Genomic DNA, 72089 nt, shown 5'->3' on the forward strand with positions numbered 1-72089 from the left:
GAAAAGGAGGGCCTTGGTGTCCACATCACCAGCAAACTATCATGGTCCAAACACACCAAGACTGTCGTGAAGACAAAACTTTTTCCCCCTCAGGAGACTGAAAAGATTTGGCATGGGTCCCCAGATCCTCAAACAGTTCTACAGCTGCACCATCAAGAGCATCCTGACCGGTTGCATCACCGCCTGGTATGGCAACTACTCGGCATCCGACCTTAATTCACTACAGAGGGTAGTGCGTACGGCCCAGTACATCACTGGGGCCAAGCATCATGCCATCCAGGACCTATATACTAGGCGGTGTCAGAGGAAGGCCCAATAAATTGTCAAAGACTCCAGTCACCCAAATCATAGACTGTTCTCTCTGCTACCGTACGGGAAGCGGTACCGGAGTGGAAAGTTGAGGTCCAAAAGACTGCTGAACAATTAATCAAATGGCCACCCTGACTATTTACATTGACCCCCCCTTTTGTTTTTACACTGCTGCTACTGGATGTTCATTATCTATGCATAGTCACTTTACCCACTTCAGTCACTTTACTACATGCTCAAATTAGCTCGACTAACCTGTACCCCTGCACATTGACTTGGTACGGGTATCCCCTGTATATATCCTCGTTATTGTTATTTTTTTTGTGTTACTTTTTATTTTTTACTTTAGTTTATTTTAGTAAATACTTTCTTAACTCTATTTCTTGAACTGCATTGTTGGCTAAGGGCTCGCAAGTAAGCATTTCACGGTAAGGTCTACACCTGTTGTATTCGGCGCATGTGACAAATAACATTTGATTTGATTTGATTCATCTCTTGATATTGGAAGAAGTACTTGACACCAATGATAAGGACAGGCATTTTGTCCACATTGATTTTTTATGTATTTTCAATATGTTTTCCGTTTTAACACTAACTCTGGAGCAAGGCGAGATCATCTTTCTGTAAACACCATTGTTCATGCTGCTGTATGGCTCAGCAATAAACAGAGGGATTGTGACATCAGGACTGATCACTTGGTTCAGTCTGTTCTGTCCTGCTTATTGCTCTCAGATTATGCCCTGTCCACAGTTGAGCAACGACACACACACGCACACACACACACAGTTCTGCACCTATCCGAACTATTAATCCTATTTTGTCTGGATGGGGAGGAGAGAGGAGGAAATGAGAGGAGAGGAGGAGAGTAGGGTGAGACACACTAAGTCATTGGTCTTCATCACAGCACACAAACTAATCACATTGTTATGAGACTTGTTATTTCTCTGTGAATCAACCATCCCCCTGCCCTCCCCTTGCCCTCCCCCCGCCCTCCTCCTGCTCCTTTACCTCCCCTGCCCTCCCCTTGCCCTCCCCCCACCCTCCTCCTGCTCCTTTACCTCCCCTGCCCTGCTCCTTTACCTCCCCTGCCCTCCTCCTGCTCCTTTACCTCCCATGCCCTGCTCCTTTACCTCCCCAGCCCTCCTCCTGCTCCTTTACCTCCCCTGCCCTGCTCCTTTACCTCCCCTGCCCTCCTCCTGCTCCTTTACCTCCCATGCCCTGCTCCTTTACCTCCCCTGCCCTCCTCCTGCTCCTTTACCTCCCCAGCCCTGCTCCTGCTCCTTTACCTCCCCTGCCCTGCTCCTTTACCTCCCCTGCCCCTCCTCTTGCTCCTTTACCTCCCCTGCCCTCCTCCTGCTCCTTTACCTTCCCTGCCCTGCTCCTGCTCCTTTACCTCCCCTCCCCTTCCCTCCTCCTGCTCCTTTACCTCCCCTGCCCTCCTCCTCCTCCTGCTCCTTTACCCCCCCTGCCCTCCTCCTGCTCCTTTACCTCCCCTGCCCTCCTCCTGCTCCTTTACCTCCCCTCCCCTTCCCTCCTCCTGCTCCTTTACGTCCCCTGCCCTGCTCCTGCCCTTTACCCCCCCGCCCTCCTCCTGCTCCTTCTCCTTTACCTCCCCTGCCCTCCTTCTGCTCCTTCTCCTTTACCTCCCCTGCCCTCCTCCTGTTCCTTTACCCCCCCTATCCTCCTCCTGCTCCTTTACCTCCCCTGCCCTCCTCCTGCTCCTTCTCCTTTACCTCCCCTGCCCTCCTCCTGCTCCTGCTCCTTTACCACCCCTGCCCTCCTCCTGCTCCTTCTCCTTTACCTCCCCTGCCCTCCTCCTGCTCCTTTACCCCCCCTGCCCTCCTCCTGCTCCTTTACCTCCCCTGCCCTCCTCCTGTTCCTTTACCCCCCCTATCCTCCTCCTGCTCCTTTACCTCCCCTGCCCTCCTCCTGCTCCTGCTCCTTTACCACCCCTGCCCTCCTCCTGCTCCTTCTCCTTTACCTCCCCTGCCCTCCTCCTGCTCCTGCTCCTTTACCACCCCTGCCCTCCTCCTGCTCCTTCTCCTTTACCTCCCCTGCCCTCCTCCTGCTCCTTTACCCCCCCTGCCCTCCTCCTGCTTCTTTACCACCCCTGCCCCCTTCCTGCTCCTTTACCTCCCCTGCCCTCCTCCTGCTCCTTTACCTCCCCTGCCCATCTCCCTGCTCCTTTACCTCTCCTGCCCTCCTCCTGCTCCTTTACCCCCCTCCCTGCCCTCCTCCTGCTCCTTTACCTCCCCTGCATATCTCCCTGCTCCTTTACCTCTCCTGCCCTCCTCCTGCTCCTTTACCCCCCCCCCTCCCCTGCCCTCCTCCTGCTCCTTTACCTCCCCTGCCCATCTCCCTGCTCCTTTCCCTCCCCTGCCCCTCTTCCACCCACTCTCCCCCGCCTGCCCGGCTGCCTGCCTCCCTTGATCTGGGTGTTGGATGCTGGATGTTCACTGTCGCAGAAAATCCAAGCTAGTAATAAAACTGCCAAACTCCCACGCTGTTTAATTTAAACCTGCCTGGTCTGACTGGACTGCTGCTGCTGGACTGTGAGGCTGACTGCAGTTATATAGACGGATAGGGAACACTCCCTACTGAGGAGAGGGGTGTGTGTGTGGGAGGGAGTGACATGCCTGATCTGATTTCTGGGGGTGTTCAGCGGTTGATGGCCGATGGGGAGAGGGAGTCTGTTATTACCTTCTAGTCTGTACTGAACCCAATCTAACAGGCAGAGATATTCCTCCCTGCTCCTGCTCCATCCAGTCACAGTGTTCATTACAACTAACAATGTCTGTCTGCTTCGAGCACACAGGGAATCCTCAGTCTGCTCAGCTCTGCTGCAGTTCTCATTACATCATCACATACTGCACTGGGCTGGCCAACACATAATGTACACACACGCATGCATTTAAGCACACGCGCGCACACACACGTACGAACGCACACACACACACACCAGGAAGGCATTACACAGCTCACGCATGTTGTTAACTGTGTGTGTCTCAGTCAGACATATGATAGGTAGAAAAGCCTGCAGTAGATTATTGTGAGTTAGGCTCTGCCTTGGTACTGGCAAGGAGTGGAGAGGAACAGAGGGAGAGGAGGAGACACACATGCAAACTCACACATGCACGAATGCACGCACACATAAATCCCAGATAGCACTTGGAGTGCTCCTCGGGGGAGTAGGAAGGAGGAGAAAAGAGAGAGACACTGATCTGTTACATTCCTGTTATAAAAACCACTAGCTACCATATACCATATATCACTAGCTACCATATACCACTAGCTGCCATATACCAGCAGATACCATATATCAGTAGCTGCCATATACCAGCAGATACCATATATCACTAGCTACCATATATCACTAGCTACCATATACCACTAGCTGCCATATACCAGCAGATACCATATATCACTAGCTGCCATATACCAGCAGATACCATATACCAGTAGCTACCATATACCAGCAGATACAATATATCACTAGCTACCATATACCAGCAGATACAATATATCACTAGCTACCATATATCACTAGCTACCATATATCACTAGCTACCATATACCACTAGCTACCATATACCACTAGCTACCATATACCAGTAGCTACCATATATCACTAGCTACCATATACCACTAGTTACCATATACCAGCAGATACCATATATCACTAGCTACCATATATCACTAGCTACCATATATCACTAGCTACCATATACCAGTAGCTACCATATACCAGTAGCTACCATATATCACTAGCTACCATATACCACTAGCTACCATATAAATCACTAGCTACCATATATCATTAGCTACCATATATCACTAGCTACCATATACCACTAGCTACCATATACCACTAGCTACCATATACCAGTAGCTACCATATACCACTAGCTACCATATACCAGTAGCTACCATATATCACTAGCTACCATATATATCACTAGCTACCATATACCAGTAGCTACCATATACCAGTAGCTACCATATACCAGTAGCTACCATATATCACTAGCTACCATATATCACTAGCTACCATATACCACTAGCTACCATATATCACTAGCTACCATATACCATTAGCTACCATATACCAGTAGCTACCATATATCACTAGCTACCATATATCACTAGCTACCATATACCAGTAGCTACCATATATCACTAGCTACCATATACCACTAGCTACCATATACCAGCAGATACCATATATCACTAGCTACCATATATCACTAGCTACCATATACCACTAGCTACCATATATCATTAGCTACCATATATCACTAGCTGCCTTATACCACTAGCTACCATATATCACTAGCTACCATATACCACTAGCTACCATATATCACTAGCTACCATATACCATTAGCTACCATATATCAGTAGCTACCATATATCACTAGCTAACATATATCACTAGCTACCATATACCAGTAGCTACCATATATCACTAGCTACCATATACCACTAGCTACCATATACCAGTAGCTACCATATATCACTAGCTACCATATATCACTAGCTACCATATACCACTAGCAACCATATACCAGTAGCTACCATATACCACTAGCTACCATATATCAGTAGCTACCATATACCACTAGCTACCATATATCACTAGCTACCATATATCACTAGTTACCATATACCACTAGCTACCATATATCAGTAGCTACCATAAACCACTAGCTACCATATACCAGTAGCTACCATATATCACTAGCTACCATATACCACTAGCTACCATATATCACTAGCTACCATATATCACTAGTTACCATATACCACTAGCTACCATCTACCAGTAGCTACCATATATCACTAGCTACCATATACCACTAGCTACCATATATTACTAGCTACCATATATCACTAGCTACCATATACCACCAGCTACCATATATCACTAGCTACCATATATCACTAGCTGCCATATACCACTAGCTACCATATACCACTAGCTACCATATATCACTAGCTACCATAAACCACTAGCTACCATAAATAACTCCCCTGTTATAAAGACCACTAGCTACCATAACTGTTTCTCCTGTTATAAAGATAGGTCCAATGAGCACTACTATTCTTCAAGCCGTAATAACTCACAGTCATGTTAGTGAATAAACTGTCTTCCCCCTGGTCTGAGAGGAGCAGCCATCTCTTCCACTACCATAGCTGGCATATATCATACCTAGCATATACCATAGCTAGCATATACCACTAGCTACCATATACCACTGCCATATACCACTACCATATTCTGGATGGAATGTCACCTTTTTCAACTAACTTCCCCATACAGTTCTAAGAAACTCAGTTTAGGCCAGGCATGCTGACAAAGACTCTGGACCAAGTAAAAATGTATTAACCTTTAGTCTCTTTTAAAATCATTAGTTGTTCAAGAACTCTAACCTCTCCTTTGCTGTGACTGGCGTTGTGTTCATCTTACAGTATGATAACCAAAAGGTCACGACAGGGCCTGTGTGGGTGTCTCACTCTAGAGGATAGAAACCTACAGTAGACTATGAAACACCATTCCACGTTACCAAGGGGCGTCATAGATCAAACTTGGCATAAAGCTGAAAGTATTTAGGAGGTGCAGTGTGTGTGTGTGTGTGTGTTTCCATACAGTACTCTAGTACGAGGGTGGAACATGAATGAGGAACTTTTTACACACACTCTGACAGGTAGGGAGGTCCTGCTAATGTACTCCTCAGTCGATACCTGTGTGCCTGTGTCTGTCTGTGTCCTGTGTGTGTGTGTGTGTGTGTGTATGTGTGTGTGTGTGTGTGTGTGTGTGTGTGTGTGTGTCTGTGTCTGTGTCTGTGTCTGTGTCTGTGTCTGTGTCTGTCTGTCTGTCTGTCTGTCTGTCTGTCTGTCTGTGTGTGTGTGTGTGTGTGTGTGTGTGTTTCTCTATGTCTGTGTGTTTAGAAAAGTCATGTGACTCAGTCAGTCTGTTAAACAATAGTACGTTGTATAAGGATCTGCAGAGCAACAACCCTGTTGTGATCTGAGCCTTAAATATAGTTGAGTAGTCAGTAGTATATATAACCACTACACTGGCTTCCTGTGTCAGGGGCAGTTTGATTTACCCAGAATCCTCTTGACCCAGGTGAAAATCTGACACATACACGGATGGATGACTGGGTTGTACATACACTACTAAGACATAAAGAAACACTGGAGCAGCAAGCCCCAGAAGGAAGGAAGTAAACAGTATTGTACTCAACACAGCTAGCTACGATGGCATGCAGTCTTAGAGTTCCCCTTAGATGTCCCCACGTAGTGTCCCTTCTCACTTTAATTGCTATGGCTCTTAATAAGGATGACATGCATAATGGTTGACTCTACAGAGACCACCTGCTTGCTCCCTCCCTGCCTAACGTGCCTATACTTCATCTCACAGTCAGGACAATCAGTGTTAGTAAGGGGGATACTTGCTTACGTATGCCACTACAGCCTGTTGACAACACATTGCTATAGTTCTTTAAAAACAACTCCACTAACAAACAAACATACAAACAAATAAACAAATGAAGACACTAAGTAAAAACGCAAGGTGGATCCAATTCATCACGTCAAAGCCAGTGTGCTGTGCTATTCTGTACAGTGTAGCATCATTGGAGAGCCCCAATCTGCAGTAACAACCCCTGTCAGGGCTTCTATCTGCAGTAACAACCCCTGTCAGGGCTTCTATCTGCAGTAACAACCCCTGTCAGGGCTTCTATCTGCAGTAACAACCGCTGTCAGGGCTTCTATCTGCAGTAACAACCCCTGTCAGGGCTTCTATCTGCAGTAACAACCCCTGTCATGGATTCTATCTGCAGTAACAACCCCTGTCAGGGCTTCTATCTGCAGTAACAACCCCTGTCAGGGCTTCTATCTGCAGTAACAACCCCTGTCAGGGCTTCTATCTGCAGTAACAACCCCTGTCAGGGCTTCTATCTGCAGTAACAACCCCTGTCAGGGCTTCTATCTGCAGTAACAACCCCTGTCAGGGCTTCTATCTGCAGTAACAACCCCTGGCAGGGATTCTATCTGCAGTAACAACCCCTGTCAGGGATTCTATCTGCAGTAACAACCCCTGGCAGGGCTTCTATCTGCAGTAACAACCCCTGTCAGGGATTCTATCTGCAGTAACAACCCCTGTCAGGGCTTCTATCTGCAGTAACAACCCCTGTCAGGGCTTCTATCTGCAGTAACAACCCCTGTCAGGGCTTCTATCTGCAGTAACAACCCCTGTCAGGGCTTCTATCTGCAGTAACAACCCCTGTCAGGGATTCTATCTGCAGTAACAACCCCTGTCAGGGCTTCTATCTGCAGTAACAACCCCTGTCAGGGCTTCTATCTGCAGTAACAACCCCTGTCAGGGCTTCTATCTGCAGTAACAACCCATGTCTCAGCTTTTATCTGCAGTAACAACCCCTGTCAGGGCTTCTATCTGCAGTAACAACCCATGTCACAGCTTCTATCTGCAGTAACAACCCCTGTCAGGAATTCTATCTGCAGTAACAACCCCTGTCACAGCTTCTATCTGCAGTAACAACCCCTGTCAGAGCTTCTATCTGCAGTAACAACCCCTGGCAGGGCTTCTATCTGCAATAACAACCCCTGTCAGGGCTTCTATCTGCAGTAACAACCCCTGTCAGGGCTTCTTTCTGCAGTAACAACCCCTGTCAGGGATTCTATCTGCAGTAACAACCCCTGTCAGGGCTTCTATCTGCAGTAACAACCCCTGTCAGAGCTTCTATCTGCAGTAACAACCCCTGTCAGGGCTTCTATCTGCAGTAACAACCCCTGTCAGGGATTCTATCTGCAGTAACAACCCCTGTCAGGGCTTCTATCTGCAGTAACAACCCCTGTCAGGGCTTCTATCTGCAGTAACAACCCCTGTCAGGACTTCTATCTGCAGTAACAACCCATGTCTCAGCTTCTATCTGCAGTAACAACCCCTGTCAGGGCTTCTATCTGCAGTAACAACCCCTGTCAGGGCTTCTATCTGCAGTAACAACCCCATCAAATCAAATCCAATTTTATTGGTCACATACACATGGTTAGCAGATGTTAATGCGAGTGAAGCGAAATGCTTGTGCTTCTAGTTCCGACCACACAGTAATATCCTACAAGTAATCTAACAATTTCACAACAATTACCTTTTACACACAAGTGTAAAGGAATTAATAAGAATATGTACATATAAATATATGGATGAGCGATGGCCGAACAACATAGGCAAGATGCAGTAGATGGTATCGAGTACAGTATATACATATGAGAGCTCCTATCTGCAGTAACAACCCCTGTCAGGGCTTCTATCTGCAGTAACAACCGCTGTCAGGGCTTCTATCTGCAGTAACAACCCCTGTCAGAGCTACTATCTGCAGTAACAACCCCTGTCAGAGCTTCTATCTGCAGTAACAACCCCTGTCAGGGCTTCTATCTGCAGTAACAACCGCTGTCAGAGCTTCTATCTGCAGTAACAACCCCTGTCAGGGCTTCTATCTGCAGTAACAACCCCTGGCAGGGCTTCTATCTGCAGTAACAACCCATGTCTCAGCTTTTATCTGCAGTAACAACCCCTGTCAGGGCTTCTATCTGCAGTAACAACCCATGTCACAGCTTCTATCTGCAGTAACAACCCCTGTCAGTAATTCTATCTGCAGTAACAACCCCTGTCACAGCTTCTATCTGCAGTAACAACCCCTGTCAGAGCTTCTATCTGCAGTAACAACCCCTGGCAGGGCTTCTATCTGCAGTAACAACCCCTGTCAGGGCTTCTATCTGCAGTAACAACCCCTGTCAGGGCTTCTTTCTGCAGTAACAACCCCTGTCAGGGATTCTATCTGCAGTAACAACCCCTGTCAGGGCTTCTATCTGCAGTAACAACCCCTGTCAGAGCTTCTATCTGCAGTAACAACCCCTGTCAGGGCTTCTATCTGCAGTAACAACCCCTGTCAGGGATTCTATCTGCAGTAACAACCCCTGTCAGGGCTTCTATCTGCAGTAACAACCCCTGTCAGGGCTTCTATCTGCAGTAACAACCCCTGTCAGGACTTCTATCTGCAGTAACAACCCCTGTCAGGGCTTCTATCTGCAGTAACAACCCCTGTCAGGACTTCTATCTGCAGTAACAACCCATGTCTCAGCTTCTATCTGCAGTAACAACCCCTGTCAGGGCTTCTATCTGCAGTAACAACCCCTGTCAGGGCTTCTATCTGCAGTAACAACCCCATCAAATCAAATCCAATTTTATTGGTCACATACACATGGTTAGCAGATGTTAATGCGAGTGAAGCGAAATGCTTGTGCTTCTAGTTCCGACCACACAGTAATATCCTACAAGTAATCTAACAATTTCACAACAATTACCTTTTACACACAAGTGTAAAGGAATTAATAAGAATATGTACATATAAATATATGGATGAGCGATGGCCGAACAACATAGGCAAGATGCAGTAGATGGTATCGAGTACAGTATATACATATGAGAGCTCCTATCTGCAGTAACAACCCCTGTCAGGGCTTCTATCTGCAGTAACAACCCCTGGCAGGGCTTCTATCTGCAGTAACAACCCCTGTCAGGGCTTCTATCTGCAGTAACAACCCCTGTCAGGGCTTCTATCTGCAGTAACAACCCATGTCACAGCTTCTATCTGCAGTAACAACCCCTGTCAGGGCTTCTATCTGCAGTAACAACCCCTGTCACAGCTTCTATCTGCAGTAACAACCGCTGTCAGAGCTTCTATCTGCAGTAACAACCCCTGTCAGGGCTTCTATCTGCAGTAACAACCCCTGTCAGGGCTTCTATCTGCAGTAACAACCCCTGTCAGGGATTCTATCTGCAGTAACAACCCCTGTCAGGGTGTCACAACTTCTGCCGAAGTCGTTGCCTCTCCTTGTTCGGGCGGTGTTCGGCGGTCGACGTCACCGGTCTTCTAGCCATCATCGATCCATTTTTCATTTTCCATTGGTTTTGTCTTGTCTTCCCACACACCTGTTTTCAATCCCATCCATTAACTATTGTGTATTTAACCCTCTGTTTCCCCTCATGTCTTTGTCAGAGATTGTTATTTGTCAAGTGTTGTGTTTATTGTGTATAGGTGTGCGACGGGTCATCGTACCCATATTTGTTTATGTTTTCCTATGAGTGTTATGGAGCAGATTACTGGGACTATAATTAAAAAACTCCATTCTACACTCTATTTGACTCTCCTGCGCCTGACTTCCCTGCCACTTATACACGCAACTGTGACACAGGGCTTCTATCTGCAGTAACAACCCCTGTCAGGGCTTCTTTCTGCAGTAACAACCCCTGTCAGGGATTCTATCTGCAGTAACAACCCCTGTCAGGGCTTCTATCTGCAGTAACAACCCCTGTCAGAGCTTCTATCTGCAGTAACAACCCCTGTCAGGGCTTCTATCTGCAGTAACAACCCCTGTCAGGGATTCTATCTGCAGTAACAACCCCTGTCAGGGCTTCTATCTGCAGTAACAACCCCTGTCAGGGCTTCTATCTGCAGTAACAACCCCTGTCAGGACTTCTATCTGCAGTAACAACCCATGTCTCAGCTTCTATCTGCAGTAACAACCCATGTCTCAGCTTCTATCTGCAGTAACAACCCCTGTCAGGGCTTCTATCTGCAGTAACAACCCCTGTCAGGGCTTCTATCTGCAGTAACAACCCCATCAAATCAAATCCAATTTTATTGGTCACATACACATGGTTAGCAGATGTTAATGCGAGTGAAGCGAAATGCTTGTGCTTCTAGTTCCGACCACACAGTAATATCCTACAAGTAATCTAACAATTTCACAACAATTACCTTTTACACACAAGTGTAAAGGAATTAATAAGAATATGTACATATAAATATATGGATGAGCGATGGCCGAACAACATAGGCAAGATGCAGTAGATGGTATCGAGTACAGTATATACATATGAGAGCTCCTATCTGCAGTAACAACCCCTGTCAGGGCTTCTATCTGCAGTAACAACCCCTGGCAGGGCTTCTATCTGCAGTAACAACCCCTGTCAGGGCTTCTATCTGCAGTAACAACCCCTGTCAGGGCTTCTATCTGCAGTAACAACCCATGTCACAGCTTCTATCTGCAGTAACAACCCCTGTCAGGGCTTCTATCTGCAGTAACAACCCCTGTCACAGCTTCTATCTGCAGTAACAACCCCTGTCAGAGCTTCTATCTGCAGTAACAACCCCTGTCAGGGCTTCTATCTGCAGTAACAACCCCTGTCAGGTCTTCTATCTGCAGTAACAACCCCTGTCAGGGATTCTATCTGCAGTAACAACCCCTGTCAGGGTGTCACAACTTCTGCCGAAGTCGTTGCCTCTCCTTGTTCGGGCGGTGTTCGGCGGTCGACGTCACCGGTCTTCTAGCCATCATCGATCCATTTTTCATTTTCCATTGGTTTTGTCTTGTCTTCCCACACACCTGTTTTCAATCCCATCCATTAACTATTGTGTATTTAACCCTCTGTTTCCCCTCATGTCTTTGTCAGAGATTGTTATTTGTCAAGTGTTGTGTTTATTGTGTATAGGTGTGCGACGGGTCATCGTACCCATATTTGTTTATGTTTTCCTATGAGTGTTATGGAGCAGATTACTGGGACTATAATTAAAAAACTCCATTCTACACTCTATTTGACTCTCCTGCGCCTGACTTCCCTGCCACTTATACACGCAACTGTGACACAGGGCTTCTATCTGCAGTAACAACCCCTGTCAGGGCTTCTTTCTGCAGTAACAACCCCTGTCAGGGATTCTATCTGCAGTAACAACCCCTGTCAGGGCTTCTATCTGCAGTAACAACCCCTGTCAGAGCTTCTATCTGCAGTAACAACCCCTGTCAGGGCTTCTATCTGCAGTAACAACCCCTGTCAGGGATTCTATCTGCAGTAACAACCCCTGTCAGGGCTTCTATCTGCAGTAACAACCCCTGTCAGGGCTTCTATCTGCAGTAACAACCCCTGTCAGGACTTCTATCTGCAGTAACAACCCATGTCTCAGCTTCTATCTGCAGTAACAACCCCTGTCAGGGCTTCTATCTGCAGTAACAACCCCTGTCAGGGCTTCTATCTGCAGTAACAACCCCATCAAATCAAATCCAATTTTATTGGTCACATACACATGGTTAGCAGATGTTAATGCGAGTGAAGCGAAATGCTTGTGCTTCTAGTTCCGACCACACAGTAATATCCTACAAGTAATCTAACAATTTCACAACAATTACCTTTTACACACAAGTGTAAAGGAATTAATAAGAATATGTACATATAAATATATGGATGAGCGATGGCCGAACAACATAGGCAAGATGCAGTAGATGGTATCGAGTACAGTATATACATATGAGAGCTCCTATCTGCAGTAACAACCCCTGTCAGGGCTTCTATCTGCAGTAACAACCGCTGTCAGGGCTTCTATCTGCAGTAACAACCCCTGTCAGGGCTTCTATCTGCAGTAACAACCGCTGTCAGAGCTTCTATCTGCAGTAACAACCCCTGTCAGAGCTTCTATCTGCAGTAACAACCGCTGTCAGAGCTTCTATCTGCAGTAACAACCCCTGTCAGAGCTTCTATCTGCAGTAACAACCGCTGTCAGAGCTACTATCTGCAGTAACAACCGCTGTCACAGCTTCTATCTGCAGTAACAACCGCTGTCAGAGCTTCTATCTGCAGTAACAACCCCTGTCAGAGCTTCTATCTGCAGTAACAACCCCTGTCAGGGCTTCTATCTGCAGTAACAACCCCTGTCAGGGATTCTATCTGCAGTAACAACCCCTGGCAGGGCTTCTATCTGCAGTAACAACCCCTGTCAGGGCTTCTATCTGCAGTAACAACCCCTGTCAGGGCTTCTATCTGCAGTAACAACCCATGTCACAGCTTCTATCTGCAGTAACAACCCCTGTCAGGGCTTCTATCTGCAGTAACAACCCCTGTCACAGCTTCTATCTGCAGTAACAACCCCTGTCAGAGCTTCTATCTGCAGTAACAACCCCTGTCAGGGCTTCTATCTGCAGTAACAACCCCTGTCAGGGCTTCTATCTGCAGTAACAACCCCTGTCAGGGATTCTATCTGCAGTAACAACCCCTGTCAGGGTGTCACAACTTCTGCCGAAGTCGTTGCCTCTCCTTGTTCGGGCGGTGTTCGGCGGTCGACGTCACCGGTCTTCTAGCCATCATCGATCCATTTTTCATTTTCCATTGGTTTTGTCTTGTCTTCCCACACACCTGTTTTCAATCCCATCCATTAACTATTGTGTATTTAACCCTCTGTTTCCCCTCATGTCTTTGTCAGAGATTGTTATTTGTCAAGTGTTGTGTTTATTGTGTATAGGTGTGCGACGGGTCATCGTACCCATATTTGTTTATGTTTTCCTATGAGTGTTATGGAGCAGATTACTGGGACTATAATTAAAAAACTCCATTCTACACTCTATTTGACTCTCCTGCGCCTGACTTCCCTGCCACTTATACACGCAACTGTGACAGAATCTCTGACCTTTATATATGAAGTCAGCAGGAGAGGACACGACGCCCATGGAGGTGGAAAAGCGCGTTATGGAACAAGCGAAGGAAATTGACTGTTTGAGCGCCGTCATGGATCGCATTGTCCAGAATATGGATCGCTGGGAGAGACAGGGAGTTTCTCCAGCGCCTCCACTGCCACAACTGGGATTTACCTTTAACGCGTTTTCCCCACCTGAACCTAACAAAATCCGTTTACCCCTACCCACGGGTTACAACGGAGATACTGCCGGCTGCCAGGGTTTCCTCCTAAAACTGAACTTATATCTGGCCACGGTCTCCCCAGTACCATCCGACCGGGAGAAGAGTTCCGCCCTCGTCTCATGCCTCACTGGGAAAGCACGGGAGTGGGCCAGCGCTGTGTGTAGAGAGGAGAATGCGGCGTTGGACCATTTTGAGGAGTTCACCCTTTATTTCAGGAGAGTATTCGACCATCCTCCCGAAGGAAAAACGGCGGGTGAGCTCCTCTATCATCTGAGGCAGGAGACGAGGAGTGCCCAGGAGTTTGCTTTGGAGTTTAGGACCTTGGCTGCCGGCGCTGGATGGAGCGACAGGGCCCTGATCGACCATTACCGTTGTAGCCTACGCGAGGACGTCCGTCGGGAGCTGGCCTGTAGAGACACCACCCTCAACTTCGACCAGCTGGTGGACATGTCCATCAGGCTGGACAACATGCTGGCTACTCGTGGACGTCTAGATCGGGGTCTGGTTGTTCCATCCTCCCGCACCCTCTCTCCCGAACCAATGGAATTGGGAGGGACGGTGCGCCGGGAGACCGGAGGGGGTTCCCGCTCGAGCACCATCTATGGTCGCAGAGATCACACTGCTGGTCGGTGCCGGGTTGGTTCCTCTGGGAATAGAGAAGGCAGGCAGGGCACTCTGGCATCACCCCAGGTGAGTAGGCACCATTCTCATCCAGAGCCCTCTGTTGCACTTATGTTTGTCTCTGTCACTTTTCCGGATTTTTCCCTGCATTCCCAGTATAAGGCGCTAGTAGATTCAGGCGCGGCTGGAAATTTCATTAATAAAAATTTAGCTCATAGTTTAGGGATCCCTATTGTGTCTGTGGATATGCCTTTCCCTATTCATGCATTAGATAGTCGACCATTAGGGTCAGGTTTTATCAGGGAGGTCACCGCACCGTTGTATATGATAACGCAGGAAGGTCACAAGGAGAAGATTAGTCTTTTTCTTATTGATTCCCCTGCGTATTCTGTGGTGCTAGGTCTACCCTGGTTAGCGTGTCATAACCCCACTGTTTCTTGGCCACAGAGGGCTCTCACGGGGTGGTCGCGAGAGTGCTCAGGTAGGTGTTTAGGGGTTTCCGTTGGTGCTACTACGGTGGAAAGTCCAGACCAGGTCTCCACCGTGCACATTCCTCCAGAATATGCCGATTTGGCTCTCGCCTTCTGTAAAAAGAAGGCGACTCAATTACCACCCCATCGACAGGGGGATTGTGCGATAGATCTCCTGGTAGACGCTGCATATCCCAGGAGTCACGTGTATCCCCTGTCGCAAGCGGAGACGGTAGCTATGAATACATATATCTCTGAATCCCTGCGTCAGGGGTTCATTCAGCCATCCATTTCACCCGCCTCTTCGAGTTTCTTTTTTGTGAAGAAGAAGGATGGCGGTTTACGCCCGTGCATTGATTATCGAGGTCTCAATAAAATCACGGTGAAATATAGTTACCCGCTACCTCTGATAAATACAGTTATGGAGTCAATGCGCGGGGCACGCTTCTTCACAAAATTGGATCTCAGGAGTGCGTATAATCTGGTGCGTATTCGGAAGGGTGATGAGTGGAAGACGGCATTTAGCACCACCTCAGGTCATTATGAGTACCTGGTCATGCCATATGGGTTGATGAATGCTCCATCAGTCTTCCAATCATTTGTAGATGAGATCTTCAGGGACCTGCACGGGCAGGGGGTAGTGGTGTATATAGATGATATTCTGATATACTCCGCTACACGCACCGAGCATGTGTCCCTGGTGCGCAGGGTGCTTGGTCGCCTGTTGGAGCATGATCTATATGTCAAGGCTGAGAAATGCTTGTTCTTCCAACAATCCATCTCCTTCCTAGGGCATCGGATTTCCACTTCAGGAGTGGAAATGGAGAGCGACCGCATTACAGCCGTGCGTAATTGGCCGACTCCAACCACGGTAAAGGAGGTGCAGCGCTTTTTGGGGTTTGCCAATTACTACCGGAGATTTATCCGGGGTTTTGGTCAGATTGCGGCTCCCATTACCTCACTGCTAAAGGGGGACCCGGTGCGCTTGCAGTGGTCGGCTGAGGCGAACAGGGCTTTTGGACACCTGAAGACTCTGTTTACCTCGGCGCCTGTGTTGGCTCATCCGGATCCCTCTTTGCCATTCATGGTAGAGGTGGACGCATCCGAAGCTGGGATAGGAGCAGTGCTCTCTCAGCGTTCGGGTGTGCCACTGAAGCTTCGCCCCTGTGCTTTCTTTTCGAAGAAGCTCAGCCCGGCGGAGCGAAACTATGATGTGGGGGACCGAGAGCTGTTAGCTGTCGTAGAAGCCTTGAAGGTGTGGAGGCACTGGCTTGAGGGGGCTAAACACCCTTTTCTCATCTGGACTGACCACCGCAATCTGGAGTACATCCGGCAGGCGAAGAGAATGAATCCTCGCCAGGCAAGGTGGGCCATGTTTTTCACTCGTTTTGTGTTTACTCTTACTTACAGACCAGGCTCCCAGAACGTCAAGGCAGACGCATTGTCTCGGCTGTATGACACAGAGGAGCGGTCCATGGATCCCACTCCCATACTCCCAGCTTCGTGTTTGGTGGCGCCAGTAGTGTGGGAGCTGGACGCGGACATTGAGCGGGCGTCACGTGCAGAGTCCTCTCCTCCTGAGTGTCCAGCTGGTCGTCTGTACGTTCCGTCTGCTGTCCGCGACCGATTGATCTATTGGGCTCACACGTCACCCTCCTCTGGTCATCCTGGGATAGGTCGGACGATGCGCTGTCTTGATGGGAGGTACTGGTGGCCCACTTTAGCTAAGGACGTGAGGATTTATGTTTCCTCCTGCTCGGTGTGCGCCCAGTGCAAGGCTCCTAGACACCTGCCTAGAGCTAAGCTTCAACCTTTACCTGTTCCTCAACGGCTGTGGTCGCACCTGTCGGTGGATTTTTTGACTGATCTTCCACCTTCACAGGGTTACACCACGATCTTGGTCGTTGTGGATCGGTTTTCGAAGTCCTGTCGTCTCCTCCCTTTGCCCGGTCTCCCTACGGCCTTACAAACTGCAGAGGCCCTGTTTACACACGTCTTCCGGCACTATGGGGTGCCTGAGGATATAGTGTCTGATCGGGGTCCCCAGTTCACATCAAGGGTCTGGAAGGCGTTCATGGAACGTCTGGGGATCTCGGTTAGTCTTACCTCAGGTTTTCACCCCGAGAGTAATGGGCAGGTGGAGAGAGTTAACCAGGATGTGGGCAGGTTTCTGCGGTCCTATTGCCAGGACCGGCCGGGGGAGTGGGCGAAGTTCGTGCCCTGGGCAGAGATGGCCCAGAACTCGCTACGTCACTCCTCCACTAACCTTACTCCTTTTCAATGTGTATTAGGGTATCAGCCGGTTCTGGCTCCTTGGCATCAGAGTCAGACCGAGGCTCCTGCGGTGGACAATTGGTTTCGGCACACTGAGGAAACCTGGGAGGCAGCCCACGTCCACCTTCAGCGTGCCATAAGGCGCCAGAAAATTGGCGCAGACCGTCGCCGCAGTGAGGCCCCGGTGTTCGCACCAGGGGACAGGGTCTGGCTCTCGACCCGAAACCTGCCCCTCCGCCTGAAGCTGGGTCCGCGGTTTGTGGGGCCGTTTAAAGTCCTGAGGAGAGTGAACGAGGTATGTTATAGGTTACAACTGCCCACTAATTACCGTATTAACCCCTCATTCCATGTGTCTCTCCTCAGGCCGGTGGTGGCTGGCCCGCTCCAGGAGGCTGAAGTGCGTGAAGTTCCTCCACCTCCTCTAGACATCGAGGGGGTCCCGGCGTATTCTGTTCGATCCATTTTGGATTCGAGACGTCGGGCGAGGGGCCTTCAGTACCTCGTGGACTGGGAGGGGTACGGGCCGGAGGAGAGATGCTGGGTTCCGGTGGAGGATGTTTTAGATCCTTCCATGTTAAAAGAATTCCACCGCCTCCATCCGGATCGCCCTGCACCTCGCCCTCCGGGTCGTCCCCGAGGCCGGTGTCGACGCGCAGCTGGAGCCGCGCGTCAGGGGGGGGGTAATGTCACGACTTCTGCCGAAGTCGTTGCCTCTCCTTGTTCGGGCGGTGTTCGGCGGTCGACGTCACCGGTCTTCTAGCCATCATCGATCCATTTTTCATTTTCCATTGGTTTTGTCTTGTCTTCCCACACACCTGTTTTCAATCCCATCCATTAACTATTGTGTATTTAACCCTCTGTTTCCCCTCATGTCTTTGTCAGAGATTGTTATTTGTCAAGTGTTGTGTTTATTGTGTATAGGTGTGCGACGGGTCATCGTACCCATATTTGTTTATGTTTTCCTATGAGTGTTATGGAGCAGATTACTGGGACTATAATTAAAAAACTCCATTCTACACTCTATTTGACTCTCCTGCGCCTGACTTCCCTGCCACTTATACACGCAACTGTGACACAGGGCTTCTATCTGCAGTAACAACCCCTGTCAGGGCTTCTATCTGCAGTAACAACCCCTGTCAGGGCTTCTATCTGCAGTAACAACCCCTGTCAGGGCTTCTATCTGCAGTAACAACCCCTGTCAGGGCTTCTATCTGCAGTAACAACCCCTGTCAGGGATTCTATCTGCAGTAACAACCCCTGTCAGGGATTCTATCTGCAGTAACAACCCCTGTCAGGGATTCTATCTGCAGTAACAACCCATGTCTCAGCTTCTATCTGCAGTAACAACCGCTGTCAGAGCTTCTATCTGCAGTAACAACCCCTGTCAGGGCTTCTATCTGCAGTAACAACCCCTGTCAGGGATTCTATCTGCAGTAACAACCCCTGTCAGGGCTTCTATCTGCAGTAACAACCCCTGTCAGGGCTTCTATCTGCAGTAACAACCCCTGTCAGGGCTTCTATCTGCAGTAACAACCCATGTCTCAGCTTCTATCTGCAGTAACAACCCCTGTCAGGGCTTCTATCTGCAGTAACAACCCCTGTCAGGGCTTCTATCTGCAGTAACAACCCCATCAAATCAAATCCAATTTTATTGGTCACATACACATGGTTAGCAGATGTTAATGCGAGTGAAGCGAAATGCTTGTGCTTCTAGTTCCGACCACACAGTAATATCTTACAAGTAATCTAACAATTTCACAACAATTACCTTTTACACACAAGTGTAAAGGAATTAATAAGAATATGTACATATAAATATATGGATGAGCGATGGCCGAACAACATAGGCAAGATGCAGTAGATGGTATCGAGTACAGTATATACACATGAGAGCTCCTATCTGCAGTAACAACCCCTGTCAGGGCTTCTATCTGCAGTAACAACCGCTGTCAGAGCTTCTATCTGCAGTAACAACCCCTGTCAGAGCTTCTATCTGCAGTAACAACCGCTGTCAGAGCTTCTATCTGCAGTAACAACCCCTGTCAGGGCTTCTATCTGCAGTAACAACCGCTGTCAGAGCTTCTATCTGCAGTAACAACCCCTGTCAGAGCTTCTATCTGCAGTAACAACCCATGTCTCAGCTTCTATCTGCAGTAACAACCGCTGTCAGAGCTTCTATCTGCAGTAACAACCGCTGTCACAGCTTCTATCTGCAGTAACAACCGCTGTCAGAGCTTCTATCTGCAGTAACAACCCCTGTCAGAGCTTCTATCTGCAGTAACAACCCCTGTCAGAGCTTCTATCTGCAGTAACAACCCCTGTCTCAGCTTCTATCTGCAGTAACAACCCCTGTCAGGGCTTCTATCTGCAGTAACAACCCCTGTCAGGGATTCTATCTGCAGTAACAACCGCTGTCACAGCTTCTATCTGCAGTAACAACCCCTGTCAGAGCTGTGAAGTCACCTCATATATTAATGTAATACACACACACACAGGCAGACACACACACACAGGCAGACACACAAAAAACCCTCACACCTAACTCCTCCTCCACATTGTGACTGGAATGGTCTCTGTAGTTCCGTCCATTATCATACTAGTATGTGTGCATCTGCTACACTGTTAGCTAAAGTATCTAGGCCTACAAGCATCAATGTTTACTCCTGTGCCTTCCTGTCACGGCTACTGTAGGTCACATGCGTGTGATTGGCTTGGCTCGAGTTGGTACAGTATACCAAACGTCCGGTAACACCCAGGGTCTGCAGAGCACACAGGAAGTCTGGAATCCGGTTGGTGTGGCGTCACCAGTTGTTCCCTCTCCGCTTCCCGCCTCCAGAACCCCTAAACAGGAAGTGAACTTGGAGGTCTGCTGAATTCTTCCCATCCCTTGCGTCTGGGTAATGAGGTGTTTGAATGTGTTTGTGTGAGGCTGTGCATGCACACTTCCAAACGTGTGTGTGTGTGTGTGTACGTATGTGGTGTGTGTGTGTGTGTGTGTGTGTGTGTGTGTGTGTGTGTGTGTGTGTGTGTGTGTGTGTGTGTGTGTGTGTGTGTGCGCGTGCGTGTAATAATGAGTGTGCATAGAAGAATCTGTCTCTTACGAGTGGTTGACACAGTCCCTGCCAGGTCTGAAGAGGTTATGGGAACCAGCCACTTGCCCACAGAGAACACTGTGATTCAGCCCCTCATCTAGCAGCCAAGTCCACCGTCTCTCTTAAATCAAATCAAAGTTTATTTGTTGCATACACAGATTACCAGATGTTAAAGCAGGTGCAGCAAAAGGCTTTCATTACTAGCTCCAGCAGTGCAGTAAATGTCTAACAGTACAATACTACTAATAAAACTAAAACACAAATAATCCTAAGAAAAAAGAAGAAGAGATGACAAGAGATGAAGAAATATCAGCGCAAGCAATGTCAGAGTCCAGGATATAAATATGTGGTGTGTATAGACAGTTTATACAACGGGTGGGTCTAATCCTGAATGCTGATTGGTTAAAACCGCATTCCAGCTGGTGTCTATTCCACAAGTTACCACCGGCTAAATCTATAACGTTAAAATGCCTATTTACTCTGTTCCATCTGACTGCACAATCCACTGTCTCATCAGCCCAGCCAAGCAATTTATAAACTTGATCTCCACTATAAAAAGCATCTAGACATTATCTTCCATGTCTTGTTGGCTAGCTCCTCAGAACAACAGTGTCCTGCGGAGAGATCACATTTTCTATGCCAGGTAAAATCTGCATCATTAGCTCACTGTTATAGATGTATCCAAATAAATGTTCAGAATGAAAGACTGGATCATGTCCATAGATACAGAACAAAAAGACTTAACAACTGGGTCGCGTTTCTCTGGCAACCGAACCGATAGGATGAAAGACCAGCCGGTTTGGGTAGCCACCATAGATCTTTTATTTATTTTTTATTTCACCTTTATTTAACCAGGTAGGTTAGTTGAGAACAAGTTCTCATTTACAACTGCGACCTGGCCAAGATAAAGCAAAGCAGTGCGACAAAATCACACATAGTTACACATAAACAAACATACAGTCAATAACACAATATAATTTATTTTTTTAATCTATGTACAGTGTGTGCAAATGTAGAAGAGTAGGGAGGTGGTAGTCCAATAGTCCATAGAGGCGAAATAATTACAATGTAATATGTTGGTAACCTGCTGTAAAAAAATGATAATGCCCTCGAAGCCGGTGTTTGGAGGTCATATTGGCCCGGTTTGCCAGACCTTGATTTTGCCTCGGGCCTAACAATACCCGTGTCAATATTTCTTCCAAAAACAGGCTTCTTGGGCATTATCACCTAAATGGACAATATATAAGTAGTAAAAAGTATGTGGTATGTACAGCAGTATTTATATAGCATGAGCTATGTCCAGAATTGTCACGTTCCTGACCTGTTTTCTGTTGTTTTTGTATGTGTTTAGTTGGTCAGGGCGTGAGTTGGGGTGGGCATTCTATGTTATGTGTTTCTATGTTGGGTTAAATGTGTTGCCTGATATGGTTCTCAATTAGAGGCAGGTGTTTGACGTTTCCTCTGATTGAGAACCATATTAAGGTAGGCTGTTCTCACTGTTTGTTTGTGGGTGATTGTTGCTGTGTCTGTGTTTTGTTGCACCACACGGTACTGTCTCGTTCGTTCATTCGTTTTTCCTGTTCGTGCGTTCTTCGTTATATTGTAGTTCTCATGTTCAGGTCTGTTTAACGTCGTTTGTTGTTTTGTAAATTGTTCAAGTGTTCTTCGTGTTTCGTCTTGTCATTAAATTCATTATGTCTACATACCTCGCTGCGTGTTGGTCCGATCCATGCTCCTCCTCGTCTGAGGAGGAGAACGACTACGCGACCGTTACAGAATCACCCACCAACAAAGGATCAAGCAGCGGGGTAACGGACAGCAGCAGCCAATTACACAGGACTCGTGGACATGGGAGGAAATTTTGGAGGGAAAGGGACCCTGGGCTAAGGTTGGAGAGAATCGCCGCTCTCGGGAGGAGAAGGAGGCAGCTAAAGCCCAGGAGCGGTGGTATGAGGAGGCAGCACGTAAGCGAGGCTGGAAGCCGGAGAGTCAAGCCCAAAAATTTCTTGGGGGGGGCTAAAAGGGAGTGTGGCGAAGTCAGGTAGGAGACCTGCGCCAACTCCCCGAGCTTACCGTGGAGAGCGAGAGTACGGGCAGACACCGTGTTATGCAGTAGAGCGCACGGTGTCTCCTGTACATGTGCATAGCCCGGTGCGGGTTATTCCACCTCCCCGCACTGGCAGGGCTAGATTGAGTATTGAGCCGGATGTCATGAAGCCGGCCCAACGCATCTGGCCACCAGTGCGTCTCCTCGGGCCGGCATACATGGCACCAGCCTTACGCATGGTGTCCCCGGTTCGCCTACATAGCCCAGTGCGGGTTATTCCACCTCCCCGCACTGGTCGGGCTACGGGGAGCATACAACCAGGTAAGGTTGGGCAGGCTCGGTGCTCAAGGGAGCCAGTACGCCTGCATGGTCCGGTATATCCGGCGCCACCTGCCCGCCCCAGCCCAGTACCACCAGTGCCTACACCACGCACCAGGCTTCCAGTGCGTCTCCAGAGCCCTGTTCCTCCTCCACGCACTAGCCCTGTGGTGCGTGTCTCCAGCCCAGTGCCTCCAGTTCCGGCACCACGCACCAAGCCTCCTGTGCGTCTCCAGAGCCCTGTACGCACTGTTCCTTCTCCCCGCACTCGCCCTGAGGTGCGTGCCCTCAGTCCGGTACCACCAGTTCCGGCACCACGCACCAGGCCTATAGTGCGCTTTGAGAAACCAGTGTGCCCTGTTCCTGCTGCCCGCACTAGCCTTGAGGTGCGTGTCTCCAGTACGGTACCACCAGTTCCGGCACCACGCACCAGGCCTACTGTGCGCCTCAGCAGGTCAGAGTCGGCCGTCTGCCCAACGCCGCCTGCACTGCTCGTCTGCCCAGCGCCGTCTGAGCTGCCTGCCTGCCCAGCGCCGTCTGAGCTGCCTGCCTGCCCAGCGCCGTCTGAGCCATCCGTCTGCCCAGCGCCATCTGAGCCATCCGTCTGCCCAGCGCCATCTGAGCCATCCGTCTGCCCAGCGCCATCTGAGCCATCCGTCTGCCCAGCGCCATCTGAGCCATCCGTCTGCCCAGCGCCATCTGAGCCATCCGTCTGTCCCGAGCCATTAGAGCCGCCCGTCTGTCCCGAGCCGTCAGAGCCGTTCGTCAGTCAGGAGCCGCTAGAGCCGTCCGTCAGTCAGGAGCTGCCAGAGCCGCCAGCCAGTCAGGGGCTGCCAGAGCCGCCACCCAGTCAGGGGCTGCCAGAGCCGCCAGCCAGTCAGGAGCTGCCAGAGCCGCCAGCCATTCAGGAGCTGCCAGAGCCGCCAGCCAGTCTGGAGCTGCCAGAGCCGCCAGCCAGTCAGGAGCTGCCAGAGCCGTCAGCCAGTCATGAGCTGCCCTCCAGTCATGAGCTGCCAGCCAGTCATGAGCTGCCCTCCAGTCATGAGCTGCCAGCCAGTCATGAGCTGCCCTCCAGTCATGAGCTGCCTGCCAGTCATGAGCTGCCTTCCAGTCATGAGCTGCCTGCCAGTCATGAGCTGCCTTCCAGTCATGAGCTGCCTTCCAGTCATGAGCTGCCCTCCAGTCATGAGCTGCCCTTCAGTCATGAGCTGCCTTCCAGTCATGAGCTGCCCTTCAGTCATGAGCTGCCCTCCAGTCATGAGCTGCCCTCCAGTCATGAGCTGCCCTCCAGTCATGAGCTGCCCTCCAGTCATGAGCTGCATCTAGTCCGAAGCAACCATTCAGTCCAGAGCTGCCTCTCTGTCCGGAGCTGCCTCTCTGTCCGGAGCTGCCCTTTAGTCCGGAGTTGCCCCTCTGTCCTGAGCTACCTCTCTGTCCTGAGCTACCTCTCTGTCCTGAGCTACCTCTCTGTCCTGGGCTACCTCTCTGTGCTGAGCTACCTCTCTGTCCTGAGTTGTCTCCTCTATGTAGGAGGGGCCTTGGTGAAAGTTCCTGGACCAGGGTCGGGGGCGAGGGTCGCCACTCAAGGGACGCTAAGGAGGGGGACAAAGACAATGGTGGAGTTGTGTCCTCGTCCTGCGCCGGAGCCGCCACCGCGGACAGATGCCCACCCAGACCCTCCCCTTGAGTTTTAGGGGTGCGCCCGGAATTCGCACCTTGAGGGGGGGGGGTTCTGTCACGTTCCTGACCTGTTTTCTGTTGTTTTTGTATGTGTTTAGTTGGTCAGGGCGTGATTGGGGTGGGCATTCTATGTTATGTGTTTCTATGTTGGGTTAAATGTGTTGCCTGATATGGTTCTCAATTAGAGGCAGGTGTTTGACGTTTCCTCTGATTGAGAACCATATTAAGGTAGGCTGTTCTCACTGTTTGTTTGTGGGTGATTGTTGCTGTGTCTGTGTTTTGTTGCACCACACGGTACTGTCTTGTTCGTTCATTCGTTTTTCCTGTTCGTGCGTTCTTCGTTATATTGTAGTTCTCATGTTCAGGTCTGTTTAACGTCGTTTGTTGTTTTGTAAATTGTTCAAGTGTTCTTCGTGTTTCGTCTTGTCATTAAATTCATTATGTCTACATACCTCGTTGCGTGTTGGTCCGATCCATGCTCCTCCTCGTCTGAGGAGGAGAACGACTACGACGACCGTTACAAGAATACAGTATGCACATATAAAGTGAGTAAATCAATCAATTACACAGAGAAAGAGACACAAAAGCACACATACACACACACACACACATACAAACCCGCGTGCGTGCACACACAAACACAAACGACTAATTTGAGCACAATTGTTAAACATATTTTCTATTATCGCCAAAGATCAGTGTGCTGTGGCCTCGCACTCCAAGAGGTCTCTCTCCAAGAGGTCTCTCTCCAAGAGGTCTCTCTCCAAGAGCTGTATGTACGGTTTCCTGTCCCTCTGTGGCGGGTAGCTGAACTATTAGAAACGAGCAGTGCTTTCCTGGATCCTTGGGATGTCCCTAACCCTAACCCTAACCTTAACATTAACCTCTACCCTTAACCTTACCCTAACCTTAATCATAACCCTTACCTTAACCATTTTCAAATTCAATGGGGTAAAGTCAGACTTCGAACGTCCCAAGGGATTGCATCTGAGTTGCAGTACAGAGAAATAGTGAAGTGCATCTAGAGCCAAATGAAAAATAGAAAAATAGTACTCATAAATAACTGGACCAATGACAGGGGACATTAATACTGGAACCAGAAAAAAGAGGTAGAGAGATAGAGCGGTAAAGAAAAATGGAATGAGGGTGAGGTCTGGAGAGGAGGAGGAGGAGGGAGGGAGAGGGAGGAAGCAGCAGGACAGTACCTACACAGTAATGTACACAATGTTACAATGCATACTGGGAGCAGGAGAGAGAGAGTAAGAGAGAGATTGAGAATAGTAAACAGAGAGAGATAAGATGAAAATGAAGCGGAGAGATTGCAAGGCAGACAATTGTTCCCATCAACAGGGCTGTTAGAGTATATCAGAGGTCGTCCGTTTAAATCTGTCTGACCCACGCAAGCACGCACGCACGCACGCACGCACGCACGCACGCACGCACGCACACACGCACACACACACACACACACACACACACACACACCGATCAGAGTGGCTACATCAGTGGCATGTGTTTCCCCATGATTCCTCAGGTGACTCCTCTCCAGTAACCATGACGAATATCGCCCAGTCAGACTCAAAAACAACATCATCACTCTAGTGGGAGGAGGGAGAGAGTTTTAGTGCAGCAGTACAGTTTCAATGGCTTCTGGGCTTGTATTCATAAAGTGTCTTAGACTAGGAGTACTCTAGGATCAGTTAAGATCATAATGAATGAACAGGGAGACCTGATCCTATATCAGCACTACTACTCTGAGATGTCTTATGAATGCAGGCCCTGTTCTGTACTTCTTCTGTATAATCATTTCCAATCTGGACCTCATACAATCATGGCCACCTAATCATCCAGAGCTTCCAATTGGCTCTTTAATCCTTCCTCTCCCCTGTAACTATTCCCCAGGTCGTTGCTGTAAATGATAATGTGTTCTCAGTCAACTTACCTGGTAAATTAAGGGTAAAAAATACATTTAAAAAATGGGTTCTACAGTCTAGTTCATATTCAACTTCTGAACTGACTTTATGTGTGTCTCCAAAACAAACATTTATCTATGTACAGTATGACAGCATAAACACTTAGCAGTAGCTGTAGACTGGACGTGAGGTCAACTAGGCAGTTACAATGCCCTGGTATCATCACACTGTCACTCACAGGCAGTGAACACAGCAGAGTCAACAGCCAGGTTGGGGCCGAGCAGGACACTTTAAATGTAAAACGCTTTTTTTCTTTCTCTCTACTCGTTTGTCAACGGGGTTATCGTGACAGCGACATCGTGCCCTGTGCTCTCGGTGGTAGAAAGAATGTTCCAGAAACCTCTCTGGTGAAGAACAAGGAGCGCTAGGGGGGCAACACAACAATGACCACACATTAGACAAGTCCTATCAGGATGTCTATCTAGAGCAGATCCGTGTTATATAGCTACATCAAATCTGTATTCTATCTGATTATCTATCTGATCTGACCGATTCTGTGTAGTGTCATGTGAGCAGCATTATCTACCAGTACTGGACACAGTACTGGGTGTGTAGTGGGAGGGCTGGATGTGTAGAGGGAGGGCTGGATGTAGAGGGAGGGCTGGATGTGTAGAGGGAGGGGTGGATATGTAGAGGGAGGGGTGGATGTAGAGGGAGGGCTGGATGTGTAGAGGGAGGGGTGGATGTGTAGAGGGAGGGCTGGATGTGTAGAGGGAGGGCTGGATGTGTAGAGGGAGGGCTGGATGTGTAGAGGGAGGGCTGGATGTAGAGGGAGGGCTGGATGTGTAGAGGGAGGGGTGGATGTGTAGAGGGAGGGCTGGATGCGTAGGGAGGGGTGGATGTGTAAAAGGAGGGGTGGATGTGTAGAGAGAGGGCTGGATGTGTAGAGGGAGGGCTGGATGTGTAGAGGGAGGGCTGGATGGGTAGAGGGAGGGGTGGATGGGTAGAGGGAGGGGTGGATGTAGAGGGAGGGCTGGATGTGTAGAGGGAGGGCTGGATGGGTAGAGGGAGGGCTGGATGTGTAGAGGGAGGGCTGGATGTGTAGAGGGAGGGCTGGATGTGTAGAGGGAGGGGTGGATGGTAGAGGGAGGGCTGGATGTGTAGAGGGAGGGCTGGATGTGTAGAGGGAGGGCTGGATGTGTAGAGGGAGGGCTGGATGTGTAGAGGGAGGGGTGGATGTGTAGAGGGAGGGGTGGATGGGTAGAGGGAGGGCTGGATGTGTAGAGGGAGGGGTGGATGTAGAGGGAGGGCTGGATGTGTAGATGGAGGGCTGGATGGGTAGAGGGAGGGGTGGATGTGTAGAGGGAGGGCTGGATGTGTAGAGGGAGGGGTGGATGGGTAGAGGGAGGGGTGGATGTAGAGGGAGGGCTGGATGGGTAGAGGGAGGGGTGGATGTAGAGGGAGGGCTGGATGTGTAGAGGGAGGGGTGGATGTAGAGGGAGGGGTGTATGTAAAGGGAGGGGTGGATGTAGAGGGAGGGGTGGATGTAGAGGGAGGGGTGGATGTAGAGGGAGGGGTGGATGTAGAGGGAGGGGTGGATGGGTAGAGGGAGGGCTGGATGTGTAGAGGGAGGGCTGGATGGGTAGAGGGAGGGCTGGATATGTAGAGGGAGGGGTGGATGTGTAGAGGGAGGGCTGGATGTAGAGGGAGGGGTGGATGTAGAGGGAGGGGTGGATGTGTAGAGGGAGGGCTGGATGTGTAGAGGGAGGGGTGGATGTAGAGGGAGGGGTGGATGTAGAGGGAGGGGTGGATGTGTAGAGGGAGGGCTGGATGTGTAGAGGGAGGGCTGGATGTGTAGAGGGAAGGCTGGATGTAGAGGGAGGGCTGGATGTAGAGGGAGGGCTGGATGTGTAGAGGGAGGGGTGGATGTGTAGAGGGAGGGGTGGATGTAGAGGGAGGGCTGGATGTAGAGGGAGGGCTGGATGTAGAGGGAGGGCTGGATGTGTAGAGGGAGGGGTGGATGTGTAGAGGGAGGGCTGGATGTGTAGAGGGAGGGCTGGATGTGTAGAGGGAGGGGTGGATGTAGAGGGAGGGGTGGATGTAGAGGGAGGGGTGGATGTGTAGAGGGAGGGCTGGATGTGTAGAGGGAGGGGTGGATGTAGAGGGAGGGGTGGATGTAGAGGGAGGGGTGGATGTGTAGAGGGAGGGCTGGATGTGTAGAGGGAAGGCTGGATGTAGAGGGAGGGCTGGATGTAGAGGGAGGGCTGTATGTGTAGAGGGAGGGGTGGATGTAGAGGGAGGGGTGGATGTAGAGGGAGGGGTGGATGTAGAGGGAGGGCTGGATGTGTAGAGGGAGGGCTGGATGTGTAGAGGGAGGGGTGGATGTAGAGGGAGGGGTGGATGTAGAGGGAGGGGTGTATGTGTAGAGGGAGGGCTGGATGTAGAGGGAGGGCTGGATGTGTAGAGGGAGGGCTGGATGTAGAGGGAGGGCTGGATGTGTAGAGGGAGGGCTGGATGGGTAGAGGGAGGGCTGGATGGGTAGAGGGAGGGCTGGATGTGTAGAGGGAGGGCTGGATGGGTAGAGGGAGGGCTGGATGTGTAGAGGGAGGGGTGGATGTAGAGGGAGGGCTGGATGTGTAGAGGGAGGGGTGGATGTAGAGGGAGGGGTGGATGTAAAGGGAGGGGTGGATGTAGAGGGAGGGCTGGATGTGTAGAGGGAGGGCTGGATGTGTAGAGGGAGGGCTGGATGTAGAGGGAGGGGTGGATGTAGAGGGAGGGCTGGATGTGTAGAGGGAGGGCTGGATGTGTAGAGGGAGGGGTGGATGTAGAGGGAGGGGTGGATATGTAGAGGGAGGGCTGGATGTGTAGAGGGAGGGGTGAATGTAGAGGGAGGGGTGGATGTAGAGGGAGGGGTGGATGTAAAGGGAGGGGTGGATGTAGAGGGAGGGCTGGATGTGTAGAGGGAGGGCTGGATGTGTAGAGGGAGGGGTGGATGTAGAGGGAGGGCTGGATGTAGAGGGAGGGGTGGATGTAGTGGGAGGGCTGGATGTAGAGGGAGGGCTGGATGTGTAGAGGGAGGGCTGGATGGGTAGAGGCAGGGGTGGATATGTAGAGGGAGGGGTGGATGTGTAGAGGGAGGGCTGGATGTGTAGAGGGAGGGGTGGATGTGTAGAGGGAGGGCTGGATGTAGAGGGAGGGGTGGATGTAGAGGGAGGGGTGGATGGGTAGAGGGAGGGCTGGATGTAGAGGGAGGGGTGGATGTAGAGGGAGGGGTGGATGGGTAGAGGGAGGGCTGGATGTAGAGGGAGGGCTGGATGTAGAGGGAGGGGTGGATGGGTAGAGGGAGGGCTGGATGTAGAGGGAGGGGTGGATGTAGAGGGAGGGGTGGATGTGTAGAGGGAGGGCTGGATGTGTAGAGGGAGGGGTGGATGTAGAGGGAGGGGTGGATGTGTAGAGGGAGGGCTGGATGGGTAGAGGGAGGGGTGGATGGGTAGAGGGAGGGGTGGATGGGTAGAGGGAGGGCTGGATGGGTAGAGGGAGGGCTGGATGGGTAGAGGGAGGGCTGGATGGGTAGAGGGAGGGCTGGATGGGTAGAGGGAGGGCTGGATGGTGGAGTGTGTGGGTGGGTGGGTGGGTGGGGGCTGTACACAACAGTAAATACTGATTGGGAATTGCACTTGGTTGGGATTAAGGCATAATAATAATAACCTGTTGTAATATCGGCCAAATGTGTCCCCAAGGACAAGACTCAATTAATGACACGCACGCACATACTCGCACGCGCACGTACATGTACGCACGCGCACACACACACCCGGACAATTTACATTGACTCCCTTTATTATATATTTATTTTTTGATTTGCACTTACTCCCTTGCACTGGCTCTATGCACACTCACTAGACTTTACCCACACACTCACACATACCACACTGACACTCTAACACACACACTACATACGCTCACACACACAAAACCCACACACACATGCATATTGACGCCACACAGACACATACTCACACAGACATACTTTCACACTTCACATACACTTCTGCTTTCGGTTTATTATATATCCTGATTGACTAGTCACTATTACCCCTACCCACATCTACATTCTGTCAGTGGCGACCCATCATTCAGGGCAGGTGGGGCAAGTGACTTCCTGACCCCTCTTTGTCACAGAGATGTTCCACACAATAGACATTACTGTAGCATCTCCTCCTCAGTTAACATGGTTAGCGCTCCTCATAGAAGTGAATAGTATGGTTAGCTCTCCGTTCGCTAACTCACCCATAACAACGAATAGCACTGCTAGCGCTTAGCACTCCTCATATCAATGAATAGCACAGTTAGCGCTTAGCGCTCCCCCATATCAATGAATAGCACAGTTTGCGCTTAGCGCTCCCCCATATCAATGAATAGCACAGTTTGCGCTTAGCGCTCCTGCATAACAACGAATAGCACTGCTAGCGCTTAGCACTCCTCATATCAATGAATAGCACAGTTAGCGCTTAGCGCTCCCCCATATCAATGAATAGCACAGTTTGCACTTAGCGCTCCTGCATAACAATGAATAGCATGGTTAGCGATCCACTAACTCCTACCTAAGAATGAATATCACCGTAGCGTTCCTCCACAAGATTGAAGTATAAAAAAGACCCAGAGTAAGGGGAGGGAAAAAATAGAAAGACATTTTAATAATTCAGCCTCTGGTCTCATTTACAGCAGAATGACTCCCCAGAGTAGGGCCTGTTCCTTGACATAATGACTTTACATAAAGGATTCAGCTGAATCACACTGGAACAGTAGTCCTACTAATAGATATGGATTTATATTACCCTCTATCATAATGTACATTCGTTAATACAGTTGTTGCTGCCGTTGCGACACCACTGAGACTAAAGTGCATTCGCTGGTGTTGACTAGAGATGAGGGGGAGGGAAGGAGGGAGAGAGAGAGATGGAGAGAGAGATAGAGAGACAGAGAGCGATAGAGAGAGAGAGAACGATAGTTACATAACAATGCTATCTATTGGTGCTGCACTGAGGTATTTTACTGTACATGACTGCATTCACAATATATTACAGTGTCCAGTCAGTGGCTTTGTTAGTGAAGTGAGGAGGAGGAGAAGGTACTGTATGTTGTCTCTGTGGGGAGACGAACACACTTCCTCACTGAGTCACTCACTGTGCTGTGTGGTAGACTGATGTCACTTCATTCCCCTCTCTGATCATGCTCTGTTTCTGTCTGTAGTACTCACACTCCCTCCTTCCCTCCCTCCACCACGACCCCGATGCCAACGCAGACTAAAAATACCCAGCCAGCCTCCAAAGCTCTCCCCTCCTCTCACCTCCCATCCCGCCCTTCTGGGCTTGTGTGAACCAGGATGAATCGATGGCAGAGAATGTAACTACTCCCATCAACACACAAACAGAGAGATGAAAGTGTGTTTGTGCGTGTGTGTGTGTCCTAGGAATGTGACCAAACAGAATGCATGTTGCAGAGATTTGTATTCCACAAACTGCTAGATAGTCTAGCTAGCTACATTTTCAGATGTTACACGTTTCTAATTTTGTCAGAAGGTTGTTTTCATTGGAAGTTAAAGTCTACTTTTAGCTAGCTAGCTAACGTTACGTGTATGATCTGTGTAGTAATATTTTTTGTATCTCAGAGCCATTTGCATTGCTAGTTATAGCCTAATGTTAGTTATCTAACATTGGACCTGGTTGATTAGCTACCTGCAGATTCATGCAGGGTAGTAACGTTATGAGTTGGGATTATGGTTAATTGTTTAGCTAGCTAGCTACATGTCTAAACAAAATACTCCACTATGCAAGTAACTATTTCAATAGAATGTTTATGATGAAACTGTGACAACTGTCGATAGATTGGCTGGTAAATTCGCTCTGGCTATCTACTCAGATTTCAGAGCAGTCTAGTCTGAGTGTGCCAGAGCACAGAATAACTGACGAATTTACGAACGCTCAACACCCGTTGAATATGGCCGCTGTCAGTAAACGTTGGCAAAAAAGCGTAATTACATTTTTGTCAGCAGCACAGTTGCAGTCACCAACAATCTGGACAACATAAAGACATCCTCACCGGCTCTGATAGGGCGAGTAAAATGGTCAGAGTGAGCTGTTCTCTAATTGATCAACTTTCATAGCAGAATCTCTACTTTTATCCAATGTAAAAAAACACCATTTCAAATGTTGCTACATAAGACCGAATCGAGCCAGTCGGTTACAAATGTATGACCATATTAGAGACAAATATTTCCCTCAGATTACACTGACCCAAAAATAATTCTAAAACAAATCCAATTTTGATCAACTCCGATATCTATTGGGTGAAATACCACAGTGCGCAATCACAGCAGCAAGATTTGTGACCTGTTGCCACAAGAAAAGGGCAACCAGTGAAGAACAAACACCATCTTAAATACAATCCATATTTATGTTTATTTATTTTTCCCTTTTGTACTTTAACTATTTGCACATCAGTCCAACACTTTATATAGACATAATATGACATTTGAAATGTCTCTACTCCTTTGGAACTTTTGTGAGTGTAATGTTTACTGTTCATTTTTTATTGTTTATTTCATTTTTGATATTTCATCTATTTCACTTGCTTTGGCAATGTAAACATATGTTTCCCATGCCAATAAAGCCCTTTGAATTTAATTGAGGGAGGGAGGGAGGGAGCGAGGGAGGGAGGGTTGAAGGAGATAGAGAAAGAGAGAGAGAGCGAAAAAGAGAGAAAAAAAAGAAAGAAATAGAGAAAGAAAGAAAAGGGAGAGAGAGAGATGGAGTGAGGGAGGGAGAGAGGTAGAGAACGAGAGAGAGCAAGATAGAGAGAGAGAGAGAGAGAGAGAGAGAGATGCCTTTTTTGTCAAGTAAACCACATGCTTCATGTCCTCAGGCTCCTGTCAATCAGAGTGACCTCCTTGTTATACCAGCTACCCTACTGGTTCCTGTCAATCAGAGTGACCTCCTTGTTATACCAGCTACCCTACCCTGCTGCCTACCTGCCTGAAGCACATTCACACATCTTCCTCTACACATCTCCCACTAGAAGACACATTTACACACACCTCTATACAACCACCTCTATACACAACACACCTCCCATTACCCTACAAACCCTTATCTTCACCTAACATTGCACTCTCTCTCCCACCTCTCTCCCCCTTTCGCTCTCTTTCTCTCCCTCTCTCCCTCCCTCCCTCCCTCCCTCCCTCCCTCCCTCCCTCCCTCCCTCCCTATATATATTTACACTATATATACCCACAACAGGTTGCTGACAGGTGTATAAAATCAAGCACAAAGCCATGCAATCTCCATTTAACAAACATTGACAGTAGAATGGCCTTACTGAAGAGCTCAGTGACTTTCAACGTGGTACTGTAATAGGATACCACCATTCCAACAAGTCAGTTCGTCAAATGTTTTCCCTGCTAGAGCTGCCCCGGTCAAGTGAAGTGGAAACATCTAGAAGCAACAACGGTTCAGCCACAAAGTGGTAGGCCACACAAGCTCACTGAACTGGACTGCAGAGTGCTGAAGCACATAGCGCGTAAAATTGATCTGTCCGGCCTCCCGAGTGGTGCAGTGGTCTAAGGCACTGCATCGCAGTGCTAGAGGCGTCACTATAGATCCAGGTTCGAGACCGGGCTGTGTTACAACCGACCGCGACCGGGAGACCCATGAGGCTCCACACAATTGGCCCAGCGTCGTCCGGGTAAGGCCGGCCGGGATGTCCTTGTCCCATCGCGCTCTAGCGACTCCTGTGGTGGGCCGGGTGCATGCACGCTGACACAGTCGTCAGTTGGACGGTGTTTCTTCCAACACATTGGTGCCGGTGGCTTCCGGGTTAAGCAAGCAGTGTGACTTGGCAGGGTTGTGTTTTGGAGGACGGATGGCTCTCGACCTTCGCCTCTCCCGAGTCCGTACGGGAGTTGCAGCGATGGGACAAGACTGTAACTACCAATTGGATATCACAAAATTGGGGAGAACATTTTTTATTTTCGGCCTCGGTTGCAACACTCACTACCGAGTTCCAAACTGCCTCTGGGAGCAATGTCAGCACAATAACTGCTTGTCGGGAGCTTCATGAAATGGGTTTCCAAGGTCGAGCAGCCGCACACAAGCCTAAGATCACCATGCGCAATGTCAAGCATCAGCTGCAGTGGTGTAAAGCTCACCGCCATTAGACTTTGGAGCTGTGGAAACGTGTTCTCTGGAGTGATGAATCACATTTCACCATCTGGATGCCAGGAGAACGCTACCTGCCCAAATGCATAGTGCCAACTGTAAAGTTTGATGGAGGAGGTATAATGGTCTGGGGCAGTTTATGGTTCGGTCTAGGCCCCTTAGTTCCAGTGAAGGGAAATCTTAACGCTACAGCATACAATGACATTCTAGACTTTGTGGCAACAGTTTGGGGAAAGCCCTTTCCTGTTTCAGCATGACAATGCCTCTGTGCACAAAGCGAGATCCATACAGAAATGGTTTATCGAGATCGGTGTAGAAGAACTTGACTGGCCTGCACACAGCCCTGACCTCAACCCCATCGAACACCTTTGGTTATAAATTGGAACGCCGACTCCGAGCAAGGCCTAATCGCCCAACATCAGTGTCCGACCCCACTAAGGCTATGGTTGCTGAATGAAAGCAAGTCCCCGCAGCAATGTTCCATCATCTAGTAGAAAGCCTTCCCAGAAGAGTGGAGGCTGTTATAGCAGCAAAGGGGGACCACCTCTATATTAATGCCCATGATTTTGGAATGAGATGTAGGACGAGCAGGTGTCCACATACTAATTTTGGTAAACCTCCCAGGTGGCGCAGTGGTCTAGGGCACTGCATCGCAGTGCTAGCTGCGCCACCAGAGTCTCTGGGTTCGCGCCCAGGCTCGGCTGGGTTCGCGCCCAGGCTCTGTCGCAACCGGGAGGTCCGTGGGGCGACGCACAATTGGCATAGCGTCGTCCGGGTTAGGGAGGGTTTGGCTGGTAGGGATATCCTTGTCTCAGTATGTAAAATGTAATAAAAATGTATGCACTCTACTGTAAGTCGCTCTGGATAAGAGCGTCTGCTAAATGACTAAAATGTAAATGTAAAAAATGTAATGTAGTGTATCTCTCTCTCTCAAGTAAATCTCTGCCTCTCTCATCGTCATGGGAAAACCTGCACTTTTCACCCCATGAAGCTTTGTTGAATTCTCCTCCTGTAACATTACTACTAGGGCCCTGACTGCCTCGTTTGAAACAACAACCAGCTAGCCCTGTCTGTCCTTTATGTGGTGTGTGTGATTATGTAATCGTACGACAGTCAGTTGTTGCCATGCTGCACTGAGTCCACTCCAGAACTAAACAGCCCTCAGATAGGGGCAGTAAAGTAGCATAACTGTAGTGGAGGGAAGTCACTGTACTGTATGTTTCCAGATGGGCGAATTTTCTGCTCAAGGTGACTTGTGATGTCACAATGATGGATCCCACTTCTGATACTAAAATGCTACATTATTTAACTGTGTAACATTATTTAGCTTTGCTACATTATTTAGCTCTGTAACATTATTTAGCTTTGCAACATTATTTAGCTTTGCAACATTATTTAGCTTTGTAACATTATTTAGCTTTGCTACATTATTTAGCTGTGTAACATTATTTAGCTTTGCTACATTATTTAGCTTTGCAACATTATTTAGCTGTGTAACATTATTTAGCTTTGTAACATTATTTAGCTTTGCAACATTATTTAGCTTTGCAACATTATTTAGCTTTGCTACATTATTTAGCTTTGTAACATTATTTAGCTTTGTAACATTATTTAGCTGTGTAACATTATTTAGCTTTGCTACATTATTTAGCTTTGTAACATTATTTAGCTTTGCAACATTATTTAGCTTTGTAACATTATTTAGCTTTGTAACATTATTTAGCTTTGTAACATTATTTAGCTTTGCAACATTATTTAGCTTTGTAACATTATTTAGCTTTGCAACATTATTTAGCTTTGTAACATTATTTAGCTTTGCAACATTATTTAGCTTTGCAACATTATTTAGCTTTGTAACATTATTTAGCTTTGCTACATTATTTAGCTGTGTAACATTATTTAGCTTTGCTACATTATTTAGCTTTGCAACATTATTTAGCTGTGTAACATTATTTAGCTTTGTAACATTATTTAGCTTTGCAACATTATTTAGCTTTGCTACATTATTTAGCTTTGTAACATTATTTAGCTTTGCTACATTATTTAGCTGTGTAACATTATTTAGCTTTGCTACATTATTTAGCTCTGTAACATTATTTAGCTTTGCAACATTATTTAGCTTTGTAACATTATTTAGCTTTGTAACATTATTTAGCTTTGCTACATTATTTAGCTTTGTAACATTATTTAGCTTTGTAACATTATTTAGCTTTGCAACATTATTTAGCTTTGTAACATTATTTAGCTTTGCAACATTATTTAGCTTTGCAACATTATTTAGCTTTGCAACATTATTTAGCTTTGTAACATTATTTAGCTTTGATACATTATTTAGCTTTGCTACATTATTTAGCTTTGTAACATTATTTAGCTTTGCTACATTATTTAGCTTTGCTACATTATTTAGCTCTGTAACTATTTAGCTTTGTAACATTATTTAGCTTTGCAACATTATTTAGCTTTGTAACATTATTTAGCTTTGTAACATTATTTAGCTTTGCAACATTATTTAGCTTTGCAACATTATTTAGCTTTGCAACATTATTTAGCTTTGTAACATTATTTAGCTTTGCTACATTATTTAGCTTTGCAACATTATTTAGCTCTGTAACTATTTAGCTTTGCAACATTATTTAGCTTTGCTACATTATTTAGCTTTGCAACATTATTTAGCTTTGTAACATTATTTAGCTTTGCTACATTATTTAGCTTTGTAACATTATTTAGCTTTGCTAAATTATTTAGCTTTGTAACATTATTTAGCTTTGCTACATTATTTAGCTTTGTAACATTATTTAGCTTTGTAACATTATTTAGCTTTGTAACATTATTTAGCTTTGCTACATTATTTAGCTTTGCAACATTATTTAGCTTTGTAACATTATTTAGCTTTGCAGCATTATTTAGCTGTGTAACATTATTTAGCTTTGTAACATTATTTAGCTTTGCAGCATTATTTAGCTGTGTAACATTATTTAGCTTTGCAGCATTATTTAGCTTTGCTACATTATTTAGCTTTGTAACATTATTTAGCTTTGCAACATTATTTAGCTTTGCTACATTATTTAGCTTTGTAACATTATTTAGCTTTGCAGCATTATTTAGCTGTGTAACATTATTTAGCTTTGCAACATTATTTAGCTTTGCAGCATTATTTAGCTGTGTAACATTATTTAGCTTTGCAGCATTATTTAGCTTTGCTTCATGGCTTGATGGGACACTTTTTAATTTAGCCACCTCCCATGACATAATATGGGACTTACATTTTTACATTTTTGTCATTTAGCAGATGCTCTTATCCATAGCGACTTACAGTAGTGAGTGCATAGATTACTTTAGAAGTTTAAATTGATTAACCTTATCAACACCAGTGATAATTCTAGAGACATATAAAACCTTATTGGTGCACAACATCTAACCAAAAACACAAGGACATTAAAGACATGCTCCAGAACTTTGGCAACTAGTAAGTATTTTTTTTAAACCTCCCACTTTGTCCTCTTAAAACTGCTTATAACACAAATTCTTACAACATATGTGTGTTATATAGACTTACTTAGGAAAAGTCAAGGATCTTTGATATATTTGATATAGATATTTGAATTTGAAATTCATTGAGTCAAAATGACTCAATCGGCTCTTGTACTGTTAAAGAAAGACTCCCCACTGGCTAGCAGCTAGCTGGAGCCTCATATACTCCTCATGCAAGGTCTTTAACATCACATATCATTATTCCATACAGGCAGGGAGTCCTAAGATGGTCCTTTAGGCCCCAGTCTACTGTATTCCCCTGGTGCAGGAAAGCTTGTTTAGCTCAATGGGCTGTTAGCCTGCACCTCTACACATAATTGTATTGAGACTCAAACAGTGAGAGGAGAGGGTCCATAGAGTGGGCATAAATCATATCTTCTATAAGGATCCACTCAAACAATGTTTCTATCAGCCATGCTACTGTATAAGGACCCACTCAAACAATGTTTCTATCAGCCATGCTACTGTATAAGGACCCACTCAAACAATGTTTCTATCAGCCATGCTACTGTATAAGGACCCACTCAAACAATGTTTCTATCAGCCATGCTACTGTATAAGGACCCACTCAAACAATGTTTCTATCAGCCATGCTACTGTATAAGGACCCACTCAAACAATGTTTCTATCAGCCATGCTACTGTATAAGGACCCACTCAAACAATGTTTCTATCAGCCATGCTATAAGGACCCACTCAAACAATGTTTACATTCCAAGGCTTTAGATTGAACTAGAATACATGACACAGTTATGAGCCATGTGGCTATACTCATATCTAGAGACACATTCTATAGCCACATATTGAATTGTGTGTGTGTGTGTGTGTGTGTGTGTGTGTGTGTGTGTGTGTGTGTGTGTGTGTGTGTGTGTGTGTGTGTGTGTGTGTGTGTGTGTGTGTGTGTGTGTGTGTGTGTGTGTGTGTGTGTGTGTGTGCCTGCGTGTGTGGAACTCTTTAGAAACGATAAGAGGTGACAACAGAGACCAACACAACTGATCTGTAATCAAGAGGAAGCTGATTTGCTTGCCAATCTGCAGTGGCATCATCACACAGACAGACAGATGAGTCCTCTTGTTTCTCTATATAATTATCATGTGGAAACAAAAGCAGTGCAATGACAGCCAGTCGATCCACCGCTGGTAGAAAACCACTCACACGCACGCACACAAGTACAAACACAAATACACAGCTGATACCAGCGCTGAGCCCTGAGCCAATTAAACACCTATTATCTCTGTCTCTTCTGTGTGTGCGTGTGTGTGTGGTGTGTGCGTGCGTGCGTGTGTGTGTTCTATTGTCGTTGTCTCGTCAAGCCTACTGGAGATAATGACCTTTCCTCCTGGGAGGAATCTAACCATCATGGAAAAGAAGAGTGTAAGTGAGAAGAAAACAAGGTAGTGAAGGTAGTACTAATGTCAGATCAGAGGATCAGACACGCTTTTTGCTAACCAAACAAGAGACAGAAAGTGATAGATTATAGATATAGCTAGGAAGAGATTCATTATTTTCCCTTTTGTACTTTAACTATTTGCACATCGTTACAACACTGTATATAGACATAATATGACATTTGAAATGTCTTTATTCTTTTGGAACGTTTGTGAGTGTAATGTTTGGTGTTAATTATTTATTGTTCACTTTTGTTTATTATCTACTTCACTTGCTTTGGCATTGTTAACATATGTTTTCCATGCCAATAAATCCCTTAAATTGAAATTGAATTGATAGAGAGAGGGGCAGAGAGGAAGAGATGGGGTGTGTCCTCTCTCTCTCTATCTCTGTCTCTCTCTCTCTCTCTCTTTTCCTCTCCCCCATCCATATCGCTCTCTTTCTCTCTCACAGGTAGAGTAGGCCGTAAGGCTATGCTGAAAAGGCCATAAAGCTAAACCTCCCTCCCTCTCCTTCCCTCTCTCCTTCCATCTCTCCCCCTCTCTCTTCCTCCCTCTTTCCCTGTATAAAGAGATGGGGGAAGAATAGGTCAGCTCTGTCTCATGGCAGCAGGTAAATCACACGTGAGAGCCATTTTGCTGGGTCATTACCCCCACAGCCCTGATCTACAGTGAGCTCCAAAAGTATTGGGACAGAGACAATTTTGTTGTTGTTTTGGCTCTGTACTCCAGCACTTTGTATTTGAAATGATACAATGACTGTGAGATTAGAGTGCAGACTGTCAGCTTTAATTTGTGGGTATTTTTATCCATATCGAGTGAACCGTTTAGAAATTACAGCACTTTTTGTACATATTCCCCCCATTTTAGGGGACCAAAACTATTTGGACAGATTCAGTATTTTGTCCCATATTCATAACACGCAATGACTATATCTAGCTTGTAACGGTACATATGTGTTGGACGCATTTGCTGTTTGTTTTGGTTGTGTTTCAGTTTCTACAGTGGCATCATCATCATTTCTAAACACTTCTACATTAATGTGGATGCGACCATGATTCTAGATCATTCTGAATGAATTGTGAATAATGATGAGTGAGAAGGTTACGGAAGCACACATATCACACCCCACAAAAATGCTAACCTCCCCTGTTAGTGTAATGGGGCGGCAGGTAGCCTTGTGGTTAGAGTGATGGACTAGTAACCGAGAGGTTGCAAGATCGAATCCCCGAGCTGACAAGGTCAAATCTGTCGTTTTGCCCCTGAACAAGGCAGTTAACCCACTGTTCCAAGGCTGTCATTGAAAATAAGAATTTGTTCTTAACTGACTTGCCTAATTAAATAAATGTAAAAAAAATGGTGAAAGGTTAGCATGTCTTGGGGGTATGATATTTGTGCGTTTGTAACTTTCTTTCACTCATCATTATTCATGATTCATTCAGTATTATCCGTAACCATGGTAACATCCACATTAAGGTAGAAGTATTTAGAAACACATGAAGTTACACAAACATGTAAACTAGAAAGACAAGCAAATTTATGGTGATGAATGATGACTCATTCAAAATATGCATTGAGTTTGTACATACAGCTTGTACATACAGTAGCCTACAGACTGTACTGAATTGCATTGCATATTGTATATTTCACACTGCATATTGCATGACTGAAGAGGTACTGGGTGTATAGATGTTTTGGCACAGCAGTACAGCAGTACAGCCTAAGAGAACATGGGTTCCATACTGGTATTAATAACGGTTCATGTTCCATATCTGTCAGCCTGACACTTCAGGAGATCCACTTGCACTGTCTCAAATTGACCTGATGAAGAGCCCTGTGGGAATGAAAGACACTCACAGAGGAGTGTTACTTTCAGAAGATCTATTGTCAGTACCAAACCGACCCCAGTGTGTATTTTCAGTACCAAACCGACCCCAGTGTGTATTGTCAGTACCAAACCGACCCCAGTGTGTATTGTCAGTACCAAACCGACCCCAGTGTGTATTTTCAGTACCAAACCGACCCCAGTGTGTATTGTCAGTACCAAACAGACCCCAGTGTGTATTGTCAGTACCAAACCGACCCCAGTGTGTATTGTCAGTACCAAACCGACCCCAGTGTGTATTGTCAGTACCAAACAGACCCCAGTGTGTATTTTCAGTACCAAACCGACCCCAGTGTGTATTGTCAGTACCAAACCGACCCCAGTGTGTATTGTCAGTACCAAACAGATCCCAGTGTGTATTGTCAGTACCAAACAGACCCCAGTGTCTATTGTCAATACCAAACAGACCCGAGTGTGTATTGTCAGTACCAAACAGACCCCAGCGTGTATTGTCAGTATTGTCAGTACCAAACCGACCCCAGTGTGTATTGTCAGTACCAAACAGATCCCAGTTTGTATTGTCAGTACCAAACAGACCCCAGTGTCTATTGTCAGTACCAAACAGACCCTAGTGTGTATTGTCAGTACCAAACAGATCCCAGTGTGTATTCTCAGTACCAAACAGATCCCAGTTTGTATTGTCAGTACCAAACAGACCCCAGTGTCTATTGTCAGTACCAAACAGACCCTAGTGTGTATTGTCAGTACCAAACAGATCCCAGTGTGTATTCTCAGTACCAAACAGACCCCAGTGTGTATTGTCAGTACCAAACAGACCCCAGTGCGTATTGTCAGTACAAAACAGACCCCAGTGTGTATTGTCATTATCAGTCAGATAACAGTGTCTATTGTCAGTATCAGACAGATCACAGTGTGTATTGTCAGTATCAGACAGATAACAGTGTGTATTGTCAGTACCAGACAGATAACAGTGTGTATTGTCAGTACCAGACAGATCACAGTGTGTATTGTCAGTACCAGACAGATAACAGTGTGTATTTTCAGTACCAGACAGATAACAGTGTGTATTGTCAGTACCAGACAGATAACAGTGTGTATTGTCAGTACCAGACAGATCACAGTGTGTATTGTCAGTACCAGACAGATCACAGTGTGTATTGTCAGTACCAGACAGATCACAGTGTGTATTGTTAGTATCAGACAGATCACAGTGTGTATTGTCAGTATCAGACAGATCACAGTGTGTATTGTTAGTATCAGACAGATCACAGTGTGTATTGTCAGTATCAGGCAGATAACAGTGTGTATTGTCAGTACCAGACAGATCACAGTGTGTATTGTCAGTACCAGACAGATCACAGTGTGTATTGTTAGTATCAGACAGATCACAGTGTGTATTGTTAGTATCAGACAGATCACAGTGTGTATTGTCAGTATCAGACAGATCACAGTGTGTATTGTCAGTACCAGACAGATCACAGTGTGTATTGTTAGTATCAGACAGATCACAGTGTGTATGGCTAACTAGCTGTGTGACACAGCCCAATTATGTCTGGCATTATTTGGTATTTTATTAGGATCCCCATTAGCTGTTGCAAAAGCAGCAGCTACTCTTCCTGAGCTCCACACAAAACATGACATATTACAGAACATTAATATGACAGAACTATGTAAAAACATTTTTTTATTTTTTTATTTTTTTTTACAAAAGGCACACATAGCTTACATATCAATAACATACACACAAACTATCTAGGTCAAATAGGGGAGAGGCGTTGTGCCGTGAGGTGTTGCTTTATCTGTTTTTTTAAACCAGGTTTGCTGTTTATTTGAGCAATATGAGATGGAAGGGAGTTCCATGCAATAATGGCTTTATATAGTACTGTACGCTTTCTTGAATTTGTGGGACTGTGAAAAGACCCCTGGTGGCATGTCTGATGGGGTAAGTGTGTGAGTGTGTATGTGTGTGTGTGTGTGTGTGTGTGTGTGTGTGTGTGTGTGTGTGTGTGTGTGTGTGTGTGTGTGTGTGTGTGTGTGTGTGTGTGTGTGTGTGTGTGTGTGTGTGTGTGTGTGTGGTACACAGTGTACCAGAGACCATCTGATTGGTTCCCATGGGAAAGCTCATAGGATCCTGTACAATAACTGCTCTTATTAAAAACTCTCGCACACACACGCACGCAGGCAAACACACACACACACACACAACCTCCTTTCATCTCATCCATGTCTTAGTAATTAAATCAAAAGCTCTGCTGTGTGAATGAACTCATCAGCACAGGCCCAGGTAATTAACTAATTGTTTAGTATTCAAGAGACAGGAGTGTGTGTGTTTGTGTGTGTGTGCTTGTGTATGTGAGTGTGTGTGTTTGTTCGTGCGGCGTGCATTATATGTTAGAGAGAAAGAACATGAGACAAAGAAAGAGAGAGAGAGAGAGAGACGGAGAGAGGGAGAGAGAGAGAGAGAGACAGAGAGAGGGAGAGAGAGCAAGAGAGAGAGAGAGAGAGAGAGAGACGGAGAGAGGGAGAGAGAGAGAGAGAGGGAGAGAGAGAGAGAGAGAGAAAGATAGAAAGAGAGAGAGAGAGAGAGGGAGAGAGAGAGAGAGAGAGAAAGATAGAAAGAGAGAGAGAGAGAGAGAGAGAGAGAGAGAGAGAGAGAGAGAGAGAGAAGAGCGAGGGAGTAGAGAGTGGAAGTGTGTCAAGGGGGAAGCCTACATCAAGGGTTAGAGATAGAGTCCCTCTCCCCGGCCCCGGCTGAAAAAGTTTCCATGGCAGTTTTGGTGGAAAGCCAGGTTCCCCCTCCCCTTCTCCCTCTCCCCTCTATCCTTTTCTTCCAGGCCAGCTGCAGTGACTGGCTGGCAAATTGAGTTTCCCGTTAGTAGCATGAACAGAGAGTGGAGTCATCCACTACAGTTGTAAAGTGGAGTTTTCCACCTCCACAACACAGCCACTGCAGCTTTGAACTCCCTGACGTACACACTACACACATAAGCAAGCATATTATCCACCTTTTTCCTATCAGAAAGTCTTCGACTAATGTACAACCTTTGATCTCCTGTCAATCACTCTCTCCATTAACAGTGTGTGTGTCACAGGAGGTAGGTGGCACCTTAATTGGGGAGGATGGGCTCGTTATAATGACTGGAGCGGATTCAATGGAATGGTAACATATACATGAAAAACATGGTTTCAGGTGTTTGAAGCCATTCCATTTGCTCCATTCTGGCCTTTATTATGAGCTCAGCAGCCTACTGTGGTGTGTGTGTGTGTGTGTGTGTGTGTGTGTGTGTGTGTGTGTGTGTGTGTGTGTGTGTGTGTGTGTGTGTGTGTGTGTGTGTGTGTGTCTATCACTCTCTCCATCAACAATGAACTCCAGAGCCGAGAGGTTGAGGGGTTCCAGACTGAAAGCATCCAAACAGCTCACTGAAATATTCCAGAGAAAAATAAATTTTTCCAGGCGGTCTTTCTTGGAGGCGCATGTAAGAGGAGAAAGATAATATGGAAAAAAGGATAGAAAGAAACAAAGAGAGAGAGATAAAAAAAACAAATGGATTTCTATTCAGAGAGAGGGTAGATATCCGTTGCAGAGAGAGGGGTGTGAAGGAAGAGAGAAGGCGAGGGGAAGGGAGGAAGGTAGAGAGGTGTCTGTCAGAACTCAGAGTAGATCCAACCATCCTGACACACCACTAGTCTACACTGGACTACAGCACAGTGCCTTCTGAGGCCCCTGCAGACACACACACACACACACACACACACACACACACACACACACACACACACACACACACACACACACACACACACACACACACACACACACACACACACACACACACACACACACATCCCCCCTGACACACACACACACCTCCCCCGACACACACATTTCCACTCACACACAAACACAAAACACCTAGTCCCACTAGGGGCTATGAGAATCTCACTTCCAGATAACAAGACTTTCACACAGTGGTACAGTGGTGCAGTGGTACAGTGGTGCAGTGGTACAGTGTGTGGGGCTGACTAGAGTACACCATAGAAATAGAACTCAAGAGCTCCACAGCAGGATATGTTGCTCTGAGAGAGAGAGAAAAGGAAAGAAAAGAAAGAGCGAGTGATGAAGAGAAACAAGGAGCGGGGTCGAGAGGAAGAGAGTGAGAGAACTAAGGGGTAAAATAAAAGGAAGAGCGAGTGATGAAGGGAAATGAGGAGCGGAGGCAAGAGGAAGAGAGTGAGAGAACTAAGGGGTAAAAGAAAAGGAAGAGTGGGTGATGAAGGGAAACGAGGAGCGGAGACAAGAGGAAGAGAGTGAGAGAACTAAGGGGTAAAAGAAAAGGAAGAGAAAGTGATCAAGAGACTGAAAGAAGAGGAGAAATGAAGACATGGAGATGTGGAAAAGAGGACCATGGAAAGAGAGCCGAGAGAGAGGGAGTAAAAGGAGAGGGGGTAAGAGAAAAGGAGAGGGGGTAAGAGAAAAGGAGAGGGGGTAAGAGAAAAGGAGAGGGGGTAAGAGAAAAGGAGAGGGGGTAAGAGAAAAGGAGAGGGGGTAAGAGAAAGGAGAGGGGGTAAGAGAAAGGAGAGGGGGTAAGAGAGAAGGAGAGGGGGTAAGAGAAAAGGAGAGGGGGTAAGAGAAAAGGAGAGGGGGTAAGAGAAAAGGAGAGGGGGTAAGAGAAAAGGAGAGGGGGTAAGAGAAAAGGAGAGGGGGTAAGAGAAAGGAGAGGGGGTAAGAGCAAAGGAGAGGGGGTAAGAGAAAAGGAGAGGGGGTAAGAGAGAAGGAGAGGGGGTAAGAGAAAGGAGAGGGGGTAAGAGAAAGGAGAGGGGGTAAGAGAGAAGGAGAGGGGGTAAAAGAAAAGGAGAGGGGGTAAGAGAAAGGAGAGGGGGTAAGAGAAAGGAGAGGGGGTAAGAGCAAAGGAGAGGGGGTAAGAGAAAGGAGAGGGGGTAAGAGAAAGGAGTGGGGGTAAGAGAGAAGGAGAGGGGGTAAAAGAAAAGGAGAGGGGGTAAAAGAAAAGGAGAGGGGGTATTTTATACCATCTATTGCATCTTGCCTATGCCGCTCTGTCATTGCTCATCCATATATTTATATGTATATATTCTTATTCCATTCCTTTACTTAGATGTGTGTGTATTAGGTAGTTGTTGTGGAATTGTTAGATTACTTGTTAGATATTGCTGCACTGTCGGAACTATAAGCACAAGCATTTCACTAGACTCACAGTAACATCTGCTAACCATGTGTATGTGACCAATCAAATTTGATTTGATTTGATTTGAAAAGGAAAGGGGGTAATCGAAAAGGAGGAGGGACAGGCTCAGCAGGGATCAGATTTCAGTGAGTCAGCAGCAGTCAGAGGACTGAGTGGAGAGACGGCAAGAGGGAGGGAGGGATGGAGTTGACTCACGAGGGATGGGGAAAAATAGACACAGTGTACATTTTCACACCTCTGTGGGAGGAGCCTGACCTCGGGTTAGTACACCGGCCACACACACACACACACACACACACACACACACACACACACACACACACACACACACACACACACACACACACACACACACACACACACACACAGCCGCTCGCCAAGGCAACACGGCTCGCTTCAGAAACTCATCATAACCACACACACATACTGACACAACACCTCCTGACCTAGCTTACTGTACAACATCAATGGCTTATAGTCTCTACTGGAACTTCTGGCACAGAACTCCAGGGTTGTAAACACTGTGGAAACTAAGATTGCATCCCAAATAGCACCTTAGTCCCTATGTAATGCACTACTTTTGACCTGGGCCCATAGGACTTTGATCAAAAGTAGTGCACTATATAGGGAATATGGTGCCATTTGGGGCATCCCCTAAACTATGAACTTCTGTTTACAACATAATTCTACCGTAGCGCTTTAGTATGTGGTCTGTGCATAGGCTGTGTTTCATTCTAGAACTGTCTTCCTTGTTCCCGCCCCTGAACCCTTGTCCTCTCCTGATTGGACTAGATAGCTCTGGACAGCCAGCTCTGTCCTCTGACTGGATAACCCTGACGAGTTCAGGAAACTGACAACATGGTAGCTCAGTATCACTTCTGCCCCACCAGAACCAGAAAGAAGTATGGGTTGGTAAGACAATCCACTGCTATGCATTTTGAGTACAAAATACAACCTTCCTTTTCTCCTCCTATATACATATTGATTAGATTAAACTACTAGAAAAGAGGACACAGCTCTGTCTATACAAGCACATAGAGCAGCAGCTTGGACAAAATACATATTCATATAGGAGGCTGAGACTACGAGAATATTAATAGAACAGAGCCAGTCAGTCTTACCTGAGTGTAGGAGGCGGTTGGGCCTGGTTCTGGTCCAGTGGTCTGGGTGGGAGGAAACTGGAAGCGGTTCAGTTGAAGACAGGGGACCAGTCAGTACTGTGGTTCAGTTGAAGACAGGGGACTAGTCAGTACTGTGGTTCAGTTGAAGACAGGGGACTAGTCAGTACTGTGGTTCAGTTGAAGACAGGGGACCAGTCAGTACTGCAGTAACTGCTGCTGTGTCTGTTTCTCTCGGTCACTAGTCTGAGGGGAGCCTGCTCCCAGATGCCCTCTCTGTCTGTCCGTGTCTGTCTCGCTCCAGGTGCTTTCACCATTCCCTACAGAGAGGAGAGAGATGAGAGAGGCGTCCATGTTACTTGGGAATTAGGAAGGGAAAGTGTGTGTTGAGGGTGAGGTTACAGTTTGGAGACCGGCCAGCAGCACAATACTTACTGTATATTGGGAATTCATTTCTTTAAGTGATCAAATTACTTATTTTTCATGTAAAAAAAAAAAAAATCCAACGGCAACCTTTGCAATAGGGATGACAATTCTTGTCTACTGAGGTCACAGTTCAAATCAAAAGCACAACATTCAGTCACTTACATTACGTATATTTTCCACAGACAGCCAGACAACACTTTCAGCAGGTCAAACAGAGAAGGCTTATCTTGTAGAAATTCTATCTGTCTTGTAGTACTCCTATCTGTCTTATAGTACTCCTATCTGTCTTGTCGTACTCCTATCTGTCTTGTCGTACTCCTATCTGTCTTGTAGTACTCCTATCTGTCTTATAGTACTCCTATCTGTCTTATAGTACTCCTATCTGTCTTATAGTACTCCTATCTGTCTTGTCGTACTCCTATCTGTCTTGTAGTACTCCTATCTGTCTTGTCGTACTCCTATCTATCTTGTCGTACTCCTATCTGTCTTGTCGTACTCCTATCTGTCTTGTAGTACTCCTATCTGTCTTGTAGTACTCCTATCTGTCTTGTAGTACTTATATATGTCATGTAGTACTCTTATCTGTCTTGTAGTACTCTCATCTGTCTTGTAGTACTCCTATCTGTCTTGTAGTACTCCTATCTGTCTTGTAGTACTTATATCTGTCTTGTAGTACTCTTATCTGTCTTGTAGTACTCTCATCTGTCTTGTAGTACTCCTATCTGTCTTGTAGTACTTATATCTGTCATGTAGTAATCCTAGCTGTCTGGTAGTACTCCTATCTATCTTGTAGTACTCCTATCTGTCATGTATTAATCCTAGCTGTCATGTAGTACTCCTATCCAAACAAAACATGCTAAGTACTGTATGTACAGTGTTTACTGTACACTTATAGAACAGTAACGTTGTCTGTATTATTTAGGGTGTTTCCCAGACAGCCTGGCCTGCGTGATGACCCCTGACCTCCCTGGGGGTCGAGTGGGAGGGACGGGGGGGGTCAGTATATTAGGAATGGCCTCTTTGGTTTTCCAGCTACATTCCTCTGGTGTGGGCTGTGAGGGGAGGGATGACTGGTTGATCACTATGGTACAGAGTACTGCTTGCTACTCTACTCAGCCCACAGATCCCTCTCTATCTCTCTCGCTCTCTCTTCAGGGATAGGCTCGTCCTGCTGGCTGGCAGGCAGGCAGACAGGCTGCATCAACTAAACAAACACTGGCCATGCTATTTATACACCCATGGCTTGTCGGCATGGCAACCACGCATTGTTTACCTGCATCACAAACTATTTCAGCTTTTGTATTTCCGTGTGTTTTTCTTCTAGGAAATGTTTTATATTCTTAGCGTGTTTTCAATGTTGGGTCATCTCATAGCCTCAAGGCAGGCATGAGATGTTTAATGTGATTTTCCTGTGTCTTTCTTTGGCTTCTTAGTCGTATGACTTTATTTGTTGATTTCAGGATACAACAATGTTTAGCTTTGAGCTGTCTGTCTGTCTGGCTTTCTCTCTGTGTCTCTCTGTTTTGGTTTGTGTTGTTTACTTGTTTGTATTTTTATGTTTACTATAGTTGTTTGTGAGGCTTGTGTGTCCCTCTCCCTCTTCAGTTCACGACGAGGGCAGCCTGGATGCCAGCCGTCTCCCGTGGCAACGAGGACGGGCCTGGACGTCAGGAGGTGGACCCAGGAACCTTCTCAGAGGCAACAGAAACCAGGTCACCTGATCCAGCATCAGTTCAGTTTCCCCCTGGGCCTGAAAGCTACACTATCAACTACACTACCGCGTGTTCCAACCGTGACTTATTCACAACACCAACAATAATTGCAATCCTAGAAATCAGCATTTGAGAGACAACTCAGACAGTGATTGTCAGATATAGAGCATTTCACAGGGATATGATGTCATTATTTGAACAAATACACTGAACAAAAAAATAAACGCAACATGTAAATATTGGTTCCATGTTTCATGAGCTGAAATAAAAGATCCCAGACATTTTCCATACGCACAAAAAGCTTATTTCTATAAAATGTTGGGCACAAATTTGTGGGCGAGATGTTTGCTGATGTCAACATTGTGAAAAGAGTGCCCCGTGTTGGCGGTGGGGTTATGGTACGGTCAGGCATAAGCCACGGACAACGAACACAATTGCATTTTATCTTGAAACTTGAATACACAGAGATACCGTGAGGCCCATTGTCGTGACATTCATCTCCTCATGTTGCAGCATGATAATGCACGGCTCCATGTCGCAAGGATCTGTAAACAATTCCTGGAAGCTGAAAATGTCCCAGTTCTTCCATGGCCTGCATACTCACCAGACATGTCTGTCACGACTTCCGCCGAAGTCGGCTCCTCTCCTTGTTCGGGCGGCGCTTGGCGATCGACGTCACTGGCTTTCTAGCCATCACCGCTCCATTTCTCATATGTCCATTTGTTTTGTCTTGTTCCATTACACACCTGGTTTTCATTCCATAATCACACTGCATGTATTTAGTCCTCTGTTCCCCTCCATGTCTTTATCTGTAATTGTTGATTGTTATGTGAGATGTTCACGCGCTATACTTTTGTTTTATGTTCTGTGTTTTTTGGGCACTTTGATGTCATGTTGTGCCTATTTCTTGACCCGAATAAAAGTGTGCCTGCTTACTCTACTCTGCTCTCCTGCACCTGACTTCACCTCCCTTACACAGCCGTAACAATGTCACCCATTGAGCATGTTTGGGATGTTCTGGATCGACGTGTACGACTGCGTGTTCCAGTTCCCGCCAATATCCAGCAACTTCGCACAGCCATTGAAGAGAAGTGGGACAACATTCCACAGGCCACAACCTGATCAACTCTATGTGAAGGAAATGTATTGCGCTGCATGAGGCAAATGGTTGTCACACCAGATACTGACTGGTTTTCTGATCCCCGCCCCTACCTTTTTTAAAGGTATATGTGATGAACAGATGCATATCTGTATTCCCAGTCGTGAAAATCATAGACTAGGGCCTAATTCATTTATTTCAATTGACCGATTTCCTTATATGAACTGTAACTCGGTAAAATCATTGAAATTGTTGCATGTTGCGTTTATATTTTTGTTCAGTATAACAAGTGAAAGAATGCAAATTGTCAACGCGTATCCATATTCAGCATACTATCTCCTTTCCATGTGTAGCCACCTGTGGCTGTCATATAATTATATTTCTATGCTACCTGTTCTGCTTTCTGCTCACATTATGAGCTACTGTACCCCACGGTGATTGTGAAGTGGATAAATGGGTGAGATCACCTTAGCTGCTAATCTCTATATTAATCATTCACAGAGCAACCTAACTTGCATAATTCTTCCGAGTAATAAACTAGTACCGTGGAGTCGAGACTGATAGAAAGGTGAGAAGATACTGCAGATAAGGGCTTCTTCTGCCTTTCAGCAAACATGCAGACGCGTGCTCGTACACACACACACACACACACACACACACACACACACACACACACACACACACACACACACACACACACACACACACACACACACACACACACACACACACACACACACACACACACACACACACACACACACACACACACACACACACACACACACACACACACACACACACACTACTCACGCCTGCATCTTTTTCCCCTGACTCAGCAGCGGAGGGCACAGGTTTCAGTTCCCTGTCTCAGTCACACAGGAAACTCACTACCACAGGGTGTGTGTGTGTGTCTACTGCTTCCTGTTTACAAACAAAAGTTCAAACACGAAGTACCAGTGACTAAGCAGACCAGTTGGCAAGTGTAATCCCAACATGTTTCCAGCTGACCACCATTGTACCTGTTCCCAAGAACTCCAAAGTAACCTGCCTAAATGACTATCGCCCTGTAGACTATCGCCCTGTAGACTATCGCCCTGTAGACTATCGCCCTGTAGCACTTACATCTGTAATTATGAAGCACATTGAAAGGTTGGTCTACGCACGACTCCAACACCATCATCAAGTTTGCTGATGACACAACGGTGGTAGGCCTGATCACCAACGGCGATGACAGGGGGAGGTCAGAGACTTAGCAGTGTGGTGCCAGGACAACAACCTCTCCCTTAATGCCAGTAAGACCAAGGAGCTGATCGTGGACTATAGGAGAAAGAGAGGAGAGCACGTCTCCATCCACATCAACAGGTTTGTAGTAGAGCGGTTCGAGAGCTCCTTGGTGTCCACATTACTAAGGACTTAAAATGGTCCACACACACCCGCACAGTTTTGGAGAGGGCACGACAGAGCCTCTTCCACCTCAGGACGCTGAAAATATTTGGCATGGGCCCTTCGGATCCTAAAATGTTTTGATCTCTGCAGTACCATACGTAGAGTGAACGGTGCCCAGACGAGACAACTGTTTCTGAGCCAGCAGAAATCACACATCAACGTCATTATCAGGGACATATCCAAGTAAATGCCAATAGAAAAAACCAAATCAAAATAAAGTTTTAACTAAAATGTGTAATTCATTGTTATTTGAATATGTTGGTAAGAGTTTTATAAAAGCAATAAGGCACCCGAGGCAGTGCTGTATCATGAATACAGTCACAGTTAAATGGGTTGACTAGCCCTCCACCAAACAACGGCATCTACCTGTGACTGTATTTATGATACAGCACTGCCTCCGTGTTTTATTGATTAATGATTACATCCCCCCTCCCTCCGCCTCTTCAGATAATGAGCTCACACCCGGCATATAGCCTCTGCCCTGGTCTGCTCTACTCTCAGGCCCGGCATATAGCCTCTGTCCTGGTCTGCTCTACTCTCAGGCCCGGCATATAGCCTCTGCCCTGGTCTGCTCTACTCTCAGGCCCGGCATATAGCCTCTGCCCTGGTCTGCTCTACTCTCAGGCCCGGCATATAGCCTCTGCCCTGGTCTGCTCTACTCTCAGGCCCGGCATATAGCCTCTGCCCTGGTCTGCTCTACTCTCAGGCCCGGCATATAGCCTCTGCCCTGGTCTGCTCTACTCTCAGGCCCGGCATATAGCCTCTGCCCTGGTCTGCTCTACTCTCAGGCCCGGCATATAGCCTCTGCCCTGGTCTGCTCTACTCTCAGGCCCGGCATATAGCCTCTGTCCTGGTCTGCTCTACTCTCAGGCCCGGCATATAGCCTCTGTCCTGGTCTGCTCTACTCTCAGGCCCGGCATATAGCCTCTGTCCTGGTCTGCTCTACTCTCAGGCCCGGCATATAGCCTCTGCCCTGGTCTGCTCTACTCTCAGGCCCGGCATATAGCCTCTGTCCTGGTCTGCTCTACTCTCAGGCCCGGCATATAGCCTCTGCCCTGGTCTGCTCTACTCTCAGGCCCGGCATATAGCCTCTGCCCTGGTCTGCTCTACTCTCAGGCCCGGCATATAGCCTCTGCCCTGGTCTGCTCTACTCTCAGGCCCGGCAACGCTACATTGTCAAAACTGGACATTGTATTTCATATACCATTTGTTATGTTTATGGGGAAACAATACTGGGGGGAGCACAAATTATATCTGGGGGGTCCATGCCCGGGTTTGCCATCCCGTAAAGCCGGCACTGGCTTGGTATGGCAAATGCACCGTCATCGACCGCAAAGCGCTACAGAGGCTGGTGCGGACAGCCCAGTACATCACTGGGGCCGAGCTCCAGTACATCACTGGGGCCGAGCTCCAGTACATCACTGGGGCCGAGCTCCAGTACATCACTGGGGCCGAGCTCCCTGCCATCCAGGACCTCTGTATCAGACGGTATCAGAGGAAGGTTCGAGACAGCTTCTACCCCCAAGACATGACTGCCAAATAGCCATAAGACTGCTAAATAGCTAATTAATGGTTACCCAGACTATCTGCACTGACCCTATCTTGCACTGACTCTGTGCACACTCACAAGACTATACAGTATATACACACTATATACACACACTCACACACACTACACTGACACTCTCACACAAAACCCACACACATTCACTACATACTCGCACACACTAGCGATGGAGGAAAACATTCACATGGTTACATATTTGGATATAATTTTTTTATAATATATTGTATCATATCGTTTTGACAAAATATACATATAATATGGTGCACCAAAATGTCAGTATTTTCCTTCATAGCTTGTCCTCCATCTTCTTTTTAAATAGGGAGCCAATTTGTTTTCAGAACTTTGACTGATGAAAACTCATTTTCTCATCATCTCTCTCTTGTCCCTCTGCAGCAAACATATGGTAAGAAATATGTAGGGAACATCGAATCACAATAAAATCGCAGTATCGAACCGCAATACATACACACTGAGTGTACAAAACATTAAGAACACCTGCTCTTTCCATGGCAGACTGACCAGGTGAATCCAGGTGAAAGCTATGATCCCTTATTGTTGTCACTTGTTAAATCCACTTCAACCAGTGTAGCTGAAGGAGAGGAAACATGTTAAAGAAGGATTTGCAAGCCTTGAGACAATTGAGACATGGTATGTGTACCATTCAGAGGGCGAATGGGCAAGACAAAATATGTAAGTAAGTGTATGGGGTATGGTAGTAGGTGCCAGAAGCACCGGTTTGTGTCAAAAACTGCAACGCTGCATCTCTCTCTCTCTCTCTCTCTCTCTCTCTCTCTCTCTCTCTCTCTCTCTCTACCCCTCTCTTTCCCTCACTCTCTTTCTACCTCTCTCTCTCTACCCCTCTCTTTCCCTCACTCTCTTTCTACCGCTCTCTATTTTTCCACTCCTATCATTCTCTTTCTCTTTCTCTCTTTCTACCCTTCCTCTCCCCCCTCTCTCTCTCTCTCGCTCTCTGTCTCTCTCTCTTTCTACCCCTCGTCTCTTTCTCTCTCTCTCTCTCTCTCTCTCTCTCTCTGTGAATTTATGCTTCCCTCACAGAAGGCAAAGTCTTCTCCCTCTTTGAGTTCTGTCTCCCACATGCTGGGTATCAGTAGCTTTCAGTTACACAACTCCCAACCAAGCCATATCTCTGTGTGTGAATGTGTGTGTGTGTGTGTGTGTGTGTGTGTGTGTGTGTGTGTGTGTGTGTGTGTGTGTGTGTGTGTGTGTGTGTGTGTGTGTGTGTGTGTGTGCACGCGTGTGTCCTATCAGCAACCAGAGTCTCAAAGTTCACCTCAGAACCTGGACACCGCCAGGTGTCCTGACCTGTTTCCCAGTAGTCACCTAACTATCATGCTGCAATCACATGCTGACACACTTTAACACACATCAACAGAACGCCAAACAGGGCCTGGCCATAAACTACGGTGTGTAATGTAGTAATAGCACAATAATAGCATATGTGTGTGTGGATGGGTGGATTAGGGGGGGCGTTAGGGTTGGGCGGTTTTCAATACTGTTGAAACTATCTATAATTTTTTTTAAATTACATTTGAACATTTATTTGGACTTTTAAACTAAATACCAGCAGTAAACTTGTGCACTAGGTTACGCGATAAAGCAAATTGCGTTCTTAATTTGATCTGTCACTAAGTTTGGGTGATATTATGATAGTATTGTAATATCGAAGATGATTGACAGCAATCATCATTTTAGACGACATCGTGATGGGACAGAAAATTGTTTAGCCTGTTTGAACTTGACTGGCGCCGCGCAGCAGAGAATGGAGTCTCGCAGAACACAGCCGGACAGCACACATCAGGACAGTACACAGCAGGGCAGCACACAGCAGGACAGCATACAGCAGGACAGTACACATCAGGACAGTACACAGCAGGACAGCACACAGCAGGACAGCATACAGCAGGACAGCATACAGCAGGACAGTACACAGCAGCACAGTACCAAGCAGGACAGCACACAACAGCACAGTACACATCAGGACAGTACACAGCAGGACAGCATACAGCAGGACAGTACACAGCAGGACAGTACACAACAGCACAGTACCAAGCAGGACAGCACACAGCATGACAGTACACAGCCGGACAGCACACATCAGGACAGCACACATCAGGACAGTACACAGCAGGGCAGCACACAGCAGGACAGCATACAGCAGGACAGTACACAGCAGGACAGTACACAACAGCACAGTACCAAGCAGGACAGCACACAACAGCACAGTACAAAGCAGGACAGCACACAGCATGACAGCACACAGCAGGTCAGCACACAGCAAGACAGCACACAGCAAGACAGCACACAGCAGGGCAGTACACAGCAGGACAGCACACAGCAGGTCAGCACACAGCAAGACAGCACACAGCAAGACAGCCCACAGCAGGGCAGTACACAGCAGGACAGCACACAAGAGAGACATCAGGGACTGTAACATACCCTGTTTCACGGAATCATGGATCTCTCCGGATATACTGTCCCTGTCCATACAGCCAGCTGGGTTCTCAGTACATTGCGTAAACAGGAATAAAGAACTCTCCGGGAAGAAAGGTAGAGGTGTATGTTTCATAATTAACTACTCATGGTGTGATTGTGATAACGTCCTTTTGTGTCCTTTTGTTAACCCGACCTAGAATACCTCACAATCAAATGCTGACCGTATTACCCCCCAAGAGAATTCTCTTCGGTTATAGTCACAGCCATGTACAGTTGAAGTCGGAAGTTTACATACACCTTAGCCAAATATATTTAAACTCAGTTCTTCACCATTCCTGACATTTAATTCTAGTAAAAATACCCTGTCTTAGGTCAGTTAGGATCACCACTTTATTTTAAGAATGTGAAATGTCAGAATAATAGTAAAGATAATTATTTATTTCTGCTTTCATTTCTTTCATCACATTCCCAGTGGGTCAGAAGTTTACATACACTCAATTAGTATTTGGTGGCATTGCCTTCAAATTGTTTAACTTGGGTCAAACGTTTCAGGTAGCCTTCCACAAGCTTCCCACAATAAGTTGGGTGAATTTTGGCCCATTCCTCCTGACAGAGCCAGTGTAACTGAGTTAGGTTTGTAGGCCTCCTTGCTCGCACAAGCTTTTTCAGTTCTGCCCACAAATGTTCTATAGGATTGAGGTCAGGGCTTTGTGATGGCCACTCCAATACCTTGACCTTGTTGTCCTTAAGCCATTTTGCCACAACTTTGGAAGTATGCTTGGGGACATTGTCCATTTGGAAGACCATTTTGCAACCAAGCTTTAACTTCCTGACTGATGTCTTAAGATGTTGCTTCAATATATCCACATACTTTGCCTACCTCATGATGCCATCTATTTTGTGAAGTGCACCAGTCCCTCCTGCAGCAAAACACCCCCACAACATGATGCTGCCACCCCCGTGCTTCACAGTTGGGATGGTGTTCTTCGGCTTGCAAGCCTCCCCCTTTTTCCTCCAAACAACGATGGTCATTACGGCCAAACAGTTCTATTTTTGTTTCATCAGACCAGAGGACATTTCTCCAAAAGGTAAGATCTTTGTCCCCATGTGCAGTTGCAAACCGTAGTCTGGCTTTTGTATGGCAGTTTTGGAGCAGTGGCTTCTTCCTTGCTGAGCGGCCTTTCAGGTTATGTCGATATAGGACTCATTTTACTGTGGATATAGATACTTTTGTACCTGTTTCCTCCAGCATTTTCACAAGGTCCTTTGCTATTGTTCTGGGATTGATTTGCACTTTTCACACCAAAGTACGTTCATCTCTAGGAGACAGAACGCGTCTCCTTCCTGAACAGTATGACGGCTGCGTGGTCCCATGGGGCTTATACTTGCTTACTATTGTTTGTACAGATGAACGTGGTACCTTCAGGCATTTGGAAATTGCTCCCAAGGATGAAACAGACTTGTGGAGGTCTACAAAAAAATGTCTGAGTTCTTGGCTGATTTCTTTTGATTTTCCAATGATGTCAAGCAAAGAGGCACTGAGTTTGAAGGTAGGCCTTGAAATACATCCAGAGGTACACCTCCAATTGACAGAAATGATGTCAATTAGCCTATCAGAAGCTTCTAAAGCCATGACATCATTATCTGGAATTTTCCAAGCTGTTTAAAGGCACAGTCAACTTAGTGTATGGGGCAGCTCCGGACTGAGGGGCAGCTCCGGACTGAGGGGCAGCTACGGACTGAGGGGCAGCTACGGACTGAGGGGGAATTTCGGCATCGCCGGCGTGACAGGTAGCTCTGGTAGCTCCTGGCTGACTGAGGACTCTGGCAGATCCTGGCTGACTGACGGCTCTGTCAGCTCCTGGCTGACTGACGGATCTGGCAGCTCCTGGCTGGCTGACGGCTCTGGCAGATCCTGGCTGACTGACGGCTCTGGCAGATCCTGGCTGGCTGGCGGCTCTGGCGGCTCCTGGCTGGCTGGCGGCTCTGGCGGCTCCTGGCTGGCTGGCGGCTCTGGCGGCTCCTGGCTGGCTGGCGGCTTTGGCGGCTCCTGTCTGGCGGGCGGCTCTGGCGGCTCCTGTCTGGCGGGCGGCTCTGGCGGCTCCTGTCTGGCGGACGGGCAGACGGGCAGTGCAGGCGGTGCTGGGCAGACAGGCAGTGCAGGCGGTGCTGGGCAGACGGACAGTGCAGGCGACGCTGGGCCAGACGGGCACACCTGTAGGGAGGAGACGGAGAGACAGCCTGGTGCGTGGGGCTGCCACAGGACCCACCAGGCTGGAGAGACCTACAGGAGGCTTGGTGTTAAGAGGAGGCACCTGAAGGACCGGGCTGTGGGGGAGCACTGGAGCTCTGGTGCGCAGCCTTGGCACCACTCCTCCAGGCTGGAATACTACTCCAGCCCGGACCCTCCAGAGTGCAGGCACAGGTTGAACCGGGCTGTGGGTGAGCACTGGAGATCTAGTGCCTACTACGCGCACCTCTCCCTTAGGCTCCACTCCCACATTTGCCCGGTACGAGCGGAGCGTAGGCATAGGACGCACTGCACCCTCCCAGCGCCCCGGAGACACAGCACGCAGAGCCGGCGCAGGATACCCTGGACCGAAACTGCGTACCGGAGACCAGACGCGCTGAGCAGGCACAATACGCCCTGGCTGGATGCCCACACTCACATGACACTTTCGGGGGGCTGCCCTATAGCGCACCGGGCTATGGGCACGCACTGGCGACACCGTGCGCTTAACCGCATAACACGGTGCCTGACCAGTAACGCGCTGCTTATGATAAGCACGAGGAGTGAGCTCAGGTCTGCTACCTGGCTTAGCCACACTCCTCTTTAGCCCCCCCCCCCCCCCCCCCCAAAAATTTCTGGGGCTGCCTCTCGTACCTGTCGCGCTGCCGTGCTGCCTCCTCATATCGCCGCCGCTCAGCTTTCGCTCCCTCCAGCTCAGCTTTGGGGCAGCGATATTCCCCAGCCTGTGCCCAGGGTCCTTCTCCGTTTAAAATCTCCTCCCATGTCCAGGAGTCCTGAGATGTCTGTCGCTGCTGCTGCTGCTGTTGCTGCCCGTTACCACGCTGCTTGGTCCATGGTTGGTGGGTGATTCTGTAACGCTCGTCTTCCTCCTCGTCTGAGGAGGAGCAAGGATCGGACCAAAATGCAGTGTGGTTTGAATACATACTTATTTTAATAATAATAACGAAGACGAAAAAACACTTGAACAAACTACAAAACAATAAACGCCGTTAACAGACCTGAACTTGAGAACACATAAAAACATGAACGCACGAACAGGAACAAACGAACGAATGAACGAAACGAAACAGTACCGTGTGATGAACAAACACAGACACAGCAACAATCACCCACAAACAAACAGTGAGAACAGCCTACCTTAATATGGTTCTCAATCAGAGGAAACGTAAAACACCTGCCCCTGATTGAGAACCATATCAGGCTAGTTGACAACCCAACATAGAAACACATAACATAGAATGCCCACCCAGCTCACGTCCTGACCAACTAAACACATACTAAACAAAGGAAATAAGGTCAGGAACGTGACAGTATGCATGGGTGTCCGAGCTGTGTGCCAGTAGTTTAGACAGACAGCTCGGTGCATTCAACATGTCAATACCTCTCATAAATAAAAGTAGTGATGAAGTCAATATCTCCTCCACTTTCAGCCAGGAGAGATTGACATGCATATTATTAATATTAGCTCTCTGTGTACATCCAAGGGCCAGCCGTGCTGCCCTGTTCTGAGCCAAAAGCAATTTTCCTACGTCCTTTTTTGTGGCACCTGACCACATGACTGAACAGTAGTCAAGGTGCGACAAAACTAGGGCCTGTAGGACCTGCCTTGTTGATAGTGTTGTTAAGAAGGCAGAGCATCACTTTATTATAGACATACTTCTCCCCATCTTAGTTTCTACTGCATCAATATATTTTGACCATGACAATTTACAATCTAGTGTTACACCAAGCATTTTAGTCATCTCAACTTGCTCAATTTCCACATTATTTATTACAAGATTTAGTTGAGGTTTAGGGTTTAGTGAGTGTTTTGTTCCAAATACAATACAATGCTTTAGGTTTTAGAAATATTTAGGGCTAACTTATTCCTTGCCACCCACTCTGAAACTAACTGCAGCTCTTTGTTGAGTGTTGCAGTAATTTCAGTCGCTGTAGTAGCTGACATGTATAGTGTTGAGTCATCCGCATATATAGAAACTACGGCTTTACTCAAAGTCAGTGGCATGTCGTTAGTAAAAATTGAAAAAAGCAAGGGGCCTAAACAGCTACCCCGGGAAATTCCTGATTCTAACTGGATTATATTTGATAGGCTTCCATTAAAGAACACCCTCTGGGTTCTGTTAGACAAGTAACTCTTTATCTACATTATAGCAGGGGGTGTAAAGCCATAACACATACGTTTTTCCAGCAGTAGACTATGATCAATAATGTCAAAAGCTGCACTGAAGTCTAACAAGACAGCCCCCACAATCATTGTGTCATCAATTTCTCTCAGTCAATCATCAGTCATTTGTAAGTGCTGTGCTTGTTGAGTGTCCTTCCCTATAAGCATGCTGAAATTCTGTTGTCAATTTGTTTACTGTGAAATAGCATTGTATCTGGTCAAACACATTTTTTTCCAGAAGTTTACTAAGGGTTGGTAACAGGCTGATTGGTCGGCTATTTGAGCCAGTAAAGGGGGCTTTACTATTATTCTTGGGTAGAGGAATGACTTTAGCTTCCCTCCAGGCCTGAGGGAACACACTTTCTAGTAGGCTTAAATGGAAGATGTGGCAAATAGGAGTGGCAATATCGTCTGCTATTATCCTCAGTAATTTTCCATCCAGACTGTCAGACCCTGGTGGCTTGTCATTGTTGATAGACAACAATAATTATTTCACCTCTTCCACACTGACTTTACGGAATTCAAAAGTACAATTCTTGTCTTTCATAATTTGGTCCGAGATACTTGGATGTGTAGTGTCAGCGTTTGTTGCAGGCATGTCATCCCTAAGTTTTCTTAACTTGCCAATGAAAAAGTCATTCAAGTAGTGTAAGACGTCTAGGTGTAGCAGGTAAGGCGGAGTCAGGCGCAGGACACAGAGATGAGTAATTCACGTAACTTTACTCAAAACAACAAATATTCCAAGAAGGAAAATAATCAAGCTCACAAATACAGACTAACTTACAACGAACAAACATGCACAAAACCATGGGGGAACCAGAGGGTTAAATAAGGACCATATAATTATGGGAATGGAAACCAGATGTGTACAATGAAGACAAAACAAATGGAAAATGAAAAGTGGATCGGTGGCGGCTAGAAAACCGGTGATGTCGACCGCCGAACGCTGCCCGAACAAGGAGAGGGACCAACTTAGGCAGGAAGTCGAGACAAGTAGTTTGCAATATCAATGGGCTTTGTGATGAATGAGCCATCTGATTCAATAAATGAAGGAGCCGAGTTGGCTTTTTTCCCCAAAATTTCATTTGAGGTGCCCCAAAGCTTTTTACTATCATTCTTTGTATAATTTATCTTTGTTTCATTGTGTAGATTCTTTTTCTTTTTCTTTAGTTTAGTCACATGATTTCTTAATTAGCAGTACATTTGCCAATCAGTTGGGCTGCCAGACTTAATTTCCATACCTTTTTCCTCATCCCTCTCAATCATACCATTTTTCAATTCCTCATCAATCCAAGGGGATTTAACAGTTTTTACAGTCATTTACTTAATGACTTAGTGTTTAGTAGTAACTGGAATAAGTAGTTTCATAAATGCGTCAAGTGCAGCGTCTGGTTGCTCCTCATTACACACCACAGACCAGCAAATATTCTTTACATCATCAACATATGAATCACTACAAAACTTATTGTATGACCTCTTATACACTATATTAGGCCCAGCCTTTGTAACTTTGGTTTTCCTAGATATGGCTATTATATTGTGATCACTACATCCTGTGGATTTGGATACTGCTTTAAAGCAAATATCTGCAGCGTTAGTAAAAATGTGATCAATACATGTTGATGATTTAATTCCTGTGCTGCTTGTAACTGTCACGCCCTGGCCTTAGTATTCTTTGTTTTCTTTATGTTTTTTAGTTAGGTCAGGGTGTGACATGGGGAATGTATGTGTTTTGTAGTGTCTAGGGGTGTTGTATGTGTATGGGGCAGAGTAGAGTGTAGTTGTCTAGTTATGTCTATGGCTGCCTAAATTGGTTCTCAATCAGAGACAGCTGTCATTCATTGTCTCTGATTGGGAGCCATATTTAAGGCAGCCATAGGCAGTAGGCTTTTGTGGGTAGTTGTCTATGTTGTACGTTTGTAGCTTGTTATTGCACTTACGTCTTTAGCTTCACGATCGTTTGTTGGTTTGTTTCGTTATGTAATAGTGTTCGTTGCGTGTTTTTCCCTCTTCTAAATAAAGAGATGTATTTTGCACACGCTGCGCCTTGGTCCACTCTCTCTCACGAAGACGATCGTGACAGAACTACCCACCAACCATGGATCAAGCAGCGTGAGAGGAACCAACAACAGCGGCAAAGAAACCAGGACTCGTGGACATGGGAGGATGTTTTGGACGGCAAGGGTTGCTACACATGGGAGGAGATCCGAGTTGGAAGAGATCGCCTCCCATGGGAACAGCTGGAGGCGATTAGGAGAGCAGAGGCAACCGGAGAGAGGAACCGGAGTTATGAGGGTACGCGACTAGCAAGGAAGCCTGTGAGTAAACCCCAAAAATTTCTTGGGGGGGGGCTTAAAGGGAGAGTGGCGAAGTCAGGTAGGAGACCTGCGCCTACTCCCTGTACTTACCGTGGAGAGCGAGAGTACGGGCAGACACCGTGTTACGCAGTAGAGCGCATGGTGTCTCCTGTACGCGTGCATAGCCCGGTTCGGTACATTCCAGCTCCACGTATCGGCCGGGCTAGATTGAGCGTTGAGCCGGATGTCATGAAGCCGGCCCAACGCATCTGGCCACCAGTGCGTCTCCTCGGGCCGGCTTACATGGCACCAGCCTTACGCATGGTGTCCCCGGTTCGCCTACATAGCCCGGTGCGGGTTATTCCACCTCCCCGCACTGGTCGGGCGACGGGGAGCATACAACCAGGTAAGGTTGGGCAGGCTCAGTGCTCAAGGGAGCCAGTACGCCTGCACGGTCCGGTATTTCCGGCGCCATCTCCCCGCTCCAGCCCAGTACCACCAGTGCCTACACCACGCACCAGGCTTCCAGTGTGTCTCCAGAGCCCTGTTCCTCCTCCACGCACTCTCCCTGTGGTGCGTGTCTCCAGCCCAGTGCCTCCAGTTCCGGCACCACGCATCAAGCCTCCTGTGCGTCTCCAGAGCCCTGTACGCACTGTTCCTTCTCCCCGTACTCGCCCTGATGTGCGTGCCCTCAGCCCGGTACCACCAGTGCCGGTACCACGCACCAGGCCTATAGTACGCCTTGAGAGTCCAGTGTGCCCTGTTGTTGTTCCCCGCACTAGCCTGAAGGTGCGTGTCTTTAGCCCGGTACCTCCAGTTCCGGCACCACGCATCAGGCCTACAGTGCGTCTCAGCCGGCCAGAGTCTGCCGTCTGCCCAACGGCGCCTGAACTGCCCGTCTGCCCAACGGCGCCTGAACTGCCCGTCTGCCCAACGGCGCCTGAACTGCCCGTCTGCCCAACGCCGTCTGAACTGTCCGTCTGCCAAGCGCCGCATGAACTGCCCGTCTGTACTGAGCCTTCAAAGCCTCCCGTCTGCCATGAGCCTGCAAAGCCGCCCGTCTGCCATGAGCCTTCAGAGCCGTCCGCCAGACAGGAGCCGCTAGAGCCTTCCGCCAGACAGGAGCCGCTAGAGCCTTCCGCCAGACAGGAGCCGCTAGAGCCTTCCGCCAGACAGGAGCAGCCAAAGCCTTCCGCCAGACAGGATCAGCCAGAGCCTTCCGCCAGACAGGATCAGCCAGAGCCTTCCGCCAGACAGGATCAGCCAGAGCCTTCCGCCAGACAGGATCAGCCAGAGCCTTCCGCCAGACAGGATCAGCCAGAGCCTTCCGCCAGACAGGATCAGCCAGAGCCGTCCGCGAGCCATGACCAGCCAGAGCCGTCAGCGAGCCATGACCAGCCAGAGCCGTCAGCGAGCCATGACCAGCCAGAGCCGTCAGCGAGCCATGACCAGCCAGAGCCGTCAGCCAGCCATGACCAGCCAGAGCCGTCATCCAGCCATGAGCCGTCATCCAGCCAGGATCCGCCAGAGCCAGCCAGCCAGGATCCGCCAGAGCCAGCCAGCCAGGATCCGCCAGAGCCAGCCAGCCAGGATCCGCCAGCCAGCCAGGATCCGCCAGCCAGCCATGATCCGCCAGCCAGCCAGGATCCGCCAGAGCCAGCCAGCCAGGATCCGCCAGCCAGTCCGGTGCTGCCCCTCAGTCCGGAGCTGTCCCTCATTCCGGTGTTGCCCTTCATTCCGGTGCTGCCCCTTAGTCCGGTGGGGTTAATTTGGAGGGTGGCCATTTGGAGGAGGCTACCAAAGCGGGTATTGACAATGGTGGAGTGGGGGCCACGTCCCGCACCCGAGCCGCCGCCATGATGGGGCCCACCCCGGACCCTCCCCTTTCTATTTCAGGTTGTGCGGTCGGAGTCCGCACCTTTGGGGGGGGGGGTACTGTCACGCCCTGGCCTTAGTATTCTTTGTTTTCTTTATGTTTTTTAGTTAGGTCAGGGTGTGACATGGGGAATGTATGTGTTTTGTAGTGTCTAGGGGTGTTGTATGTGTATGGGGCAGAGTAGAGTGTAGTTGTCTAGTTATGTCTATGGCTGCCTAGATTGGTTCTCAATCAGAGACAGCTGTCATTCATTGTCTCTGATTGGGAGCCATATTTAAGGCAGCCATAGGCAGTAGGCTTTTGTGGGTAGTTGTCTATGTTGTACGTTTGTAGCTTGTTATTGCACTTACGTCTTTAGCTTCACGATCGTTTGTTGGTTTGTTTCGTTTTGTAATAGTGTTCGTTGCGTGTTTTTCCCTCTTCTAAATAAATAGATGTATTTTGCACACGCTGCGCCTTGGTCCACTCTCTCTCACGAAGACGATCGTGACAGTAACTACCCTGGTAGGTTGACTGACAACCTGATCCAAGTTGCAGGCACTGGTTACAGTTTGACGTTTTTTCCTGAGTGGGCAGCTTGATGATAGCCAGTCAATATTTAAATCACCCAGAAAATATACTTCTCTGTTGATATCACATTTCACACATATTATCCAGATACTGACTGTTAGCACTTGGTGATCTATAGCAGCTTCCCACAAGAATGGGCTTTAGTTGAGGCAGATGAACCTGTAGCCATATTACTTCAACAGTATTTAACATTAGATTGTCTACCTGTGGCGCTGATGTTTAGGCAGAGGTATGTATCGTTGTTCGCGTGCTCTAGGGCAATGGTGTCTAGATGGAATTTGTATTTGTGGTCCTGGCGACTGGACGTTTTTTGCAACACCATTATTTTTGTCTCACTGAGATTTACTGTCAGGGCCCAGGGCTGACAGAATCTGTGCAGAAGATCTACTGTAGGTGCTGCTGCTGGGGACGAAGCACCAGATCATCAGTAAACAGTAGACATTTGACTTCAGATTCTAGTAGGGTGAGGCCGGCAGCTGCAGACTGTTCTAGTGACCTCGCCAATTCGGTGATATATATGTTGAAGAGGCTGGGGTTTAAGCTGCATCCCTGTCTCACCCCACGGCCCTGTGGAAAGAAATGTGTGTGTTTTTTGCCAATTTTAACCGCACGCTTGTTGTTCGTGTACATGGATTTTATAATGCCATATGTTTTCCCCCCAACACCACATTCCATCAATTTGTAAAGCAGACCCTCATGCCAAATTGAGTTGAAAGCTTTTTTGAAATCAACAAAGCATCAGAAGACTTTGCCTTTGTTTTGGTCCTCTCTCTTTCTCCCCCTCCTCTCTCCATCTCCCCCCTCTCTCTCTCTCTGTGTCTGTCGGATGCATGGGCCTAGGCTACAGCCTAAACCTATTCATTCAACCTATAGAAAACTCTAATAAGTTTAATCAAATTTAAGCTTATCAAGAAATAAATTATCCATGCATGCCTGAAAATCCCTCCATAGGTTGAAAACCAAATGGCCAATAACCTATCCTCCTACTAGGCCTATCATAAAAGCTTTAAAGTTATTAACAGCAGCTTACTTCCTGAATACTCTAGCCTGAAAGGTGTTGTCCTAAAGTTACCGCTTTAAAAAATTATAAGAATGAAAGTCTATAGCCTCGGCATAGGCTATTCTCAATCACAGATTTTTGAGAGATAAAATTGAATATTTGGCTATTCTCAATCCCAGCTTTATGAGAGATAAAATAGAATATTAGGCTATTTACTATTATTTGATGAGGCAAATAAAGCAATTATTATCCAGTTCTGAAGACAGTCTGCTTCCATCCAGCCCATGATGTATAACCTGGTGCACTAGGCCTATACAGGGAGTGATGCCATTTCTCATCAGACTGTTACTGCTCCATGTGTGCACAACGCAGATGCAGACACACACTCTCCCACACACTCACACACACACACACACACACACACACACACCTGTTCCATGCTGATGCTCCTCCACCACAAATGAATATTAGAAAATATTTCCCTGCACTTAGCCTCTGTCCAGGGTTTCAAAAACAGTATATTTCGTCATGATTCGTCCAGTTTTAGCATTCCATTTTGCGCTATATTCCAACTGTCATTTTATTTACCATTTTTTAAAGAATAATATTCAGGTTAGGGGGCCAATAGGGTGCGTCTCCATCGTATATCATAGTGTTTTATGGGTACATAATCATGATAGGACAAAGGTTGACTTTGCCCAACCCTACCTGTTACATTATTTCTCATTATGAAGCTTACCAGTAGTTTTTAAAAACAGCTGAGCCAGTCACATGTTGTTTGTTTACAAGCGCACAAGACCAGAGACTAGTGAGTCACTTTCACTGTGTAGCACGCACCAGGTGATCCAGTAAAACTTGTATGGAATTTGCAACTAAATATTTGCCAGCTAAATATCTTATAACTATTCAATTAACTGTGTAAAATGTGGTAAATACTCTGCAGTTGTGCATTTGGTTTGCTAGTAGCTAGTTAGCTAAGTGTTTAGCTTCTTGCAAAATCAAGCTTCTCTCGGTAACAGCAGAGAATTCCTGTCCTGGATCAAGATCCTTGCCTTCTGTTTTGTGCGTGCAGAAAACTGTGAGTAGCATTTTTGAGTTACTTGCATATTTTTATGTCAGAGACCGTATAAAATGTTTGCATGAGGTCGTTAGCATTTAGCTAGCATCCGCTACGGGATTTTACATGTACTTGTTAGCATTGCTAACCTTCGGATTACAGAGGCTCAGTGAGGTATTTTGTGGTTTAAAATTAGCGCCCCTTGTGTTCAGTGCCGGTAATACCATATATCCCGGGATGGTACAAGGACGGTATGAAGGTATGCAAATCTGGATCCCTCCCAAGCTTAGTGTGCGGGAAACATGTGACCTACTAAAATGTGAGGGAGAGAGAAAGAGAGAAATAGTACAGTACAGCAAAGTAAAGTGTGTTTTTTAAAGGAAAAGATTCACAAAAAGGCGCTCTTAAGAGGTGTGTGTGTGTGGGTGTGGGGGGGGGGGGGGGGGGGGAGAGTGACGTGTGAGAGTGACGTGTGATCTGGAGGAGCACACACAGGTGTCTTAACGCGGGGAGACAGAGTGCACTAACTCCGCACATCAGAATGCCAAGCACCACCGAAGGGAATTACCCAGCATTCCTGAGTCAGGCCTGGTTAGAGGAGTGGAGAAGGAGGCGAGGAAGAGAGGGAGAGGAAGAGGAAGAAAAAGGGGAGATGAGGAGAGCTCAGCTTTGATCTCCTTTGAGAGGAGCAGAAACACTAGGGTGAGGGAAGGGGCTAAAGCGGCTGTGTTTGTGTGTGAGTTTGTGCGAGTGTACATTTGTCTGTTTGTGTGTGTGTGTGTATTTGTGCACACATTCGTTTGTGTGTGTGTGCGTGTGTGTATGTCAGCTTTATCTGCATTATAGTCCTGGCGTCTCACAGACGGCTGCAGAGGATTGAGCTACTCCGGTAAAACTGCAAATCTGTTCCTGTTCTATTAATCTAACAGTGTAACTGACTGACATCAACTATAATGGCTGGATTAAGGCTCTTCTGCAAGGTATTAAGAGACAGAAATGTGCTTGTCTAAGAAACGTTCAGGGCATCGTCTACCCTCACCACTTCTCCTTCCTCTGTCACAACCTCTCTGTCCATGTCTTTCTATCCCTCTGTCTTTCTCTCTCTCTTCTTCCAACTCTCTCTATTACGAGTTATAAAAGCAAGGTATCACAAAAAAGTGTCTCTAAAATGTGTCTGATTTAATTCAACCTCCACCTGCCCCTCTAACCTCCATCCGTTCCTCCATTCCCTATCCGCCCCTTGGGAACCTTCAGCAAGGTCTGAAGCCCCAGACTGAGGATAGGCAGATATGGACTGGAAGGAATAAGAACAAGACCTAACAGATGGCAAAGCTGTCAGAGAGGCAACTGGCACTGTGTGTGACGGGGTGTGGGGGGGAGTGTGTGTGTGGGTGTGTGTGTGCGATTGCACACTTTGTATCTCATCTTTTTCGGCTCCCTGACAATAAATTCTGTCTAAATACAACTGAAGCCCCACCATCTTTCTCTGGAATTCTTTTGTTTCTCGGTGAAACCAAATTACTCATTCATTTTCACAACCATCATATGACACACACCTTGTGGTTTCTGTGCTCACCACCAGTGGTGGAAAATGTACCCAATTGTCATACTTGAGTAAAAGTAAAGATACCTTAATAGAAAATGACTCAAGTAAAATTAAAATACTACTTGAGTAAAAGTCTAAAAGTATTTGGTTTTAAATATACATAAGTATCAAAAGTAAATGTAATTTCTAAAATACACTTAAGTATCAAAAGTAAAAGTAAAAGTATAAATCATTTCAGATTCCTTATATTATGCAAACCAGATTTTCTAGATTTTTTTATTTACGGATAGTCAGGGGCACATTCCAACACTCAGACATCACTTACAAACTAAGCATATGTGTTTAGTGAGTCTGCCAGATAAGAGGCAGTAGGGATGACCAGGGATGTTCTCCTCATACCGTAAGTGTGTGAATTGGACCATTTTCCTGTCCCCAAAAAACGACTTAAGTAGTACTTTAAAGTATTTTTACTTAATTAAGTACTTTACACCACTGCTCACCACCCTTGTGATCAATGTTCTATGAACCAAAGCATGAACACAGATTTCCTCTTTGCTGGTCAGTTTGTGCATTAGCTTAGCAAAATCTTTCGTGCACCCTAATGAGTGACAAACACACCTCTTCTTTCCTAAGAAAATAAAGTGGGAGACCAAGGTTTGCTCTCTGTATGGAACCATTCACTAGTTGTGCCAACGTTTTTTCCCTGTGAATCCTAGAGGGCCTTGGCAGACTTGTGACCATAGTTATGTAATGGAGGTCAAACACGCCACACACACATGGTATGTACACACACACCATACACACCGTACACACCCACACCGTACAAACACCGTACACACCCACACATGGTATGTATAGACCGTACTATGTTGTTTGGATTCCAGGCTGCTTCTACACTGTCAGTACTTACAATACTAGTCAAAAGTTTGGACACACCTACTCATTCAAGGTTTTCATTTATTTTTACTATTTTCTGCATTGTCGAATAATAGTGAAGACATCACAACTATGAAATAACACATATGGAATCATGTAGTAACCAAAAAAGTGTTAAACATATTTAAATATATTTGAGATTCTTCAAAGTAGCCACCCTTTGCCTTGATGACAGCATTGCAAACTCTTGGCATTGTCTCAACCAGCTTCACCTGGAATGTTTTTCCAACAGTCTTTAAGGTGTTCCCACAAATGCTGAGCACCTGCTGGCTGCTTTTCCTTCACTCTGCAGTCCAACTCATCCCAAACCATCTCAATTGGGTTGAGGTTGTGTGATTGTGGAAGCCAGGTCATCTGATGCAGCACTCCATTACTTCTTGGTAAAATATCCCTTACACAGCCTGGAGGTGTGTTGGGTCATTGTCCTGTTGAAAAACAAATGATAGACCCACTAAACGCAAACCAGATGGGATGGCGTATCGCTGCAGAATGCTGTGGTAGCCATGCTGGGTAAGTGTGCCCTGAATTCTAAATAAATCAGAGACAGTGTCACCAGCAAAGCACCTCCACACCATCAAACCTCCTCCTCCATGCTTCACGGTGGGAACCACACATGCGGAGATCATCCGTTCACCTACTCTGCGTCTCACAAAGACATCGGTTGGAACCAAAAATCTCAAATTTGGACTCATCAGACCAAAGGACAGATTTCCACCAGTCTAATGTCCATTGCTCGTGTTTCTTGGCACAAGCAAGTCTCTTCTTATTATTGGCGTCCTTTAGTTTTGGTTTCTTTGGAGCAATTCGTCCATGAAGACCTGATTCACGCAGTCTCCTCTGAACAATTGATGTTGAGATGTGTCTGTTACCTGAACTCAGTGAAGCATTTATTTGGGCTGCAATTTCTGAGGCTGGTAACTCTAATGAACTTATCCTCTGCAGCAGAGGTAACTCTGGCTCCTCCTTTCCAGTGGCGATCCTCATGAGAGCCAGTTTCGTCATAGCGCTTGATGGTTTTTGCGACTGCACTTTAAAAGTTCTTGAATTTTTCCCCGATTTACTGACCTTCATGTCTTAAAGCAGGGCTGCACAACCCTCTTCCTGGAGATCTACTGTTCTGTAGGTTTTTAGTCCAACCCTAATTTAGCATATCTGATTCAGCTAGTTAAAGTCTTATTGAGCAGCTAGTTAGCAGAATTAGGTGTGTTAAATTAGGGTTGGACTGAAAACCCACAGGACTGTAGCTCTCTGGGAAGAGAGTTGGGCAGCCCTGTCTTAAAGTAATGATGGACTGTCATTTCTCTTTGCTTATTTGAGCTGTTCTTGCTATAATATGAACTTGGTATTTTACCAAATAGGGCTATCTTCTGTATACCACCCCTACCTTGTCACAACACAACTGATCGGCTCAAAGGCATTAAGAAGGAAAGAAATTCCACAAATTAACTTTTAACAAGACACACCTGTTAATTGAAATGCATTCCAGGTGACAACCTTATGAAGCTGGTTTAGAGAATGCCAAGAGTGTGCAAAGCTGTGATCAAGGCAAAGGGTGGCTACTTTGAAGAATCTCAAATATAAAATATATTTTGATTTGTTTAAACCTTTTTTGGTTATTACATGATTCCATATCTGTTATTTCATAGTTTTTATGTCTTCACTATTATTCTACAATGTAGACAATAGTAAAAATAAAGAAAAACCCTGGAATGAGTAGGTGTGTCCAAACTTTTGACTGGTACTGTACGTCTGACAAGTCTAATGGTATCTGCTGAAACATGAGGTTACCGTGGGACTCTGTCCAAACTAACGCCTGTCTGTGTGTCTGTTACACCCCAACCATGTCCCCCGGGGGAGAGGATAGTTCTCTGGAAAGCCTTTGTACAGT

The sequence above is a fragment of the Salvelinus namaycush genome, chromosome 27, assembly GCF_016432855.1.
Source record: "Salvelinus namaycush isolate Seneca chromosome 27, SaNama_1.0, whole genome shotgun sequence".
Classification (NCBI taxonomy): Eukaryota; Metazoa; Chordata; class Actinopteri; order Salmoniformes; family Salmonidae; genus Salvelinus; species Salvelinus namaycush.